The sequence below is a fragment of the Trichosurus vulpecula genome, chromosome 2, assembly GCF_011100635.1.
Source record: "Trichosurus vulpecula isolate mTriVul1 chromosome 2, mTriVul1.pri, whole genome shotgun sequence".
Lineage (NCBI taxonomy): Eukaryota > Metazoa > Chordata > Mammalia > Diprotodontia > Phalangeridae > Trichosurus > Trichosurus vulpecula.
In genome coordinates this window covers 26,818,208-26,890,296 of record NC_050574.1, presented here as the reverse complement: position 1 = coordinate 26,890,296, position 72,089 = coordinate 26,818,208, and positions in this window count along the sequence as shown.

Sequence of the window (72,089 nt, the reverse complement as noted above, 5' to 3'; positions counted from 1 at the left end):
AGCAACTTTAAGGGGTTAAACATACATATATCATTCACTTAGTTCAAGGGAAAAAGTCAGTATCCTGAACTTTAGAGCAAGTACAGATATTACAGAGAAAATAACACAAATCAACTGACAGGTTTCTAACTTTCTTACCATAGCAATACATACATAGTTATCAGAGAGAGAAGCACCAACTCCTGAGTTTCCAAAGCTTGGGAGCTCCTTAATGGCTACCCAGAGTCTCATCTGGCCAAATCACATGAACACTCTTCCAATGAGTGAGCCCCAAAGCAAAATGCTAACCTCAGAGTATATATACTGCTTCCAATCAAGGACTTTTGGTTCAGTCAAAGACTCTTGATTCAAACAAATACAAGACTCAGTCACAGACACTCAATTACCTTAGTGCTGAGAAGCACTCCAAAAAAAAAAAAAAAAACAGCAGAAAGTCTCACTTTGCTTACCATTACATTCCATCCCTCTGGGATCCTTGGCATTACAATCTCAATGGCCATGGATCTTGGAACAAATAGAGCCACTATACTTTGCGATCCCACCATATAATGACATATTAGTATGGTGGCCACATGTTCTTAAATAAGGCATATCATTTAGTATATCTTATAGCCTTTCTCAAAATACTCATACAGCATATATCATTGTTCAACAAACTAAACCATAATGTTGATAGCAACATTGTTAAGCAAAACATCATTCAGTAGCATTCCCTAAAATACTTGTTTACATAAGCAGGGGGTCCCAGGCCAGAGTCTTCCCTTACACAATATATCATCCTTAAGGGGTAGCAGAAAATAATTACCATCCACCCCTAGGTCACAGCAAATTACAATCTCTTCAGTCAATACAGAGTGACCAAGTAAAGCCCTTCTTGGGGGTGTGTCCTTCTCCCCATACTGCCATTTCAGGCTTCCTCTGGGCACTCTCAGTTTCAGGCATGCTTTAATGAGCAAAGTCCCAACACAAACAAAAATGTCCAAATAAATTTCTCTTGCAGATGTGTCCTCCCCACACCGCTCCAGTCCCCACTTCCAAGGCCTGAGGGGCTGCTGGGCAGCAAAGCCCACAGGTTGTGGTCCTTGAGAGTCCACAAGCACTTCCCCCCACCCACCATAGACAACTCCACCCTCCCCTGGGTCCCAAACCTGTGGTGAATTACAGAAAAACAGAACATAAAATGGTTTTATTATAAGCTGACCTTAGTTTAGGTCATATAAGCTGTATTCGAAGTAATCATATATTTAGAGCTAGAAAAGATCTTAATAGATGTCATCTAATCCAACCTCCTCATGGTATAGGTAAGGAAAGTCAGTCCCAGTAAAGTTAAATATTTTGCCCAAACTCACACAGATTAAAAAGTACCAGGATCTAGATTTGAAGCCATGTCCTCTAACTGAAATCTGACACTTTTTATTAGACTGAGCTGGAACGTGAGTCTGATCTCCCTTAGAAATCTTAGTCACTTACATAGCTTTAACTGATTCCCCAATCTATATCTTCACTCCCAGTCTTTCTTCTGAGCTCCACATCTACATTTTCAATGGCTGCCAGGTCTTCTTCATATACTTGTTCCAATGGTACTTCAAATGTAACACATTTAAAAGAGACTTTATGATACCCCCAAATCTAATTCTCTTTTTGACTGTAGTTGTTTTTTTCTTCTGTAGTGTCACCCATAAACCAGTCTCTTACATTTATAACCTGGGTTATACTTGAATCTCCCCTACACTTGATCATTAATATGCTATCAACTACCAAAATCACTTTTACAATATATATATTCTCTGGCCCTCTTTTCTCTTGTAATACCCATCTCAGCCTTGCCCTACCCCAAGGTAGAGGGCCTCATTACCACCTTCTTGGACTATTACAATAGCCTCCTCACAAGTTTCTCCATCTCCATTCTATCCCTCCTTCAATCCACTGACAGAATAAGAGTATGGCTTTTTCTACCCCAAAACAGTAAGAAAACACTTGGATTTGCTGTTACTATTTCTTTTTATAAAGAATGAAGGCAAATTATGTCTTCTGTTAAAGGCAAAATTACATGAAAAGATATTAGTTTGGTAGATCATGAAAATTCTCCATGATGGTGGAAAGTCCAGTAGAAAAGGAGTCAATAGATTTTGTGTCAAGGCCTGTCTTGGCATTAACTAACTTATTGCCTTATTGCTCCTCAGGTAAAGTTCTAACATTATTTTCTGGAAATCAAGGCCTTTCACAATATGGAACCCCTTCAGTTTTCCAATCTTCTATGTAGGATCTGTCCTCCAGTCAAGGTGGATCACTATCTTTCCTAACTCTCCTACTTTGTTCCTTGGCTCACATTGTTTTTGGAGGCCCTTTATCTATTTCTTTGCCTGGCAAACTCCTGTCCATCTTTTAATATCCAAATTGAATGCCACCTTCTCCAGGGAGCCTTCCTTTATTCCTCTCAGTGATAAAGGACTTCTTCATTGGTTCTCACATAACAGTTCATTTGTACTACTCTAAAGCATTTATATTATATTGTGGAATGTCAATATCTATATTTGTGTCATAATACACATTAAGAAAGGAGTTCTTGGTGACATGGATTAACTGATTCACTCTTTGAGGGGAGGGATACTGAGGATATGAGGATAGATGGAAGAATGTTGATGTTCTCTATAGGAATAAGAAGGTATATTTTGGGGAAAATCTAATGATTTCTATTTTAGACATGTGTTAGAGAGGCCTCAGCTGGAAATGCTCAATAGCTAGTTGCTGATGTTGGACTGACGCTCAGGAGAGAGACTTAGGTTAGATATATGTACTTCTCTGGAATACACTTGTTTGGGCATGTTAATCACACCAATAGAAACTGATAAGGTCACCAAGATAGTATATAGAGAAAAGAAAGCTCAGAATAGAGCCTTGAAGGACACATAGAGTTAGTGTATGATTAATGATTCAACAAAGGAAACCAAGATGTGATCAGATAGGTAGGAAGAGAGCAAAGAGAGAACGTAACAAAGAAAACCTAGAGTGGAAAGAATGTTCAATTATGAAAAATGTTGGAGAGAAGACAAGAAGGGTGAGGGTTAGGAAAACACTATTAGATTTAACAATTAAGAAATCACTCATAACTTTGGCAGAGGAAGTTTTAATTCAGTGATAAGGTCAGAAATATCTCCCCTAGAACAAAAGTGGAGCTGTCTACAAAGTAACAGCAAATTTCTTTAATTAATTATGGTGCTTAATAATAATAATGTTTCATGAATGAATAAAAGAATGGCTACAGCACTTTACAATTCACATTTTTTTCCACTTACATTCAGCTTCATAGGTAAGGGTTAGACTAGGTGATATCTAAAGCCCCTTCCAACTCTGAGACTGATGGACTCTGTAACATAGGTAATGCAAGTATCTTTGTTCCCATTTCACAAATGAGGAGACTGAGTTACATATAAGTCAACTCATTTGCCTAAATTTAGGTAGTCAGTAAACCCTAGGTAGTTAAGGTCAAGACAGGGCTTGACCTTAAGTCTATTGACTCCTATCACAGAGAATTTTCATGACACTTCTATCTGCCAAATGAATGTTATTTCATTTAATTATTTTTACCTTTAGCATGAATTTGTCTTCATTTCACTTTTCATCTTCATAGTCAATTTGTCTTATTCTTTAAAAAAGTAAAGATTTCTCTGAAATGTAAGGGTGCTACTTCTGTATGTTTATGCCTCCTTATATTTTAAATATAAATAAGTGGTTTTTCCACTTGGTTTTCCTTCTTTCTTCCCTTGATTCTCATTCTTCTTGGTCTAGGTTAGGAAAGGGTTAACATAAAAATAGATTTTCCTCAAGGCATTACAGGATTTCCTTTTTTTCTGTTTCCATGGAAACCAAGCAGTGCAAATATGTTTTTTTAAGTTAGCCAAATTTTTTATCCTCCAAAGAAGATTTGGGTTCTTTTCTGGCTCAGGTTTAGGAAAACATTTGGGATGATTTTTCTGAGATTGATGATCCTTCTCTTTCTATTCCTTACCTCCCCCCCACCTCCAAAAAAGATAAGACAAAGCATTTTTCACTAAAGATTCTTCCTTTGGAGTTGCTAATCCAGGCAAAGGATGGCAAGTCTTTGTGGTCTGAAAGAAATAACCCATTCTCTTCTCTTGGGGGCATTTCTCTATCTCTGTCTCTACATCTCTATTTCTATCTCTGTCTTTCTTGTCTCTCTTATCTCACTGTCTGTTCTGCTTTGTTTCTGTGCTCTCTATTTGTTCTCTCTGTCTCTGTCTCCCCCACCCCATAACTTACCCTACTTCTACCTCCAAGCCATTCCTCCATCTCAGAAATAGAAGTGAAGCCAGAAACCCTGTGCCAACATCTGTGACATCTTTAGTTTGGAAAATCAGATTGGCTACAGCCCATGGGCCTTCTGGGTTTGTGCTAATAACCCTTGGCAATACAGGAAACAAACTCTCTGGGAACAACCTGGATTCTCTCATTACTCAGGGCTCTTCACCCCCTCTCCTTTTCCTTCTTTCAGTCCTATTAAACTTCAGTTTGTCAACAAAAATCTCTTAAGGGACCTCAGATACAGCTGGATGGTGGAAAAGACATAAAATTAGCTATTTTATCACTGTCACTTGATTTCATTAAAGGTGTGTTAGTTTTCTTCCATTTGATTGTTTTTCTTCTAGCATGCATGGATATTTTGCAGTGAGGTGGGAACGTATCCAATATACTATCGTAGCTGAGAAGAGATAACAAGCTTGTGCTCACAGTATCACTGATGCTATTCACTGGAGTAATCTACATTTTCTCACTCTTCTAATTAGATTTTTTAATGAAAGGTAAATTCTAAGAATTCTTCCCCATTTCAGAATGGATTTATAAATTGTATTGTGGCAAGTGGTCTGGCCTCAGGTCAACATATTCTGGGGGGTGGTATTTGTTGAGTTATTTGATTTATTTCAATATAGGGACTGGGAATTGGGAATTAGTGACAAAGTTAGCACTCAAGGTCAGGTAGCCAATCTCAGCACATGACTTTGAACAAATTATTTCACCTCTCTGAGTCTCAGATTCCTTATATGTTCATTTAACACATAAGTTCCTGTGTGGCTTTCATGGGGAAGACAAAGGAATAAAGAATTAAATAGCACCTACTATTCCCTAAGCAGCATGCTTAGTGCCTTTCAAATATTATCCCATTTGATGCTCTTTACAGTCCCATGAGGTAGGTGCTATTATAATTCCCATTTTACAGGCCAGGAAATTGAGGCAGAGGTTAAGTGCCTTGTCCAGAGTCACACAACTACTAAGTGCCTGAGGCTGGATTTGAAATCAGGTCTTCCTGACTTCAGGCCTGGTGCTGCATTCACTGCGCCATCTAGATACTTCTAGTTCAGTGGAAAGACCATTGGATTTGGAGGCAAATGGCCTTGGAGAGGAATCATGGTACAATGGGAAAAGGCCAGAATTTTTAGATAGAAGAATTGGGTTCAAATCATGTCACTGCCATTAACTACCATCCTTGCCATCCCTTGCCCTATGGCCTTGGGAAAGTCACTTTACTTCAATGAGTCCCATTTTCCTTAAAAGTAAGAGAAAGACCTTGGACTAGATGGTTTCTGATGGTCTTCCCATATTTAACTGGATGATACTATGAGCCTCCTGCACGATTTTGGTGAGTCCATTCTCTTTTCTGGCCTCAAGTTACTTCTATGAAATGTTGATATTAGATCAGAATCACAGCAGCATCCAATTTTAAAGTTTGAAGGGACCTCAGTGACCATCTTGTCCAATTTCTACCTGGAAAAAGGAGACTTATTACAGCATATCTAATAGGTAATGACCAAGTTTTGCTTGACTTTCAGTGAGGGGAAACTGAATAAAATCTCTTAAAATTGTTTACTCCTATGATCCTTAGGTTCTATTCTATGATTTGCATAGAGAGCACAGCTTTGATGGCAAGGGTGAGGAAAATGTTTGCTCTCCATGGTGTTGAAATAATTAATAAGCAACATAACTTCAAATTAGAGTGCAAAATGATGTGAATGCTGCTTTCAGTTTTACAGTATGATGGTTAAACAGTAAACAGGAGACATCTAGTTGCTCTCATGACATATAGAGAACATATTTCTTATAAATCCATCAAGACATTTGTATCAGGAGAGGATAATGCTTTGCTTTCTGCTCCTTCACATTAACATTCTTTTCCCAATAAAAAAGCAGCTCTCTTTGTGTAATAAATTATTGGGAGCCCTTTTTATGCACTTTTCCACATGAACAACAATGTTCAAGTGAATGTCAGTCATCAGGCAAACATAATTGGATTTGGAAAGTGTTATATTGTGAATTAAGTTGACTGATGGGGAAATGTCAGTTTTATTAACATTCTTCCTTCAGATGATAATTTTATATCTATAAGGATGAATTACAAAAGAGTTATTGAAAGCATCAATTCAGAATGATAGAGTTGGTTTAATAAAGGCTACATTTTCTTCCATATTCTTGTTTTTTTTAAGAAAAAATATTTAATCTTAATGTAGGAAACATAATCCAATTAGGTAGCAGTGTCATGCTTTCAGAGCCAATAAAGGACAAACTTGCCTTAGTCCAAAAAATTCTTGGTTCTTTTGGCTCTGAGCCAAGTCAAATATGTTAACTCAAGATGCTTTCAAAGAGAGAATCCATTCAGTAAGTAGTGGAGCTTTTTTCTTTCATTTCTTTTTTCAAGAAAAGTTCCATGCAGGTATTTGAATAGCAATTTATATTGGCAGTATTCAGAGTGATGCAGGTCTAATTCACCCACAGATCACTAGTTTTATTTTCCTGGCAAAATATCACTATCTAGTTAGATACTTCACCTGATAAGTTTTTGGGATGACAATACATCATTGCTTCTGCAGGCTTTAAGTGGCCATTCCCTTTCCCCACATAGTACCATGGCCATGTTAGAGTTGAAGACCAAATTATTTTTCCTCATTCCTTTCATTTTTTTTCTACAAGGTTAGAAAATGTACTTGAAGTCATAGAAAGAACAATGCATTGGAAATTGTTAACAGAGCCATGATTAAGGCATAGAAATTCTAACTCACTGGGCAAAACAGCTTTCCTCTCTGGGCCTCAGGGTCCTTGAAATATTAACATTCTATGACTTGTAACTGTTTGAGATCATCCAGTCTAAAACCTTTAAAATTAAAATACCTTTGTATATAAAAACAGGAAGTATTTCTGTAAACATACTGAAGAATTAGGGAAAAACAAAACAAACAATACAGATTAAGGATCTGATGTACAGAACTTTTGTTTCATCCTCATTTCTGGATGACATAGTAGTGACCTAAGCATTTCAAATTCTGCCTGTGATGTTTACTATGTGCATGATTTGGGGCAAATCTGATTATCTCATTTGTCTTCATGTATGTGTAAAACGAGGGAGATTCCTTTCCATCTCTAAATCTTTGACTCTATAGCCCTGTAATCCTACATAAAAGTTTTGCCTGGAACACAGTAGGCACTTTATCAATGTCTCGATTGATTGAGTCACAGTCTCCAAAGTCTCTTTGAATTTTAGTATTTTTTGATTCTCTTGAAGGTCAATCTCATTTCTCATAAGGTGATGAGCTAGTCAACTCTGGATTCTAGCATGCCATTAAAGATGAAGTGAGTATTTTCCCTGAACTTGTACATAGACTTTTTAAAATAGGGAACAATGCCAGTGAAAAGGCAGAATGATTTTTCTATTTTATGTGCATAATTTAGCTATTTGATTTAAATTTGTTTTTTGTGTATATATACATACATATACATAGACACACATATGTAAGTACATGTATGTATAATTTGTTTCATCAACTACAATGTTGTGAGTAGGGAGTTTTATTATTTGCTCTTATATCTCTATTACAAAGCACAGTGCCAGGCACATAGTAGGTATTTAGTAAATACTTACTCATTGATTGATCTGATTCACACTGAAAAAAATAAATGAGAGACTAAGCATCTGTTTTGTGTCTATCACTGATTTCTTTGAGCTTTGTATATATTGGGTGTTGTGTTTTTATGTTTGTGTGTGTTGGTTCAAAAAACCCACCTATATATGGATAAAATTTAATCAGAACATAGTTGAAAGAGGAACTAGGTTGTCCTTGCAGAAGCACACAAGCCAAATTTGACACTGCTTTAATTATTTTGAGATTATTCAACCTCATTGTTGCTGACGCCTACAAATCACTTAGGTTTAGCTCAATTTTTCACCTTTCTGTCAGATTTCTCATTTGTACAATGCTTCATAATCATACTAAAGAAAAAATCATGGCAACTTGGAGGTCTTTGAGTTCCAAGATTAATCACTTGGAACTGTGATCTCTGTCCATTCAGTCACATAATTGTGGTCTCTCTTTCCCTGTTACTCCTTCCCATGAAAAGCCAATAGGACCCAGGGTAAAGCCAATGGGTCAAAGTACGTGGCAAAAGTTGAGGGACATATGGAGCTCATTTTGTGATTAAGAATCATGATATATGCTTATTTTATAAAAGGTTTAATTGGGAATGAAGTATAAAGTTGTGATAGAGGCTACCTGAATGAAAATGATGTTACCTTAGATTAGAGATCTATTCCATCATGAGTGGCTTATAAATGATGACAAAAAGTTAAAGTCACATATGTTTTGATTTAATACATAGAATCTCACACTCTCAGATTTGGATAAGACCTCAGAGTCTATGTAGTACAGGGTCATCATTTGATCAAAAATCTTTTCTACAATATGCCCATCAAATGGTAATATGGTTGAGGAAAACACATGCATACATACACACACATACACACACATAACCAATTATAGGGCTTGAAGTCTGAAAACCTGGGCTTGGACCCCAGCAGTGATGCTTTCTATTGGTATTATTTTTTTCTATTCTATTTTTTCTGAGACCTAGTTTTGTTATATATAAAATAAGGAGGAGGGGTGGGCTAGTTCATCTTCTCTCCTAGTGATGTTATCATTTTCCACTGGTTCAATTACCATATCCATACAGATGATTTTGAAAACTAAATTTCTAGACTTAGTGCTTCCTGAGCTCCTACATCACCAACTGCCTATTAGTCATCTTTACCTGGATATCTCACAGGCATCCCAAACTCATCGTGTCCGAATTTAAACTCTCTTCCTTCATAAAGATATTCGTCCTCCAAACTTTCCATGGCTGTTGAAGACACCAGCAGGTATCCAATTTCACAATCTTGGAATCATCATAGATGATCCCATGACCTTAAAATCCCCAGTCTCAATGTATACTCAGTAGCCAACTTGAAAATTCTTCCTTCACGTCGTAGCTCCTTTCAGTGCTCATATGGTCGCTATCTAAAATCAGGTATTCATCAAATCTTTCCTGTACTACTGAAATGTCACTAAAATTTGCCTCTCTTTTATTTCTTCCCCTCTCCAACTCTTCTCTATGCAGATGCTAAAATAATTAAACTATAGCACAGGTCTTGCCATATTTCTCCTCTGCCTATGAAGCTGCAGTGGTTCCATATTTCCTTTCATGTAAAATACAAAATCTGCAGATTTGCATTTATAGTTCATCTCAGTCTAGCTGTGGTATACATTGTCAGTCTTATTTCACATAACTGCCCCTTCATTGACTCTGCTTGGATGCTAAATTGATGTATATGTTGTTCTACAAACTGTGTATTTCATTTCTATGCCTTTGCCTCATTCTTAGAAAACAATTCTTTGCCTCCATTTTTTAGAATCCTCAGCTTTATTTTACAAGGTTCTTTGCAGGTATTACTTCCTACATGAAGCCTTGCCTCATCTCCCCAGGTTTTGGTGTTGTCTTCTTCCTCCTCAAAAGATGATGCTCTTTACCTGTAAAAATATTATATTTCTGAGTAGAATATAATCTCCTTGAGGGCAGATTTTTTTTCATTTTATCATCCTCAGCCCCTAGTAATTCCCTTGAATATAAATAATAATTTAAAAATGCTTGATGAATTGAATTAAATATTAAACACAAATACTAAGCTCAATCTATTAGCTCACTTTATCCTTCCCATCCCCACTCTGGTCCTTATATGCAACCCAGAATTTTGGAGCAGTTTTAAGGTAATTAAATCTAAAACAATAATCTTCCTTCCCTAAACCAAAATTCTTCCAGCGATGACACTAACAGGAGCTTGCTCACGTGCTTGAATGACAGTGCTGGTGCTATTTACTGGTATGTGACTAGAGTAGATAATTAGCTTCCCAATGCATGTCCTTTATGTTGAGATATTGAGGAAGAAAGTGTCTTATGTGCTATAAACCATTACAGTGCCTTTTTAGGGCAGTAATGTTGGAAAGATAGAATGATCAGAAGCCACATTATAGCTGAGGAAAAAAAAATCTCATCCATTCTTGTGCTTGCTGTGCAATTCCCAGGGTCTTTCTAGTCCCTCAGTAGGGAGATCTTGAACTTAATGTCTAAACAGATTTTATTTATCAAGGAGACATTATAGTCTGATATAGTCAGAGAGAATGAAGGGCAACAACATTTAAAGACCTTTGGCTCAATGTGGTTTCAGTTTTCCTCCTTATCCAATTCCTTTCAAAACCTGAAGTGCTAGTAGCCTTTTTGCAGATAGCAAAAACAAACAAACAAAAACAGACAAAAACAAAACAAAACAAAAAAACAAAAATCCAGAAACAAATTCAAGGCCAGTAAATTAAGGAGTCTCTCAATCAACAAATATGCATTTATTATAAATCTAGTATGAACAAATTGTGGTATATGGTTGTAAAAGACTGGTATTGTCCTTTGGCAAATGATGACTATCTATAATTCAGAGAAACCTGTGAAGAATTTTGTGAGTTGAAGCAAGGAGAATTTGGAACCAATTGAAGAAAAATACCAAATGACTAAAGTAATGAAATGAAACAACCTTGAAGAGCACTGGATAATATTGAAGTAGATGATGAAATACATCCCCTATTCGTAGATTTGAGGGACACTGGGAGAAAAATCTTAGAGATGTTATCAGACATAGTTATGCATTCACTCAGTTTCATTTTACCATTTTTCTTTCTTACAAGACAGAGCTTGGTGTGGCTAATTATTGGGAAGTGATTCTAGTGTAAAAACAAAAGGCATCAATAGAAGTTTAAAATCAACCAACAAGGGGTGGAGCCAAGATAATGGCTGAAAAGCAGGGACTTGCTTAAGCTCTCCCCCAAATCCTCTAAACACCTGTAAAAATGGCTCTTAACAAATTCTAGAGCTTCAGAACCCATGAAATAGCAGAAGGAAGCAGGTCTCCAGCCCAAGACAGCCTGGACTGTCACTGGGAAGGGTCTATCACACGGTGCTGGTAGCAGAGCACAGCACAGCATGGGCCATGCCAGGGCAGACCAGACTGGGATGTTGAATTGCTTGCCTTCTTAGGGAGGGTGGATGGGAAGAGGAGAAGGGAGAGAATTTGGAACTCAAAGTTTTAAAATCAGATGCTCAAAAGAAAAAGTTGTTTTTGCATGCAACTGGGAAATAAGATATACAGGCAATGGACATAGAAATCTATCCTGCCCTACAAGAAAGTAAGGGGAAAGGGGATGGGGGGGAATGGGGTGACAGAAGGGAGAGCTGACTGGGGAATGAGGCAAGTAGAATATATGCCATCTTGGAGTGGGGGGAGGGTAGAAATGGGGAGAAAATTTGTAACTCAACATTTTGTAGAAATCAATGTTGAAAAAATATTAAATAAATAATAGAAAAGAAAAAAAATAAAATCAACCAACTATCAATAAGATTAGATTGATGACAGACAGACAGAAAGACAGATAAATAGATAGATAGTAGGAAGGCAGGTAGATAGATAGATAGATATTTGGAAAACCAGGCCAATGGCTTTTCTTTTAATGTTCTACTTTTTGGAATGGAATCATAGCATCTTAGTTGTAGCTTAGTGGAAATATGGAAAGACCTGAATTAAAATCCTGCCTCAGACACTTAATAGCCTTTTGGCCATTGGCAAGTAACTGTACTTCTCCGTGTCAATTTCCTCAGCCACAAAGTGAGACTAAAAAAAATATTATAAATTATAGCACGAAGTTCAACACCATGATGACATTGTGCAAATCAGATGACATAGATGTAAATTATGTGCTATGTAAATGTTAGCTATTATTATATTTTAAAAATGACATGAAATTTAAAAAAAATGGATTCAAAATGTGTTGTAGATGTTTTCTAAGATACAGTAGAACTTAGGGTACCAAAAGACAAATCCTTTTTTTTGGACACTTACTACCGGTGCAACCTTAATAAGTCACTTAATCTCATTGGATCGCCTATTCTCTTTCTGTAAAATGAGGGGGTTGGGCTCGGTGGCCTCTGAAGTCCCTACCAGCTGAAGATTCATTGCTTAGTCATTTTTCGCTTGTGTCTGACTCTTCACGACCCCTCAGGGATTTTCTCAGCAATGACACTGGAGTGTTTTGTCATTTACTTCTCCAGCTCATTTACAGATGAGGAAATTGAGGCAAACAGGGTGAAGTGACTGGATTAAGTATCCTCAAAGTTATTTTCCAACTAAGAGCTTTGGTGAGTCTTTGATACTTTACTAGCTATGAGAGATGTGATATGACTTAGAGCACTTATTTGAGAAAAAAGCTTGTGATGCTGAGCAGGCCATGAGAAGCCTTTCTGGGTCACAGCTACATCATGATGCATAGCCCCTGCCATGATGTTTTGGTACCATTTATCAAAGCTTTCCATCTTTTTGTAGTACCCACTCCTTGAGATGTTGTCCCTTCCTTGCTCTCCAAAGAGATTCTGAGAGGCAGACTTCACCATCTGAGATTAGCAAATCACCCTTTGAGCTTAACTTTTTTTCCTTATGTGGTACTCCATGATTCAGGAAATTTTATGGCTTTTATTTTTCTCTACTGAAAGTGAATATTTTAAGAGAGGGGAGCTGAAGGGTTGGTTAATTCTGATTTGAGAGGGAACCCATTACAACAAAGGTCTTTAATGACTAAACTGGATAAAGGTGACAAGGAATTATCTATTTAATAATTATTCTGCAGTTGTAATCATAAGATAAAACTCCCTCCAACAAAAATCCAACAAAACCCCACATATTTTCCCACATATCATTAAGCATATAACTAAGATTCACAGGATCCTTTAAAGTTTGAAATGCCCTATGTATTTATTATCTCATTTAGTATCCACAAGGACCCTATAAGTACAATGAGATTTGTTTTCTACCTTGTATCCATGAAGGAAGTAAGGGTCAGTCAGATTAAATCAATTACCCACAGCCCAAAGTTAGTCAGTGTCAGAAGTAGGATGTGAACACACTTTCCTGACTCTGAATCCAGCATTCTATCCACTTCTATCCTTATCTGCAGGGCAGATGATTTTCCTTGTTTTCCCCCTGGATTCTGCTATTAAGATAGGATCCATGTTATATATCATTACTTAAGCAGGAAGTAGTACCTAAGTCCTGATCCCTATATTCCATAGGAACTTAAGAGAATCAAAATCTTTCCTAGCCATCTGGCTTATAAAGATTCATGTGGAGGTGGGGGCCAGCATATACTATAGTTAATTTCAAATGTGCATAATAGTTTTACTTCTAAGTTATGCTGAAATCAGGTAAGAGTTTTTAAAGCAACAGAGGATCTTATCAATTGCTTAGAGTCCCATATTTTCCTAAAGTGGGTGATATGGCCTGCTGGTGGTGCTGAAACAATCCAGGAGGGGGCTGGAGTAGTTTGAAATGATTCAAATTTCAAAGGGTTAAAGAAAATAGATTTCCTGGGTTATTCTGAGTATTTTTAAAGGGGGCAGTATGCCAGATAAGTTCAGGAACTTCTGCTAGACCAATCCTCTTATTTTCCAGAGGAGAAAAGTGAGGTCTAGAGATGTGTTTAAGTCTGTACAGTGAGTAGTAGAGTGAGGATAAGAACTTAGGTCCCCATGTTCAAATATAATATTTGTCCCAATGTATAATGATAGGAACTCTTTAGCTACGGAAAAAAAATAGTTGTGGCGATAGAGCCACATGTAGCCAAAATAAATTGGAAACATTTTTATTTTGGGGACCCAATTTAATGGATGTTCTAAGTAGAGAATCTGGTCTGGAATTGTTTTTTTTTAAAGAACAGAACATATTCCTTCATAGACACAATAGTTCTTTGGAGATTCCTACTTTTTAAGGTTTAGAAATGGTACAAGAAGACCCTGTTAATAGGAGAGGAATATGTCCAACAACATAGACAACTTCACATTTTCTCTGATCCTTCTGGTCATCCAAATGTCTTCAGAAAAAATAATTATGACCAAAAGGTAAACCAATTGCATCTATCTCCATAGGCTATGACACCAAGATCCCTAATGAGGTTAATCTAAGAAATCAGCAACAGAGAAGTATAATCCCTAATCCCTACCATAGTACTCAGAAAACACTCCCCCATGAGCACTCACAGGCTAGGATAGCTGCAAAATGAGATCCATGGGTTTATAATCTGCCATTGACTTGGAAATGTCTTTGCTGTCTATACTGTCATAGTGTTTGCCAGCATATCTCCTCTCCAAACAAATCCTGGCGTCATCCTACCAATACATGGTGATAAGAAGGAACAGAACTCAACTTTACCCTACTCCACACTGTGTGGAGGAGTTGGAAATATAGGAAAGCAGGAAACTTATTCTTCCTGTTGTTTCAACATCTGCATGTTGTCAATAGTCAGAGAGAGAACTGAAGAATTGGGACAGGGTGTGTGTGTGTGTGTGTGTGTGTGTGTGTGTGTGTGTGTGTGTGTGTGTCTTCACCAGGACTAACAGAAAGGGAATTGGCATTCAGCTGAGGCTAGTTCTCTGTCCTCAGCCCCCACCCCCAAAATCTCATTGGACAAAGACTGAAGCTGAGAAAAAACCGAATTCACTAGCACAGGCAAAAGCTGAGACAGATTTTTTAAAATTTCTTGTCCTTGAGGGATCTACATCAATAGGGAAAGAATCAGAAAGTGAACAAGAAGGTAATATAAGGCAGGGGGAGACTGAAACTACTGAAGCTCCCAGGAGGAAGAAAACTTAGCAAAAGTCCTTAATTATAAGCAAAAAATCAGATAAGTTATTAATAACAGAGTGAAGAAAGATCTTCAGGACATCTAAATGTGTCCAAATGTCTATGAATAAATACTATAAAAATAATAAATACTCCCTCTCAGCAGAAGACCCTGTATAAGAACATGGAACCATAGCAATGTGTTTTTAAGTAGTTCAGAAGAGAAACAACTCTGAAAGAATTTATGGCCTTCAAAGCAGAAATAATAGGCATAATAGGAAAACAAACAAACAAACTTGAATCCATAGAAATCTCAGTTCAGTGGCAAGAGTGTATCCCTTTGAAGAACATTTGCATGTGGATGGGTTAGATTCTATAATAGGATATGGTGACCTAATAATACATATAATTTAATAAGATTTGGTGTTTAGAGAGACCACTACCTCTGAGAGAGTGCTGTGCCTTTATAAACAGCATAAGTGACACAGTAGATAAAGCAGAACAGTAGTTAGGAAGATCTGAGTTGAGATCAAGCCTCAGACACTTACTAGGTATATAACCTTGGACAAATCCCTTATCTCTCAGCATCAGTTTCCTAATCCATAGAAAAGAGATAATTGTAACATTTACCTCCCAGAGGTTTTGTGACCATAATATTAGTTAATCCTTATAAAGTGCTTCGCAAATGTAAGAGCACAATATGAATATTATTATTAATAATATTATCCTCTCTCAGGAGAAAGATTTTCAGTTTGTGAGGTAACTGACATCCAGAGAAGTGGAAGGTCATGTCTCTGGAGAGACCAGATTTAATGGCAAATTGGGGAAAAATTATTATGAGGATATCAGGGAATACTAATGAATTTCCAAGTTAGGAATACAGAACAATTTCTACCATGCCACAATATTTCTATTTTCTCTATCTTTTGCAGAAATTTTAGAAAGGGACACAGAAGAAAAAGGTGTGAGAAAGGAGGAAGATATAAAATGAAATAACATAGAAATTGTTTAGAAGTGGGAAACCAAAATACATATCTTAGAAACATTCATCACATTTGGTATTCAGAGACTAATGAAATAGAAAATAAGTAAAATTATCATGAATTCAAGAATAAAAGTCTAGAACATAAAGGGAAGATAATGAAAAGAATAAAAGAAAGGTTTTTTTTAGAAAAAAGTACAGAAAATTAAAAAAAAAAAGATAAAGGAAAGAAGTTGAAAGAGAGAAGAGGAAGGACACTTTGCCTGACTGCTTAACTAAGGGAGAAAAAAAAAAGTTTAAAGAAAGAAATAAAAGTTGAATTAATAATTTAATCAAAACTTCAAAGCTAGGAAAAAGAGTGGTAAACTAGAAAAAGTGCTGTGTGAGATTAGCACCTGGAAATGGAAAGAAAGAAATATTGACTGAATGAACGAATAGTCTCTCCTTAAAGCAGATAACTAGAGTCTAAATACCATTAAAATACAGAAGTTGTACTCTTGCTATCAGAAAGAGTGAAAGGCAAAGTTCACAATATAAAAAGAGAGAAACATCAAAATCACATTATACTAAAAAGAACCATGGACAACAAACCAATATCATGATTAAATGTATATATTCCAAATATCTTAATACATAAATTAGTCACAGAAAAAAGTAACTGAACTATAAGAATACATAGACTGTAATAGAACAAAAGAAGGAAACTTTAATTTTCCTGTTTCAATTTTGGATTAATCTAAAAGAAACATAAAAGGGAATATATAGTAAAATTGTTGGAGAAATTGGAGCTAAAATACACATGGAGTTTTCTAAAGGGTGCTGACAAAGAATATGCATATTTCTCAGAACGCTTTTCATAAAATTGACCATGTGTGAGGGTATATGGATACTGCAAACAAATCGAAAAAGGTAAAAATTATAAACACATCCTTTACCAATTCAATGAAAATAATAATCATTCAAGAGGCACAAATCTAAAATCCATATCCAAAAGGACACTTAATGATAAAAACCTGAATGATAAGTGGGTAAAGTAATATATCACAGAAACAATTATTATGTGAAAGAAAATGATAGTCAAGAAAGAACATGCAGTAGTGGTAATAAGCTGGCTTCATGGGGGAAATATATGTGTACATGTATATGTGATGCGTGCACACACACATTGTGAGTGTGAAAGATGAAAAAACAAAGAAAAAAGAAAATTAAATAAAATAGCAAGGTAAAATCACAACAAAATCAGATGACTTTAAAAGGATTATTAGAATTTTTCTACATAGTTTTATACTACTAAAACTGAGAGCACAAAATAAAGACAGGAATACCTTCAAAATAATAAAACATCATACTAACAAAAGAATGAAGAGATCTTAAATAATCTAATTTCAAAAAAGCTACACTCTGATCAATACAATGATCCATGACAGTTCAAAAGACTCATGATTAAAAATGCTATCTACCTCCAGAGAGAGAACTGATGAGTTCTGAGTACAGATTGAATATCTTTTTACTTAGTTTTTTTTGCTTTTTTTTGAAACATGGCTAATATGACAATATGTTTTGCATGACTTCACATTATAATGGATGTCATGTTTCTTGCCTTCTTAATGAGTAGGGGAAGGACTGGAACGAGGAAAAGAATTTGGAAAAGAAAAAAACAATGTTAAATGAATATCAGCTATAACTAACTGTACAGCAACTCTGGGGTGTTGGGGTATGGAGAACCAAAACTCCTACTTCTTAGAAACTCCCAGGAGAGTTCTATTAAACTTTTAAAGAACAAGTAGCACCCATATGATAAAAATTATTTTTTTAAAAAATTGAGAAAGAAAGCACCATGCCAAATTCTTTTTATGAGAATAATATATTTTTAATTCTTAAAGCAGGGAAGGAGCATAGAATAAAAACTATAGACCAATACCATTAATGAATTCTGACTCAAATTTAAAAAAATCAGTCTGTCAGACACTACAGTAATTAATCCAAGAAAAATCATTCATCATGACCAAGTTGGATTTATACCAGGAATTCAAGGGTAATTCAACATTATGTAAACAATTAACATGATTAATCATATTAAAAAAGCATCCAAACCCACATGGTTATCTCAATAAATGCATAAAACCTTTGATAATATACAAAACTCATTTTTTAAAATAGAAATTATAGGCAGAGAATAGCCTTTTAAAAATATTACTAAATGTATCTACCCAAAACCAAAGGCAAATCTCATATTCAATGGGGAAATGCTAGAAGTTTTCAAAAGAAAAACCACAGAGATAAAACAAAGATACCAAAAGTCACTCCTTTTACTTGATATGAAATTGGGAATTCTAGCAATAGCAATAACACAAGAGAAAGAAATTAAAGGCATAAATATAGACAAAGAGGAAATAAAACTATTCCTATTTGATGATGATGTGAAATCTTAGAAAATTCTAGAGAATGAGCAAAAATACTAATTGAGACAATTAATAGCTTCAATAAAGTTGCAGTGTATAAAAAAATCCCTCTGACAGCAACAACATTTCTATTTAATAATAACAAAATCCACAAGGAAATAACAGAAGGGGGAAATCCCAATCCAAATAACTACAAAATGCATAAAATATCTGGGGATTAATCTGCAAAAGAACACAAAAGACATATAGAGTGAATTACTAAGTGCTCCTTCAAGAAATAAAAATCAGCTTTAATAGCTGGAGGGATATTTAGTGCTCATGGCTGGGATATGTCAATAAATTTTTTTCAAAATGACAATTACTACCAAAGTCAATTTGCTGATTTAATTCCATACCTATCAAATTAACAAAGACTATGATTAAAAATAACAAAAAAAACCCAAAATTCATTTGAAAAAATAATAGAAGAATAGAAGAAAAACTCAAACATCAAGGGAAATGTTGAAAAGAACTAGGGACAATGCAGGGAGGAGAAAACACCTTCAGATTTCAAACTATGTTATAAAGCAACAATCATCAAAAGCATTAGGTATTGTTTTTTTTTTTTTAAATGGAGTGGTAGATCAATGGAACACACTGGACAAGAAAGAATCTGAAGCAATGGAATCCAATAACTTAGTGCTCAACAAACCAGAAAGCCTAAATTACTCAAGGATGATCTTTTTATTTGATAAGATGTTCTGGGAAAACTGGAAAGCAGTGTCAGAAATTAGGCTTTGCCTAACACCTTTCTAAATGGATACATGACTTTAATAGTAAAGGTCATAGAAAAAAATAGAGGATGCACACACCCACACATATTATATTTTCATAACTAATGTTAAGAGATATGTTCTTAGCCAAATGAATTAGAGGAAAGGACAAAATATAAAACACATACTTCTGATTACATAAAACTGAAAAACCGCTGCAGAAAATCAATGATGCACCTAGGATAAGAAGATAAATGGCCAAAATGGGGTGGGAGGATCTTTGTATGTAATTTCTGTAATTATCTTTTCCTTCCTTCCTTCCTTCCTTTCTTCTTTCCTTCCTTTCTTCCTTTCTTCCTTCCTTCCTTCCTTCCTTCCTTCCTTCCTTCCTTCCTTGCTCTCTCTCATATGTATATATGTATACACACATATGTGCATATATACATGCACACAAAGACATACATATATGTATGCATGCATAAAACTAAAAGCCATTATTTAATAGATAGTGACTGGATGAAAGACATGGACAAAAACTTCTCAAAAAAGCAAACTATTAACAAGTATATGAAAGAATGCCCCAATTACTAATAAGAAGAGAAATAGAATGAGTTTTCATCTCACATCTTGCAAAGAGTTAAAGATGACAAAAGATTACAATAGTCAATAAGGAAGATAGACACACTAATAAATTGTTGATAGAGCTAAAAATCAGTTTTTGGAAAGTAACTTAAAATTATGCGAATAATGTGAGTTAAAATGTCCATATCCTTTGACCTGGAGATTCTGCTACTAGGCTTATACTCCAAGGAGGCCATCAATAACAGCAATATCTCCAGGTGGCCTAGCCATACCAGCTCTAAAACTGTATTACAAAGCAGCAATCATTAAAAAAATACTAGGTACTGGGTACAAAATAGAGCAGTGGATCAGTGTAATAAGTTAGGTACACAAAACACAATAGTCAAAAAAAGGGGGCAGCTAGGTGGCACAGTGAGTAGAGCACTGGCCCTGGAATCAGGAGTAACTGATTTCAAATCTGGCCTCAGACAATTGACACACTTACTAGCTGTGTGACCTTGGGCAAGTCACTTAACCCCAATTTCCCTGCCTTCCCTCCTCAAAAAAAAGAAAAAAGAAAAAGAAAACACAGTAGTCCGTGACTATAGTAATCTACTATTTGATAACCTAAAAGACTCCAGTTTCTTGGATAAGAACTCAGTATTTGACAAAAACTGTTGGGAAAACTGGAAAATAGCATGGTAGAAACTAGGCATAGTCCAAGATCTTACATGTATATCAAGATAAGGTCAAAATGGATACATGATTTAAACATAAAGGGTGATACGATAAGCAAATTAAGAGAGTAAGGAAGATTTCACTGGTCAGATCTATGAAAAAGTGAAGAATTTATTACCAAACAAGAGATAGAGAACACCATGAAATGCAAGATGGATCATTTTGATCACATTAAATTAAAAAGTTTTTGCATAAACAATCCCAATGCAACCAAGCTTAGGAGGGAAGCAGAAAGCTGGGAAACAATTTTACAATCAGTGTCTCTGATGAAGGCCTTATTTCTAAAATATATGGAGAACTGGGTCAAATTTATTAGAATATATGTCATTCCCCAATTGCTAAGTTGTCAAAGGATATGAACAAGCAGTTTTCAGATGAAGAAATTAAAGCTTTCTATAGTCATATGAAGAAATACTCTAAATCAGTATTGATTAGAGGAAGGTAAATTAAAACATCTCTGAGGTACCACCTCACGTCTGTCAGATTGGCTAATATGACAAAAAAGGAAAAGGATAAATTTTGGGGAAGACATGGGAAAATTGGAACATGAACACGTTGTTGGTCGAGTTGTGAACTGATCTAATCTTTCTGACGGGTGATTTTGAACTATATCAGAAAGTCTATAAAACTGTGAATACCCTTTGATCTAGAAATAGCACTACTAAGTCTGTATCCTAAAGTGGTCATGAAAAGGGTAAAGGACCCAGATGTATAAAAATATTTATAGTAACAAAGAGTTGAAGTTGAGGGGATGCTCTTCAATTGGGGAATGGCTAAACAAGTTGTGGTATATTAATGTAATGGAATACTGTTCTATAGGAATGATGAACAGGTGGATTTCAGAAAAAAAAAAAAAACCTTGGAAAGACTTATATGATGAACTGGTGCTGAGTGAAGTGAGCAGAATCAGGAGAACATTGTACACAGTAACAGCAACATTATGAAAGAATCAGCTTTGGTAGACTTAGCTTTTCTCAGCAATACAGTGATCTAAGACAATTTCAAAAGACTCATAATGGAAAGTACTGTCCACATCCAGAGAAAATACTATGGAGTCTGAAAGCAGATTGAAGCATGCATTTTTCACTTTTTAAAATTTCTCTTTCTTGTGTTTTTTCCCCTTTTGTCCTGGTTCTTCTTTCACAACATAACTAATGTGGAAATGTTTAATATGATTACACATGTACAGCCTATATCAGATTGCATGCCATCTTGGGGGAGAGGGGGAAGGGAAGGGGAAAATTTGGAACTCAAAATCTTATAGAAGTGAATGTTGAAAACTAAAAAATAAATTTTAAAAAAGAACAATATCCCCATATACACCAATTTTTTTATAGTAGCACTTTTTGTGATAACAAAGATTAGGAAATAAAATAGATAATCTTCTATTGGTAAATAGCTAAAAATAGGTATGGTATATGAACTTTTTGTTTAATAGTATGTTTTAATTACATGCAAAGACAACTGTCAACATTCATTTTTTTGAGTTCCAAGTTTTTCTCCCTCCCTCCCTCTTCTCCTCCCTCCACAAGATGATAAGTAATCTGATATAGATTATACATGTACAGTCCTGTAAAACAAATTTTGTGGTACATGAACTTAATTACTATGCTGTACTCTATTGTAAGGGGTGTATATGGTATTCAGGGAGGAGTAGCACCTCTGGTATGAGGGCTGCTGAGCTCTTTTAAGGCCATTCATCCACCTTTGGTGTCCACCTATCACCTCACTCTTGTTTGTGGCTCCAAGAATCTGTAGCATATAGAGAAATCATACTCCAGTAAAACTATCTAAGCATACAAGATAAAGAGGTTGAAGGTAATTAATGGGTCTCCAATGCATCAGTGAGTAAAGGAGATGTCTGCCCCAAGCATGTGAAAACTTCCCCTGGCATCATGAGTGGATGTGAATATTTTGTTCTAAATGGAGGTGGCTGAAATAAATGCTTTGGAGCACTTACAGTTTGATCGGACATTCAAGACACCAAATTGATCCACTCCATCGTGGGACATCACCAGTCATCTTTATTTTTTCCTGCCACTGGAATTCTAAGACTGTGAAAGAAAGAGGGAGATGCATAACTTTGTGCCACTCTGCTTCACTTAAATCCAATTCACATCCATGTCAAGATGTCACCCATGATGTCACTGGCCTTCTTAGAAAACAAAGGACAAAAACACAGCTATACCATAAATACTACTGTGTTCTAAGAAATGAGGAGCATTGTTAATATAGACAAGCATGGAAAGATTTACATGAACTGATACACAGTGCACATAGTAAGCAGAGCCAAGAAATTAGTATGCATGATGACAACAATGTAAATGGAGCCACAACAAAATGAATTTTGCAAAATTCAAAAAATAAAAATTGCTCCAAAGAATGGATAGAAAAAGATACCCCCAACCCACTCCTCTGAAGGAGTGGGAGGCCCATGGAAATGACACATTGCACAGATTTTCAGCCTTTTCTGATGTACTATTTTTCATTGACTGAATGTTGCTGATTTTTTTCTTTAATGTATTATTTGATATATAGGATGGCTCTTTGGGAGGAGGGAAGGGTATAGTTAGGGAAATTATTATGATATAAAAAATCAGTAAAGTTTATTTAAAAATAAAGACTGCACAAAAATAATTGCAAAAAATCAGCCAATGTAGCAAATTTTGTGTGGTTAATTATTATCTCCTTCAATCCTCACAACAACCCCGGGAGGTAGGTGCCCTTATTATCTCAACGTTATAAATTGGGAAACTGAAGCAAACAGGGGTTAAGTGATTTACTCAGGGCCACGCAGCTAGTATATTTCTGAGGTTAAGTTTGAACTCAAGTCTTCCTGACTTCATGTCCAGAACTCAATCCACTGTACCATCTAGCTGCCCATAAAATATTATACTATACCACTAAACACTTTAAACAGCAAAAGAATAGATGAATAGATTTGATATACACCTATAAAATCCCTCTAAAACCATTTTTAAAAAAATTCAAAATATAAATTCTGAAATCAAAGAAAAGATGAATAAAATTGGAGGCAAAAACCTCTCCAAAAATAGTAAATTAACAAATACAACCAGAAGCTGCTTTAAAATAACTAAATCTATTAATCATAAACAATTTAATTTTTAAAATGAAAGAAGTATATGACTAAGTTTACCATTAAAATGAAACAAGATTTCATAACATACTAAAAAGAAATATAGGATGTCACTAGAAATTCTTTTATTCTAAATAAAACAGAAAACTTAAGTGAAAAGCATGAAATAATTTTACAATATACATATGATGGCCACATTAATGGAACAAAAAATGGAGATTTTAAGTAACTCCATCTGACAAAAAAGTAATTTGAACGAGACATCAACTCCAAAAACAGATAAAAGAAAACAGGCCTAGTTAGATTTATAATTTTATCAAGCATTCAAAATTCTAGTATTAAATAACATTTATAAAAATTGGAAAATATAGGATCCTACAAAAATCTTCGATGATATAAATATGGCATTTATACCAAAACCAGAGAGAGGGGATAATAGAAGAACAAAATTATTGGCCAATATGCCTAATGAATACTGACACAAATTATAAAGAAAAAATTCTCCAAAAGTGCTAAAGCAATATATCAAAATGGTTATACATTATGACCAAGTAGGATTTTTACCGCAAGCTAAGGCTAGTTCTGATGTTAGAAAAACTACTAATGTAATAGACCCATGTTAATTATGAAAATAACAAAATTGCATATCAAGGTAATCAGTCTTGATATATCCAGTATAACAGCAGATACAGAAAAACCTTTTGCCAAAATGTAATACCTGTTTATGTAACACACCCTTGCACACAAAATAAAATTTGACTTTCCTTAAAATGGTAACATCTATCTGATACTAAAAGCCAGATTTATATGCGATGAATATAAATTAAATGTCTTCCTAATATTATCAGGGATAAAATAAGTATATCCATTAGCACTAATTGTAATAATTGTAGATATAACAGTGGAATGCTGGGTATAACAATAAGTTAAAAAAATAAATTGACAGAATTACAATAGGCATAGAAAAAAATAATTTTAGGCAGATGATGTGACAATTTGCTTAGAGAATCTTATAAAGTTGACGAGAAAAGATAATTGAATTATTGACTTTAGCAAACTTGTGGGATACATAATGAATTCATATAAATTATAAGCATTTCTTTATAATACAAAAAATGCACAGGAAGAGATAGATTCCTTTCATAATAACTATACTTCGCATGAACTACTTGGGAATCTAGCTGAAATCCCCAAGACCCCAATTACTGGGTAAGAAATTATTATATGATAAAAACTGTTGGTAAAAAATCAAAAATCCACCCCTGCCTCCCCAAAATAAAACAGTCTGGAAGAAACTAGGTATATACAAACAACTCATACATCATACCAAGATATGCTTCAAATGGATACATAACTTAGATATAAAAGGTAATATCATAAATAAATTAGAGGAACAAGGAAGAAATTACCATATGGATCTATAGTAAAGGGAAGAGTTCATTAAAAAGCAAGCGATAGAGAAGATAATAAGAGATGAAATAGAAAAAATTAATTGTATATAATTTAATAAAAAATTTTTGTACAAATAAAAGCAATGCAATTCAAATTAGGAGGAAGACAGTCATACAGAAAAAAAATCATTGCAGGAAGTCATTATAATGAAGATTTCATTTCTGAGATGTTTAAGAGCCAATTCAAATTATATGTTTAAAAAAGCATCATTTTCCAACTAATAAATTAAAATAATATGAATAAGCAATTTTTAAATGAAGAAATCTAAGTTACCAACAGATGCATAAAATATTCCAGATTAATGATAATTGGAGATATGGATAAATTAAAGCAACTGTGAGGTTCTATCTCAAATCCATTGGTTTAGAAAAGATGACAAAAAGAGCATGGGAAAGATTAGAGTGGCTTCAGGAAAAAATATACAGACACATTAATTCACTGTTTTTGGAGCTGTGAATTGCTCCAGTCACTCTGGAAGTTACAGAAATATGCTCCCAGAAGCAATGAACTGTGAGGCAGATTCCTATATGTAATGAGACACAACATTGCCATCCTTACCAAGTTAGACCTCAAGGTGAGGGCTTTTAAATGGTATAATCACTAGCCTTTCTCAATAGAGGTTTCTGTAGACTCTGATACTTTGATTGACCTCATTCCTCAATGGATGGCATACTTCCACTTACTCATACCCTGTCTCCCAACTCCTCATTCCTTCACTTTCATTTCCCTCAACTCTACCCCAATAGTGCCTTATTTTAGATCAACCCACCACTTCCACTGTACTCTCTAAAATACCTGATAAACAACCGACAAACTCTCTTTCATCTCAAACTTTTTCCTTTCTTGTTGTTATTCAGTCATTTCAGTTATATCTGGCTCTTTATGACCCCATTGGCTGTTTTCTTGGCAAAGATACTGGAGGGTTTGCCATTTCCTTCTTATTTTACAGATAAGGAAATTGAGGCAGAGTTAAATGACTTGACCAGCTATCTAGCACACAGCAAGAACCTACTAAATTCTGGTTGGCTGGCTAACTGAAGGAATACCTGATTGATTAACTGATAGAATATAAGATTCTAAAGGGTCCTGACTGCATCTTTTTTAACCGTTGAGTCTCAAGTGCCATGAACATAGTGGGTGCTGAAAAATATTTGTTAAATTTAAACAAGTAGATAGTGTCCTTTCTCTACTACACTCATGACTCTCTGTGTGACCATGAGCAAGCCATTTAAGTACTTTGGATCTCAGTTCTAAAGAAAATCTTAGAATTTTGTAATTATTTGGTCTGACACAATTTACTAGTGATGAAAGCATGATGGAATGCTTATATGATTATATGATAAGTATTATATTTCTTGCCTTCTTAATGAGTGGGGAAGTGGTAAAGGGAGGGAGATAATTTGAAACTGAAAGTAAAAAAAATAACAAAAAATTAAAAAACACAAAAAAGAATGGTCATGTGAATTCAATCAGACAATGCATATGCCTGGAACATTTTATTCACTTCCAGAGACTTACCTATGGTAGAGCATTCTGAGCTGACATTGGTCTGATCAGCCACAGTTGGACACATTGAAACTTGACTCTAGCATAGTGATATAATTTTGGTCCTCTTTGAGAACAAAGGACATCAATCAATCAACCAATCAATTGAGAGTTAAGTCATAAGACCATAGATCTCAATAGGGACATCAAATGATGAAAGCCATCAGAGAACACCAAGTCCAACACCCCCATTTTATAAATAATGAACTAAGTCCAAGGAGCTTAAATGTATGTCTATCTGGTACAATAAGATTGAGTGAGGAAGGTGCTACAGTGAGTGTATAAGACTACGTGTGTGTGTGCATGTGTGTGTGTGTGTCTGTGTGACAGAGTATGTTTGGGTGTTTGGCAATGCTAAATAGAACAGTGAATAGAGGATGTATGTGGCTGTGACTTCCATACCATGGCAGTTATTAATCTATAAATGCCATTTAAAAGCAAATTTATTAAAGTTTAAAAGACAGTTTCCATAATACCCACAGCTTAACTACTGGAAGCAGGATTTAAAGGTAAATTGAATTTTCTTCTCAGAGATGACAGAGATTCCCATTCTCCACCCTACAGAGCATAGTTTACTTTCTTCTAGAGTAACCACTTTTTGTTTGTCACCCAATCTGAGATAAGGAGACATCATGTACAGCTATATAATGGAGTTGTCCTAAACTTTAATGGAAATTCAAAAACTTCAGAATTTAATGAAAAATCCTATAGCAGTGATTTTTGGATTTCCCCATTGCTCTATGCCTCCATTCTTCTCCATGTATATGGGCACATGATGTCAGTGAAAATGACAATGGACAGTTTAATAAACTCCCTGCAGGCAGCACAGGTTCCCAAGTTGTATTCAGGGCCATCTGGGATAGAAGTGTCCCTAGCTCCCCTGTCACATACTCACAGAATTTATGCTAGGCTGGTAAAATTGAATTGTGGTATAAAATGAAGGAGAAATATGTTGTAATCACAGGAGTTCATCTCTTTGCCAAGTCCCCCCAATCAAGAACTCCCAGAATTTATGTGGAAAAGAAAAATGATGGATGGTGTAAATACTCTGCTGGAATTATAGAAATATGCTGTATTCATAACCTTACCGCTTGCTATAAAGTAGGGAAGTAAGAGTAATGAAGGATGGGGAAAGTTTCCTTTGTATCCAATTTTAAGTCAGCCAAGAGTAGAAAAATGCCCAAAAATCTGTCTGCAGGAGAGATATGTGGATGTTTGAAATGAGAATCCAATATCAGTGTTGAAAGAAGTCTTAGGGCCATCTATTCTAAGCTACACATGGAAAAAGGTAGCCTATACAACATACCCCCAAAGTGATCCTTTAGGCTGTGCTTGAAGACCTTCAATGAAGGGGCACCTAACCACCTCCTGGAGCTGCCTGTTTCACATTTCCATGGATCCAGTGGTTAGACGTTCTTTTCTGTCATTTAGTTTAAATTCGCAACTTCATTCATTGTCGCCAGTTTTGTCCTGTGGGCCTAAACAGTAGTGCTAAGTGCTGAGACAAATGAAAAACCCAAGAAATGGAGTTTCTGGGTAATTAATAATCAATTAACTAGTCTATCAAATACCTAATAAATTGATGGTCAGTGGTTTCTCTCAGTAGCCAAAGACAAAAGCCCACAGAAATCATTTAATGCTTAAATGCCTTTGGAAAAGTGGGTTTCCTTGACAGAAGGAGACCAACCCTGATTTAAGAACCATCAATGAGGGGATGGACATATAAATGAGGAGGTGGGCCAAAAGTTTTCAGCTTCTCTCATTGAAAACTTGCCATGATCATGAGGCTCAGCTGCCTCCAAATATCTGGACAAAAGAATCCATCTTCACCCAGACTACTTACAGATTGAACAACACACTGGAATTCACCTAGACTAGATTCTCTTTACACTTTTTTTTTTTAATGCAATTTATTTATTTAACATATTTGGTTTTCAGCATTGATTTTCACAACAGTTTGAATTACAAATTTTCTCCCCATTTCTGCCCTCCCCCCCCACTCCAAGATGGCGTATATTCTGGTTGCCCTGTTCCCCAGTCAGCCCTCCCCTCTATCTCCCCCCTCCCCTCTCATCCCCTTTTCCCTTCCTTTCTTGTAGGGCAAGATAAATTTCTATGCCCCATTGCCTGTGTATCTTATTTTTTAGTTGCATACAAAAAGTTTTTTTGTTTTTGAACATCTGATTTTAAAACTTTGAGTTCCAAATTCCCTTCCCTCTTCCCTTCCCACCCACCCTCCCTAAGAAGTTGAGCAATTCAACCTAGGCCACACATGTATTATTATGTATAACCCTTCCACAATATTCATGTTGTGAAAGGCTAACTACATTTTGCTCCTTCCCAACCTATCCTGCTTTATTGAATTTTCTTCCTTGACCCTGTCCCCTTTCCAAAGTGTTTGTTTTGATTACCTCCACCCTCATCTGCCCTCCACTCCATCATCCCCCTGCCTTTTATTTTTTTTTTTATCTTCCTCCCTCTTCTTTCCTGTGGGGTAAGATACCCAACTGAGTATGTATGGTATTCCCCCTCAGGCCAAATCTGATGAGAGCAAGGTTCACTCATTCCCCCCTCACCTGCCCACTCCCCTCCTCTCCTAGAACTGCTTCCTCTTGCCACCTTTATGGGAGATAATCCACCCCATTCTATCTCTCCCTATCTCCCTCTCTCAGTAAGTTACTCTCTCATCCCTTAATTTCATTTTATTTCTTTTAGCTATCTTCCCTTCATCCTCAACTCACCCTGTGTCTGCTCTCTTTCTTTTACATATATATATATATATATACACATACATACACATACATACATATACACATAGATACATGCATACATACACATTCACTTATATATATATATATATACATAAACATATATATATATGCATATATATATATATGCATATTCCCTTCAACTACCCTAATACTGAGGTCTCATGAATCATACTCATCATCTTTCCATGTAGGAATGTAAACAAAACAGTTCAACTTTAGTAAGTCCCTTGCAATTTCCGTTTCTTGATTACCTTTTCATGCTTCTCTTGATTCTTGTGTTTGAAAGTCAAATTTTCTATTCAGTTCTGGTCTTTTCACTGAGAAAGCTTGAAAGTCCTCCATTTTATTGAAAGTCCATATTTTGCCTTGGAACATGATACTCAGTTTTGCTGGGTAGGTGATTCTAGGTTTTAATCCTAGCTCCATTGACCTCTGGAATATCGCATTCCAAGCCCTTCGATCTCTTAATGTAGAAGCTGCCAGGTCTTGGGTTATTCTGATTGGGTTTCCACAATATTCAAATTGTTTCTTTCTGGCTGCTTGCAGTATTTTCTCCTTGATCTGGGAGCTCTGGAATTTGGCAACAATATTCCTAGGAGATTTCTTTTTGGGATCTATTTGCGGAGGCGATCGATGGATTCTTTCAATTTCTATTTTGCCCTGTGGCTCTAGAATATCAGGGCAGTTCTCCTTGATAATTTCCTGAAAGATGGTATCTAGGCTCTTTTTTTGATCATGGCTTTCAGGTAGTCCAATAATTTTTAAATTATCTCTCCTGGATCTATTTTCCAGGTCAGTGGTTTTTCCAAGGAGATATTTCACATTGTCTTCCATTTTTTCATTCCTCTGGTTCTGTTTTATAATATCCTGATTTCTCATCAAGTCACTAGCTTCCACTTGCTCCAATCTAATTTTTAAAGTAGTGTTTTCTTCAGTGGTCTTTTGGACCTCCTTTTCCATTTGGCTAATTCTGCCTTTCAAGGAATTCTTCTCCTCATTGGCTTTTTGGAGCTCTTTTGCCATTTGAGTTAGTCTATTTTGTAAGGTGTTGTTTTCTTCAGTGTATTTTTCAGTATTTTTTTGGGTCTCCCTTAGCAAGTCATTGACTTGTTTTTCATGGTTTTCTCGCATCCTTCTTATTTCTCTTCCCAATTTTTCCTCTACTTCTCTAACTTGCTTTTCCAAATCCTTTTTGAGTTCTTCTATGGTCTGGGGCCAGTTCATGTTTTTCTTGGAGGCTGTGGTTGTAGGCTCTATGACTTTGCTGTCTTCTTTAGGCTGTATGTTTTGGTCTTCTTTGTCACCAAAGAAAGAATCCAAAGTCTGAGACTGAATCTGGGCGCGTTTTCGCGTCCTGGCCATATTCCCAACCAACTAACTTGACCCTTGAGTTTTTCAGTGGGGTATGACTGCTTGTAGATTACAGAGTTCTATGTTCTACGTTTGGGGGGGAGGTGCCAGCTCTGTCAGAGCCGCACTCCTCCTTCCCCAAGGACCCCCAGTCCAGACTGGGCTCAGATCTTCGGCGGGCTGTGCACCCCTGCTGTGATCCGCCACTTAATTCCCCCCACCAGGTGGGCCTGGAGCCGGAAGTAACAACAGCTGTAGCTGCCCCACCTCCGCTGCCCCGGGGCTGGAAGCCTAACCGCGAACTCCTTCCACTCCCGCAGCTTTTCCCACTAACCTTCTCCGCAGTCTTTGGTGTTTGTGGGTCGAGGGGTCTGGTAACTGCTCACGTATTCAGGGCGCTAGGGCCCCCTCCGCCCGGCTTCTGGTCTGGATCGTCCACGCCGCTCAGGCTGGGCTCTGCTCCACTCCGTTCCCAGCTCCCAGCTCCGAGCTCCCAGCTCCGTGTGGAATAGGGCTCACGCAGAGACCATCCGGGCTGTCCTGGGCTGAAGCCCTGCTTCCCTCTGCTGTTCTGTGGGTTCTGCCGTTCTAGAATTGGTTCAGAGCCATTTTTATAGGTTTTTGGAGGGACTCGGGTACGGAGCTCACTCTAGTCCGTGCTTACCAGCCGCCATCTTGGCTCCGCCCCCCCCTCTTTACACTTTAATTGGAAATAAGCTCTTCCAGTTGGGTGAGATCCTGACCAAGATTGAGGAGAATGTTCCCAGAGGGTTAGACCAATCTCATTTTCAGTTCTGTCATTCAGGGGCTGACTGACCTACAGGACTGAGCTAAAGAGAAAAAATGACGGATACCAATGTTAATAATTAGTTATTAATAACAATTTCTCTCAGTGCTTTACAAAACAAATTTCATAGGATCCAGGAAGTTGGCAAGGAATGAACAAAATACCTTGGAGAAATGAGGAAGTTCTCTAAAAGCATGGTGTGGAAGGCCTTATGTAGAATAGATGCCCAATAAAAATAAGCATCCATGTTTCACAAGACATTTCCCATAGGTTATCTCCATATTGCCTTTATCCCATGGTAATGAAGCTCCAAAACAAAATGGGAAAAGAGAGAGTGTGAAGCATTGAACTATGTTATAAAAGGTGGAGTCATGAGAACTAGTAGGATGAGAAGATTCATGGTGAGAAAGAAGCTTTGAGAGCATCCACTCCAAGGACTCTTAACCTGTTTTTGATAGATCTTGATAACTGAATTTAAATAGAATTCATTTCCTTTTCAATCATTTGAATTTCATTTTTATGCATTTTATTTTACCTATTCTGAGAAAGAATATTTTACCCATGCTGAGACCTCAGCAGGCTGACAAAGGGATCCACGACACAAAAATGGTTAAGAAATCTCAAATCTCGTCCAATCCTTTCATTTGGAAAATGAGACCCAATGAGAAAGAGAAGCAGGAGAGTATGTCAGAATGGAAACAATGAAAGATTGGGAGTTAGAACATGTCACTGCTCAAATGCTGGCTATGTCACATTTCACCTCTGTGATATTAGGGAAGTCACTTCTCCAGGACTCAGTTTCCTCAGCCACAAAATGAGGTGTGGGATGTGGACTCAATAATTTCTGAAAACCCTTCTAGTTCTAAAATCCTCCACCCATTCCATTTGCAACAACAGCTGGTTTCATTCCAAGCTATACTGTCCAAGCTATATTGTTCATTCCAAGCACAACTGTCCAGGATCTAAGTGGGAAAGACTTCAGCTGTTAAGATCTACAAGTTTTAAGAGAGTTGCAATCAATTGGTAAGCATTTATTAAGTACTTACTGTGTTAGGTACTTGGAGAATAAGGATAAAAATGAAATTAGGAAGCTTTCTTTTTCCTGGTGTGGGAGGTGGACAAGGAAAAGTGAGCTAAACACATATAAAAAGTCACAGAATATATGCCGAATAAATGCAAATTAAGTCAGAAGTTGTGCCAGAAGCTAGTGGGATCCTGAAAGTCCTAATGACGGAGATGACATTTGGGCTGTGAAAGGAACTAGGCATTCTAGGGGTAGTTAGGTGGTACAGTGGATAGAGTGCCAGGCCTGGAGTCAAAAAGTTTCATCTTCATGAATTCAAATCTGGCCTCAGATACTTACTAAGTACTGTGCAAGTCATTTAGTCCTGTTTGCCTCACTTTCCTCATCTATAAGACAAACTGGAGAAGGAAATGGAGAACCACTCCAGTATTTTTTCTAGGAAAATCCCAAATTGGGTCATGAAGAGTTGGACTTGACTGAAAAACAACTGAACAGACATTATAATAGGAGAGGGTAATAAAGGAGTGAAATCTAAGAATGGAGAATAATCTGCGAGAAAACAGAATAGGCAAATGCTTTATATAAGGAACAGCTAGGCCAAATTGACTCAGATGTGGGGTCTGTCACGATATGGTACCAGCTTAGTCTCTGGGCTTTACATGCCAAACAATTTGGATTTTATCCTAGAAATGATGGGGGACCAATAGAGTTTTTTTTAGTAGGGTGGGGAGGGTAAGAAAGGAGTGGTGTGGTCAGACTTGTGGTTTAGGAATTTCATTTTGTCACCTTGTTGAAGTTGGAATTGCATAAAGAAAAGGCTTGAGGGAAGAAGTTAATTATAAGGCTATTGTAATAATCCAGGCAAGCACCTGTGAAGGCTTTGTGAGTAGAGATAAGGATATGGATGCAAGAGATGTTTGGGAGGTAGAATTAATGCAACTTAGTCACTCATTAGAGGTGAGGAGTGGGAGAGAGTGAAAAATTGAGGATAACTCAAAGGTTGTTAATTTGGCAGTGTAGAAGCATTATGTTGCTCTTGACAGAAATAGGGAAGTTGGGAAGAGGGGCGGATTTTGCAGGTTAGATAATGAGATCTGTTTCTCACATGATGAGTTTGAAATGCATGTTTGATATGGAATACAGCTGTCAAAGTTCAATGGGCTCATGTTAATAAAGGACTGGAGCTGGGGAGAGATTAGCATAGGTATGTATAACAACATGTGATAGTAAGGCAATAATAGCAACGTAGATGATAATTGTCAAAATGCCTATGTAGCTCTGTATCACAAAGTATACGAGACTCTCCACACAGAAGGTAGAAGAAGTAAACCATTTATTCAGACACCCGAGAACCATATCCCACAACCCCTTTATCCAGTCAGTCCACTTCATCATAACAGCAAAGAACCCAAAACATTCAATACACAATATCACTTTCCCAAAACCACTCTGACCTCCTGCTGTGGCCTTCCCCAAAACAAACTCACAGTATAGCTAATTCAGCCTGTTCAGTTCTAACAATCACAAGGACAGCCATTAGCAGTCGTTAGCAGCCATGTCTGCTCTCTCTCTCTCTCAACATTTTCTGTCACATAGCTTCCTTTTCCTGTCAGGAAGCTCCTCCCACCATGTAACTTGGGCTTCTTGTGATATAAGCAGGTCACATGGCCTATTAATGGGTGGGAAAGATCTTCAAAGCTAATTGCTACTGCATGAAAGCAGCAGCAGCAGCTAACATTTATATAGCTCTTACTCCATGCTAGGACTTTGCTAAGCACGTAGCAACTTTGATCTCATTTGATCCTCATAACAACCTTGAGAGGTAAGTGCTATTATCATCCCTATTTTGCTGTTGTTTAGTAATTTTTCAGTTACATCCTATTCTTCATGACTCCATTTGAGGTTTTCTTGGCAAAGATACTGTAGTGATTTACCATTTCCTTCTCCAGCTCATTTTATATATGAGGAAACTGAAGCAAACAGAGGTTAAGTGACTTTCCTGAGTCACAGAGCTAGTGTCTGACACCATATGTGAATTCAAGTCTACTTGACTCCAGGTCCTACATTGTATCCACGGTTCCACTTAGGACTAATCTGAATAAAGATGATTGTTGAATCTATGGCAGCCAATGAAATCATCCCAAATTAAAGATGTAGAGAGAAAAGAAGAGAGATCCAGAATAAAGCTCTTGAATATACCAATAGTTTAGGAGGAACAGTGCCTGGATTCAGCAAAGGAGTTAGAAGAGTGGTCAGATAGACCTGAGAAAAACAGGTGTCATGAAAACCCAGTGTAGAGAGAGTATTCAGGGAAAAAAGAATGACTGGTCAACAATCTCATATGCTGTAGAGGGGTCGAGAAATCTGGAGCTTGAGTAAAAAGGCCATTGGATTGACATTTCAGAAATTGTTCATGTCTTTGGAGATACCAGCTTCATATGAGTGATGGCCTGGAAATTGGATTGGTGAAAAGCTAATTAAAATGGTCCTTTGTCTGCTCCACATCATCTTGGCTGCCAGTGGCCATTTTTGTTAATATGGGAGCACGGGGGTTAGCTCAAGCCACCTCTTTTCCACCAGCATCCTGGCCCACAATAATCAATCTTCATGCCCCTAATTGCCAATAACCCAGGTAGTCTGTCAGCTTCATGGCACAACATAGTATATGAGGAGCTGGTAAGTAAGACAAAGGAGAGGGAATGGAACCCATGGGTATAGATACTCTATAGATCCTAAAAGAAGTATAGGATGGTAGTGTGATGGGATGGGAGAGACTCATTCATGCAAGTAGACAGTTGGGAACGTGCCAAGAAATAAGAAGATGGAGAGAGAGAGAGAGAGAGAGAGAGAGAGAGAGAGAGAGAGAGAGAGAGAGAGAGAGAGAGAGAAGATGAGAAAAGAGAAGAGAAGGGAAGAGAAGAGAAAGTTTTGACAGTTTCAGTGACAGTTTTCTGGAGGAGAAAGGAGATAGCAGTGTCAAGGATATATGCAGAAGCACTGGCTTGGTCAGGGAAGAAAGTTTATCTCTTAAGCAGAGAAAGGAATAATTGAGGAGATGATGTGGTTTGTCGACAAAGGATTTTGATTTGCAGAGTAGGGGAGAAGAAAGAGCTTAAGATAAATTGCTCCTATTTTCTCAATAAACCAGGGAGAAAACCCTCTACTGAGAAGGAAGGGGAGGAAACAGTATGGGTGGTGTGGGAGGCTTGAGAAGGGAAGGGAAGGCTTAAAACAATCACTAAAGACTCGGATAGAGAGTCAATTAGGGCTGAGTAAAAGATTCGCCTTTCAACACTGAGGGCCCAGTTTAGATTAGACAACCCCAATTTTTAATTGACCCTGTTTAATTTCCTCCAGCATCATTCAACCATACGATGAGTATGATCAGAGATTGATGGTGAGGGTGATATATTGTTGTGGTGCAGAGCATTTACACAATGATTTGAGCTTTCAGAGTATTTTGAGAAAGAATTAGTGTGCTATAGTGGATTGGGCATTGGGCTTAGAGTCTAAAGTTCTGAACTCAAATTCTGCCTCAGACACTTACTAGTTTTGTGACTGTAGGGAAATCATCCCTCTCTGAGCCTCAGTTTCCTTATTAGAATATAAACTTGGCTTTGAACTTAAGTGTATTTAGATTAGACTGTCTACAATGGTGGAGAGAATGATTGTTTGATCTTAGATTATCTGGAAAATGAGTAGGTTGAATGTGATGACCTCAGAGGTCCCTTCCAACTTTAAATTGATGATCCCATGACATCTATTATTTCGTCTGATTCTCACAACAGACTCTGTGAGGTTAAAGAGAGATTATACAGCTAGGCCAGAGTTATACATCTTGCAAACATCAGAGATAAAGTTGGAACTCAAATCTGTCTTGACTTCCAGACCAGTTCTTTTCTAATTATATTATATGAATTTTTCTTAGAAGATCTGGGAAGTTAACTTCCATCATTTGAGTTTTATATTTTTTGACTCTTTCTTTACTGTGGACAGTTGGACTGATGTCAAATACATCTACTAGAGATGTTTGGGAAGAGAATCCCATGTTAGAATCAAATTGCACAGTTCTGTTTCGTGGGGCTATACACTGGCCAAACATAAAATTTCTCAGTGGGAAACAGGACCTGTCATGAAATGATGTCTGAGTTGAATATTTTGGTTGCTCTCAGAGAATAAAGCAGGATTTGCATTTGAAATGAATCACACTGCTTGATGATTTTTGCATACATGGAGTGGTTGGGTTTTAGACTTTTTTAGGTCTTGCTGCTTGAGTGCACAGTAATTTTCCACCCCTGAGATGCACATCACCCACCGAGCTGTGGCGGGCGGCTGCGGGTGGGGCGAATCTTCCCCAGCTTCATTACTCACTGATGGAGCTAAAGACAACTCTTGATTCTAAAAAGAAAGAAAAAAGGCAAGCTAAAAATAGGATGTGTTTTTATGTGCAAAAAGAATGATTTGTAAAGAATTTAATCCCTTCCAAGGTAACATGGACTTTATAAAAGGAAGAGGGATCAACAAAATACTTCGTTTCATGTTTCACTGATTATCTGATCAAATGTCCATAGAAAGCAAGCCTCCCAGCTCATATATTATGAAAAATTCACTTTTCCCATTGTGTTCACGTAGTTCCTTTTATGGAATTTCCAAAGATTTGCAATTAAATTCAATTTGATTGCAGGCATTGCAGAATCACAATTTTTGAGTTGGAAAGGACCTCAGAAGCCATCAAGATCAGCCTTGTATCTGGACAAAATCCTCTTTGCAACATATCACATGAGTGGCCTTCCAGCCTTTACTCATGGACCACTAGTGAGGGAAATATTGACTGGACAGCCAAACAAGTTAATATTATCTCAAGCTTAATGCAGATAAACATCTTGTCCCAAATGAGAGAGGTTCAGATCTTCAGTATTGCGTTTGGTTCTGGACAACCCATCTTAGGAAATATATAGATGTGTACGTTCAGAAGCAATAGCCAGGGTCATTATTGGGCTGGAGAACATGTTGAAAATTGAAAAAGGTGGAAATATTTAGCTTGGAGAAGATATGATGTGCTAGAACAGCGATAGCTCTCTTCAAGTGTTTGAAAGCATGTCATCTGAAAGAAGGATCACACTGATTCTACTTGGCCCCAAAGGGAGGCCACAGGTACTATGGGTAGAAATAAAGTGGAGAGAGACATTTGTACTTGGGATAATGAAACATCTCCTAATATCTAGAGCTGTCCCGAAGCAGAATGAACTGCTTCAGAAGTTAATGGGTTTCCCTCTCACTGAAAGCCTTTAAGTAGAGGCTGGATGGCCATTGTCTTCTGGTATATTTGTACCCATCTTATTGAAGAGGCACAAGTTGGAGGAGACTGCATCAGAGGTTGCCTCCAACTTTTCAAATATGTGATTATATTCATCTCTGGAGCTGCCAAGATGAAAATAGTCTTTGACCTTAAGGAGCTCATCTTTCATTGAGGATGAGGAGTTGGACTTATACATAGATATTATAGTGTTAGCAACTAGAGGTATGACTTCAAGTATTATACAAAGTTGAAATGATAGGGGTAAAAACAAATTCCAGAAGAAAATTGTTCTAGAAAGATTTGCAGAAGGAGAGAACATATTAAGCTGGAGGGGTTGAGGAAGGGAAGCGGCCATGCCAGGCTTACTGGCAAAGCTGACACATGAGATGGGCCTTGTTGGGAGTAGGTACCAATTTTGGTCTAGCATTTAATAGAAAAGGAAGAAAGAAAATATTAGATGAAGTACTAGTTTACGCATGTGTGTGTGCATGCATATGTGTGTTTCCTTAATAATGCTTATATTTTTTAGCAGGAAAATTTCTCGATTTTCTTATCACCAGATGCTCAGTTGTAATATACACTCTAGGAGCCAGAGCTGAGCATGTTAAGTTTTATGGCAAAAGATTAAGAAATATATATCCATAATTTTTCCTTAGGAGACACTTAATAAATGTTTGTTAAGATAAAATGAAGTATAACCACAGAGTGGTGTTAGTAGGAAGGAAGAGGAGGCATTAAGGGCTTTTATTGGATCGTACGCTGAAGTCGAAGGGAGGATATGCCACTTGATACAATTTTGGGCTGCCTTAAGAGAGGTATATTACCCAGTACTGGGGAAATGACATCCCCCTCTGTACTCTTGTACAGAGTTGATCAATCAAGTAATAAGCACTTATTAACTACCTACTATGTGTCAGATACTATGCTAGGAACTAGGGGTACAAAGATAAACCCCCTGCCCTCAAGGATCCTACATCTAATTAGAGGAGACAACAGGTACATAATTAGATATACCACATGTGGGGGTGCTGTGTTCAGTTTCTGGTATTAGTGTTAAGGGAGGACATTGGGAATCTAAACGGCAGTGATAAAAGTATAGTCAAGAGCTTGAAGTTCATGATATTTGCGAATTGGAGCTGAGGATGTTTAAGATGAGGAAGAGAAGTTTTAGTGGTGGAAGGGGAGATTGAGAAGTCATTTCCAAACATTGAAAAGGTCACTCTGTAGACAAAGGGCTCCATTTGTTCTGCTTGTCACCAGAGGGCATACTTAGGAGTTATGGAGTTAGGTGCTTTGGAGGCTTGGCACCTGAGTTTAACTCATGACCATATACAAACTCATATTCATAGTATATCCATTCTATCATTCACACAAAAGTTTTCACATGTTCAAATGAATCATCCAGTGAACAGGAGAGTTGATGTCTGTTACTTGCCTATAAAATAGGAATAATTACCATACCACCCTACCTAGTAGGTTTTTGGTGGAGATTAGCTGAATCACAGAATCCCAGAGTTGGAAGGAGCCTCAGAGAACATTTAGTCCAATCTGTACCTTAACAAGAATTCTTCTACAACATCTCTAAGAAGGGGGTAATTAAAGACAAAAAAGAATGAAGAAACTCATCTAAGAATGTAAATATTTTCCATTGACTGTCTAAAAGAAAACAAAGAGAAATGTGATATGAGTCATGGAATTCTAGGACATAGGACAGGAAGGTATCCCAGAAGCCATCTAGTGCATAAATCAATAATTGATTTAAATCAATAAATCTTTATTGATGTGTTTTGTTTTTACCTTACAAACTTACAGACTACCCCCTCCACCTTGAGATGTCTCTTGAAATAAGTAAGATAAGTAAAACTACTAAGATAATGACCTCATCTGAAATTGCATCCACATCTATAGCATTTTTTAGTCCATCTTTTTCCTGAACAACCCCTCTCCCTGCCCATTTTTTGAGGTAATCTGGATTAAGTGACTTGCCCTGGGTCACACAACTAGTAAACATCTGCGGCTGGATTTGAACTCAGATCCTCTTGATTCCATGGCCAATGCTTTGTCCACTGCACCACCTAATTGCCCTCCCCCAAATCCCTTCTACAACATCCCTGAATGGAGAAGTGTCTCCTTGATTCAAAACCATATCCCCAAAAGAATCATAAATATTGGACTGGAGGGTGAATTTCTCTTATGAGTAGGTCCCAAGCATTATGTTTCAACACTATTTCTTTTACTGATATAGCTTAGACTACAGAGAAAATTATTTTCATTCAGGCTCTATGGTGAAAAGGAAGGTGGTCAGAAGTGGGCATCATCTTTCCCTTCAAGTTCTTCCCACTTTCTAACTTTCTTATTATTGCCACGGACATTACCATCTTTCCAAGCACCCAAGCTCAAAACCCAACTCTCATCTTCCACTTTTTACTTTTTCTCTTACCCTTTCTATCCAACCTGTTGCCAAGTCTCACCAATTTCCCTTTCATATCATGTCTTGCAGACACCATCTTCTCTCCTTTGATGCTGCCCCCTTCTCTTTGCACTCTATCTTCATGTCAAACTGAAACTATCACAATAGTCTGCCGGTGAGTCTCCCTGCCCCCACTCCAGTCCATCCTCCACTTAGCTATCAAAACTGATATTCATCAATTTCAGGTCTGACCATACTATCCCCCTAGTCAATAAACTCCAGGGACTCCCTATCACTACCAGGATCAAATATAAAATCTTGTGTTGGGCTTTTAAAGACTTTTATGACCTAAAACCTTAATTAGTTTTCCAGTCTTCTTACATCACTACTTATACTTATATTACTACTTACATTGTAAACCATTGGCATCCTTGTTGCTCCTCAAACACGACAATCCATCTCAGACTCTGTTTTATCATGTGGGCTGTCCCCCATGCCTGGAATGCTCTCTCTCCTCATCTCTTCCTCCTAGCTTTTTTTCAAGTCCTGGTTAAAATCCCACCTTCTAAGAGAGGTCTCCCTCTATCCTCCTTAATACCAGCACCCTCCCTCTGTTGATTATCTCTAATTTAGCTTGTCTATAGCTTTCTTGTACATAGATGTTTGTGTGTGCACTCCAGAATTTGACTGGGACTTCCTTGAGAGTCAAGACTTTCATGCTTTTTTTTTTTTTTTGCTTTCGCCATGTCCTGAGAGCTTAGCAGCACATGGAATATGATAGGTGTTTAATAAATGTGTCCTGAGAGATTGACTGATCCTACAAAAAGTTATAGCAATAGACAAATAATACATGATTTAATGTGAAGCAGTTGATGCAATGTTAAACAGATCTTTTAGGATCTTTCATATTGATTTCTCTTTCTTTCTTTCCCCTTTGGTTGATGAGGAATAATATAGCCTTTTGGCTTTGCTCCAGCCTTGTTCTCTGTCCCCGCTTTCTCCTTTTCTCCTCTTCTGGAAAATGTAGCAGTAAGAACAATTGTTCATCATTTATACATACACAACAGTGCAAAAGGTTGCTCTTTCATCAAAGGTAGTGCAGCGGTTAGAGAATTGGAAATGGTGATAGCAAGATCTAGCTTCAAATCCTGCTTCAAGCACTTATTAGACCTGTGACCATGGGTAAATAATTTAACTTCTTTTAGTCCCTGAAGCAGAGAAGATAATAATATCACTTACTTCATAGGGTTAATGGGCAGATCAAATGAGATAATATTTGTAAAGCATTAACAAACTTTAAAGCATTATATACAAGCTGGCTATTTTTTTAAATAATTTTTTATTGCTTTTTTGTTGTTTTGTTTTTGGCAGGTCAATTGGGGTTAAGTGACTTGCCCAAGGTCACACAGCTAGTAAGTGTGTCAAGTGTCTGAGGCCAGATTTGAACTCAGGTCCTCCTGACTCCAGGGCTGGTGCTGTACTCACTGCACCACCTAGCTGCCCCACAAGCTGGCTATTTTAAGGAGAGGAATGATCAATGTATTTTTTTCCATTCTCTCTCTCTCTCTCTCTCTCTCTCTCTCTCTCTCTCTCTCTCTCTCTCTCTCCTCTCTCTTCTCTGTCTCTCTCTCTCTTCTCTCTTTCTCTGTTTCTCTGTCTGTCTCTGCCTCTGTGTCTCTGTGTGTGTGTCTCTCTCTCTCCTTCTTTCCGCCTCTCCCCCTCTATTTCTGTCTGTCTCTGACCCTGTCTGTCAGTGAGTCTGTCTCTGTCATTCCTCTCTGTCTTTCTCTCTTCACTAGGAGTTAAAAAGCCCCCATGAGGTTATGGGGGGGCGGAGCCAAGATGGCAACTGAAAAGCAGGGGCTAGCGTGAGCTCCCCGCGGAGTCCCTCCAAAAACCTATAAAAAATGGCTCTGAACCAGTTCTAGAACTGCAGAACCCTCAAAAGAGCAGAGGGAAGCAGGGATCCAGCCCAGGACAGCCTGGATGGTCTCTGGGTGAGGTCTACCCCGCATGGAGTTGGAAGCGGAGTGGAGCAGAGCCCAGCGTGGGTGGCAGCATGGACCAACCAGACCAGGAGCCAGGTGGAGGTGCCCTAGTGCCCTGAATCAGTGAGCTGCAGCAGTTACCAGACTTCTCAACCCACAAACAACAAAGACAACAGAGAATGTTAGTGGGAAAAGCTGCGGGAGTGGAAAGAGTTTGAGGTTCGGCTACTGCCCCAGGGGCAATGGAGGTGAGGCAGCTACAGAACTACAGCTGTGGTTGCTTCTGGCCCCAGGCTCCCCTGGTGGGAGGAATTAAGTGGCAGATCAGAGCAGGAGTGCACAGCCTGCTGAAGATCTAAGTCCAGTACGAGTTGGTTGGGGGTTCTTGGGGAAGGAGGAGTGCTGGTGTGGCAGAGCTGGCACATCCCCCCAAGCATGGAACATAGAACTCGTTAGTCTACAAGCAGTCATACCCCACTGAAAAACTCAAGGGTTAGTTGGTTGGGAATATGACCAGGCAGCGGAAATGTACCGAGATTCAGTCTCAGACTTTGGAATCTTACTTTGGTGACAAAGAAGACCAAAACATACATCCAGAAGAAGTCAACAAAGTCAAGGAGCTTAAAACAAAAGCCTCCAAGAAAAACATGAACTGGTCTCAGGCCATGGAAGAGCTCAAAAAGGATTTGGAAAAGCAAGTTAAAGAAGTAGAGGAAAAATTGGAAAGAGAAATGAGAAGGATGCAAGAAAACCATGAAAAACAAGTCAATAACTTGCTAAAGGAGACTCAAAAATGCTGAAAAATACACTGATAAAAACAATGCCTTAAAAAATAGACTAACTCAAATGGCAAAAGAGCTCCAAAAAGCCAATGAGGAGAAGAATGCCTTGAAAGGCAGAATTAGCCAAATGGAAAAGGAGGTCCAAAAGACCACTGAAGAAAATACTACCTTAAAAATTAGATTGGAGCAAGTGGAAGCTAGTGACTTGATGAGAAATCAAGATATTATCAAACAGAACCAAGGGAATGAAAAAATGGAAGACAATGTAAAATATCTCATTGGAAGAACCACTGACCTGGAAAATAGATTTGGGAGAGATAATTTAAAAATTATTGGACTACTTGAAAGCCATGATCAAAAAAAGAGCCTAAATATCATCTTTCAAAGAATTATCAAGGAGAACTGCCCCGATATTCTGGAGCCACAGGGCAAAATAGAAATTGAAAGAATCTATCGATTGCCTCCTCAAATAGATCCCAAAAAGAAATCTCCTAAGAATACTGTTGCCAAATTCCAGAGCTCCCAGATCAAGGAGAAAATACTGCAAGCAGCCAGAAATAAACAATTTGAGTATTGTGGAAACACAATCAGAATAATCCAAGATCTAGAAGCTTCTACATTAAGAGATCGAAGGGCTTGGAATACGATATTCCGGAGGTCAATGGAGCTAGGATTAAAACCAAGAATCACCTACCCAGCAAAACTCAGTATCATGCTCCAAGGCAAAATATGGATTTTCAATAAAATAGAGGACTTTCAAGCTTTCTGAGTGAAAAGACCAGAGCTGAATAGAAAATTTGCCTTTCAAACACAAGAATCAAGAGAAGCATGAAAAGGTAATCAAGAAAAAGAAATTGCAAAGGACTTACTAAAGTTGAACTGTTTTGTTTATATTCCCACATGGAAAGATGATGTGCAAGATTCATGAGACCTCAGTATTAGGGTAGCTGAAGGGAATATTCCTATATATATATATATATATGTGTGTGTGTGTGTGTTTATGTATATATGTATATGTGAGTGTGTATGTATATATATATATATATGTATGTGTATATATAAGAGAGAGAGAGAGAGAGAGAGGGCACAGGGTGAGTTGAAGATGAAGGGAAGATGTCTAAAAGAAATAAAATATAATTAAGGGATGAGAGAGGAATACATTGAGAGAGAGATAGGGAGAGATAGAATGGGGTAAATTATCTCAAATAAAAGTGGCAAGAAAAAGCAGTTCTGTAGGAAGGGAAGAGAAGTTGGGTGAGGGGGTATGAGTGAATCTTGCTATCATCAAATTTGACCTGAGGAGGGAATACCATACATACTCAATTGGGTAACTTACCCCACAGGAGAAAAGGAGGAAGAAGAAGATAAAAAAGGGGGGATGATAGAAGGGAGGGCAGATGGGGGTGGAGGTAATCAAAAACAAACACTTTTGAAAGGGGACAGGGTCAAGGGAGAAAGTTCAAGAAAGGGGGATAGGTTAGGAAGGAGCAAAATATAGTGAGTCTTTCACAACATGAGTATTGTGGAAGGGTTATACATAATGATACGCATGTGGTCTATGTTGAATTGCTTGACTTGTTAGGGAGGGTGGGTGGGAAGGGAAGAGGGGAGAGAATTTGGAACTCAAAGTTTTAAAAACAGATGTTCAAAGCCAAAAAAAAAAGTTTTCACATGCATCTAGAAAATAAGATACACAGGCAATGGGGTGTAGAAATTTATCTTGCCCTAAAAGAAAGGAAGGGAAAAGGGGATGGGAGGGGAGTGGGGTGATAGAAGGGAGGGCTGACTGGGGAACAGGGCAACCAGAATATATGCCATCTTGGAGTGGGGAGGAGGGTAGAAATAGGGAGAAAATTTGTAATTCAAACTCTTGTGAAAATTAATGCTGAAAACTAAACATATTAAATAAAAAACAAACAAACAAACAAACAAAAAAGCCCCCATGACCTCATTTCTGGATAAACTTCCCTAGGGCCTAGGAACGGTATTGATTATTAATCCATTGTCATTCTCTTTCCAGAAATAATTTCTCATTTCACATTTCTAGGATTATTTTTGAAGATTCTATTTTCATTAAGAAAGGGTCATTTTTAATCAATTTGTCCATTTGTACTAAGCTTGGTATTTCTCCTGTCATTTTTTGCTCTGGGTAGTTTCAATTATGTAGCTATTTCTTGAATAAAATGTGTGTATTCTGTCTTTATTTTGTGGTGTTCACCTTCTGGGCCCTTTAAAGTCTGGTGACTATGAGATCCTAAGAATACTATCCCTCAGTAGATTTAGGGTGGAAGCAGGCTTCAGTGGAATTGCCGAGTCAAGAACTGTCTTCTCCAGAACAACTCTCATTTCATAGGATTCTAAGGTTGAAGATTTAGTGCTGGAAGAGAACTAACAGATCATCTCACCCAAGCTCTTCCTTTTCCAAATGAGAAGTTTAAGTCACTTGAACAAGGTAAGAAGTGGTAAAAGTGGAATTTGAAATCAGATCCTCAGACTCCAAATCCAGATTCCAAATCGAGAACATTATCCACTACACTGCACTGCCTCTCTTTTCCTAATGTGCAGACCTAAACATATTACCCACAATTCAATACAGGCATCAAGATGACAGAGTGGATTGGACATGGGACTTAGTATCAGACTCAGGAAGACTTGAGTTAAAATCATGCCAAGACATTTACCAGTTGTATGATTAGGAGATAGTCCCTTCATCTTCTTCAGTCTCATTATCCTCATCTGTAAAATGGATCTAATAAGACTACCCCAGGCTTGTTGTGAAGATTAAATGAGATATTTGTAATGCATGTTGCATGTTGAAAATACTCAACATAGTTAAGCTATTAGTCTTATAAAAACAAAGTAAAACACAATCTCCAGGCACTACAGTGTTAGAGAGCAACTTTAGGGTACTGAGATGTTAAATGTCCTGCCCAGAGTCACACTGCAAGTATGTTTCAGAGGTAGGACTACAGTTCAAGTCCTCCTGATTCCAGAGTTGACTGTCTATGACCTCTACTAGACTATCTTAGTAATTCTCCAAGATGTTATTCAGATATGTTATTATTATGAAAAATATTGATTGATAATTAACAATTGGTTAATAACGAATGAATAATGAATCCTTAATAGTAAATTAATGTTTTGTGTAATAATGTCAATTGATGCTACTGATGCTCCTCCTGATGTTGATAATCTAACATAAGGTTAGTGTCAATGTGGGGATCATCTTTATTAGAGGCTCTTCCTTACCTAAGGTGCTCCTTGGATGTCTTTTTATGGTGCAGATATGAACTTGAAATCTCAAAGGCGATATCAGTAGAGTACGACCAAACTACCATGATGTGTGATGCCTAATGTATCCTGTTGTCCAAGGGCCGACTGAGCTAAGCTTAAAGAGTCAGATATCTAGAATATTATCCAACAGGTGATGATTTTTTTCACCCATAGTAACTCATGAAATCTGTTTGACATCTGAGAACCATTCTGAACAGTAGATACAGTGCCAACTGGGGAGTCAGGAGAACCTGGGATCAAACCCCTTCTTTGACTAAAGAGGCATAATCAAGGACAAGTTACTTAACCTATGTTAAGTGGGTCCTGGGACCCACACCTCCTCCTTACATTCTATCCTTTCTCCATGAAGGACATCAGGTTATTCATCTGCAACACAAAGGTAATGTGACCTATATGACATTCTTCATGGGATTGTTATGTGGCTTAGGTGAACTAATGTATATAAAGTTTTTTGTCAATCTCATCTGTTTCCAAGGTGCCAAGTGGTTGTGACTTTGTATTAGTAGAGGCAATTCTCACACTGAGGGTATCACAAAATCTTGAAGTATGTCTATTAGATTCACTTATTAAACCAAAGAGTCATGAGAAAAATGGCATAATAATAGTTAGCCTTCAGAATGGAAAAATCAACATAAATACACTTTTTCATATTGCCAGGTTTAGCAGACACTGAGAGGCTAGCTGTCCCTAATGAAGACAGAAGTCATCACTTTGTTAAGTAACCATAACATTGAAAAGAGTGGCAATACTTATCCCATCTACATTCATGTTAGCCACTGATGTGAGATTCAGTTAAAATAAACACTGCCTCAGATGCACATTGTGTTTTAAGATTTACTCAGTATTTTCCTCACAACTGCCCGTGGAGGTAGGAAGGATAAGTGTTATTATTCATATTTTCTTTTTTTTAAACTACATCTTATTTTTTCAATCAGCAAAAATATGCCTTTTATCCCCTCTTTCCTCATTGACAACAAAGGAAAATTAAAACTACTGTCACAAACATGTATAATGCCAAGCAAATCAAATTTCCACATTGGTCATGTCCCAAAAATGTTTCATCCTGTCCTTCACCTCTCTATTATGAGATGGGTAGCATGTTTGCTCATAAGTCCTCAGGAGTAATGGTTGGTTATTTCATTGATTAAAGCTCCTAATTCTTTCAGAATTGATTGTCTGCACCATATGTTGTTTTTATATAAATTGTTCTCCTGATTCTGTTCACTTCACTTTGTATCAGTTTATATAAGTCTTCCCATGTTTCTCTGAAAACACACCCCTTTAACATTTTTAATAACACAGTAATATTTCACCATATTCATACCATAACTTGTTCAGTCATTCCCCAATTTATGGGTAACTCCTCATATTCCCATATTTGCTACCTCAAAAAGAGCTAGAAATATTTTTGTACATCCTAGGAGTTTATTTTGCTTGGGCCTATTCCCTCCCTTAATCTGCCTTCACTCTAATTCCCCCTTCTTCTCTTTCCCTCCTATTTCTCACTTGACTAAAATACAGTTTTGTATGCAAGTGTAATTCTCTCCCCCACACTCCCTTCCTTGTTTGCACACAAACATGTATACTTATGTCTGCTTACCCTGATTATGTGAGAAAAGTTTCTTTAATCTTTTCCATTCCCCCCACCTTGTATTTTTGTTCACTCCCTTTACTATCTTCTTTTTTTTAAGAATATCAAGACATAACAGAAAAACTCCCAGGCCTTCTGTGTAGTTAGGTATTTTTCTATGACTTCTAATATGTATTGTTTCCTCATATTAGAAGATAAGTAATTTGTTTTTGTTTAGTCTTTTATCATTGGCTATCCATGATTATCTTTTTTTATTTCTCTAAACTTAAGTTTGAATTTCACAATTTCTGTGTGGTTCTTTTCTTTTCATTAGGAGTGCTTGGGAATCCTCTCAGAGCTAGGAGGGGCCTTGGCATGTAGAATATTAGACCCAGAAGTAACTTGAAGCCATAGCATGTCAGAGCTGGGGTGGTCTTTAGAAGATGAAATGGCAGAGATAAAGGGACTTTAGAAACGAGAATGTCAGAACCTAGAATGGCCTTAAGAATATAGAATATTAGAGGTGGGGGGGACTTTAGAACAAAGAATGTCAGACCTATGAGGGCCTTTACAAGTCATCCTATCCAATGTTCTCACTTCCAGAGAAGGAAACAAAGCTGTCCAGAGTGTCTTTCCTTTGTTTCTGTTTGTGGATACTTATCACAACTTGTTTCTCTTGAGAACAGCAAGGAACAGGTTCAGAGTTGGTCTAAGAAAAACAAAACAAAAGTACTTGGAGTTCTGAGGGCTAATCAGCCTCAGCAGATTACTCCTAACTGGAGTGCTCTTTATGCATCTGGCCACCTGCCAGATCCAGAGAAAGGAGAGGGGCACAGAAAGAGCTTAGGAGCCAAGACAGCATAAGAGAAAACTGCTTGATAGACACAAGCATTCTACATACAAGTAGGAGAGTAGGATACCATTCTCAGTTGTTACCCCTGTCCAACTTCCCATCCTACACTTAATGTCCTGGGACATCCTGGGGGACTCCATGTTCAGTCCTTGGCCCAGCTTGGAACATCTCTGTGACCAGTATCCTTTACACTGCCTCCCAAATGCATTTAGAAAATGAAGCCCTGGACAGACCAAAGGGTATTGGAAGGGAGGTGGAGGGACAATGTGAGGCCTATGCTTTGTCACCTGGGTCCTATTTATGACCATCTGTAGAAGAGGAAAATTAAAATGTGTATGCTGTTCCCACCTTAATTTAATTAAATGGTTAAGGGGGAAAATGGAATTGGGGACAGGGACAGTTACAGAACAATTTTAGAGATGACTGAATAGATGGAATTATCTTTAGCTCAAACAGAATGAACCAATTCATCTGTATAAAATCGATGACATTAGTGAACCCAAGTGCAGAGGACGATGACGAAGGGAACAGGAAATGTGGGGAAAGGTTAATGGAGACCATCACTAAGGGCTGGGCTCAGCATAAACGGTATTTTCATGGGGGTAGGCAAGGGCTGTTGAACTGGGCTCCTTTTTGGGGTGCCAGGATTGAGTCTCCTCTTTGACACCCACCAGACAGCCACAAAAGAATGGGTATCCTTCTCCCAAACAGTAAGTTGCAATGGCTCAGGCTGTGTAGGAGCTGAGGCCAAATTGTCTCAGAAGTTAAAGATATATCCTCATTAATGGCAACATGTTCAGAATAGCTAGTCAGAAACCCAGTTCCAGGAATCTCCATTATTTGCAGCTCAATGGTTAGTCAATTGAGAAAGAGGAAAGGGAATTCTACCAACCTGACTATGACTTCAAATTGAAATATGCTGCACAAAATGTTAGAGAATAGAATGGAAAAGAGATCCAGGATTTTGGGTTTTGTCCCTGGCCTTGTCGTTAACTTTCTGTGCAACCTTAGGATTATCACCTAACTTCCCTGGGATTCAGTTTCCCCATTTGCAAAGCATGGACAGACTGCAAGGATATTGAGAGAAGTAATGATAGTATCTTCAAGTACCTAGAGGGCTGTCCTAGGAAGTAGGTTAGGCTTGTTCTATTTCACTACCTGCTCAAACTCTACTGAAGAGAGCAGAACTCCAATGGGCTGGCCATGTTGTTTGAAGGCTAAATGTACGATTACAAAAAAGACTTTTGTGGAGAATTTACAAGGGCAGGCACTCACATGGTGGTCAGAAAAAGTGATACAAGGACACTCTTAAGGTCTCTCTTAAAAATTTTGGAATTGATTGTATGACATGGGAGACATTGGCACAGGCCCACCCAGCATGGTGTGCTCTCACCAGAGAAGGCACTGTGCTCTATGAGGCAAGCAGAACTGAAGAAGCTTAAAGAAATGTGAGATGAGCAAATTTAGAGAATCCATCCCAAATGTTCCCATGGATTATTTGTGTATTCCAAGTTTGTATTGGTCTGATCAGTCACAGTAGGACACACTGTAACTTGACTCGAACATAGTGATATCATTTTGGGCCTCTTTGAGAAGAAAGGACAACAACCAACCATTTCACCACCTATGGAAAGAACTAGAACCAACTTGTGAAAATTGTGAATAAGTAACTTTAGGCTTGATATAAGGAAAAATGCCACTACTGACAAAAGACAACTTTTTGATAAGGACTTTGCCTGAAGTAAAATGGCTGCTTCAGGACCTGGTGGGTTAGCTTTAACGGAGTCTTCACACGGAGTTTGGATTAAGCAATTGTTGGATGTGTCCTAGACAAGATATTTTATCATTGGTTGGCATAGATGGCTGCTGAAAGCCCTTGTTGCTCTGATATTCAGCACTTCTGTGGTCACTATCATTTTATCGTCGATGTAAAATAGGAAGGAACCTTAGATGTCATACAGTTCAACTCTCTCATTTAAAAGATGAGGAACCGAGGCCAAGAGGGGAAGTGGCTGCCTAAGATCACATAGTTAGTAAGTGAGATTCAAACACAGGTCCTCTTACTCCAAATGAAGTTTTCTATCAAGCCTAAGAATTATCTTTTACTATTGATATAGATTATTGATAATAAAACCTTTCACTTAGATTTTTCTCTAGTGCCTCCTAGGATTCTGAGCTGAAAGAATACCTAAAGGTCATTTAGTCCAATCTCCTCATTTTACATGTGAATAAACTGAGATCTGAGCAGACTGAGTGACATGTCTAATACCAGGATTTAAACCCAGATTATGCTATTCCAAAATCAATGTACTTCCTGCTTCCTTGTGGCAAACTCTAGAATGTACTACTAAACCGAGAAAAGGTTTTGAGGGTTCTCTGCAGTGGGCTATAAATTTCTTTTCTTTCTGAAGCCTAACCTAGGCTAAAAAGGCATATCAACAAGTTGACCACAGAATGGCCAATATTTTGATCATTGCCAAACTCAAAGACAAACTCTCTACTAACTCATGGAAATGTCATGGTCAGCAATCATATAGCAATTGCCCACAATGCACATTTCATCATAAAATATCACAATTTTATAAATAATTTAAGATTTTCTGAATTATTATCAGCATTTTACAGTTGGGGATGAAATTTAATAATGTACATGAACAGATTTTACAAAGTCCCAACAAACTACAAAACATAAATATGAGATATTGCTATTATCTATTTCAAAGACCTAGAGTGAGAAGAAACTTTTTACAGATAACTTAATATTGCCTAGGATACTAAATTCCCTCCTCTGCCTTAAATCACAGCTGAAGGCCTTCAGGAGGTCTTTCATAATTAGCCCAGCTCATTCTTCAGGCTTCCCATACTATCACTGACTCATTATTTAATCTTACCAGAAATATAAAATTGAAATCTTGCAATGATTCAGCCAATACTCAAGGGGATACCTAAGCACCACCACCCCTTGCTCCCAGTCCAATCCAGTAATTGTCATGAGCATTGGTTGGCAAAGTGCTTCACACACATATCATCTCATTTGATTCTCAAAACAACACTGTCAGGTAAGTTTTACTATCATCCCCATTTCACAGATGAAGGAAATGAAAAAGAGAGGTTAAGTAATTTGCCTAGGGAAACACAACTAATAAGTAAGTTAGGGAAAGAAAGAAAGAAGGAAAAAAAGAAAGAAAGAAAGAAAGAGACAGGGAAGGAGGGAGGGAAGGAGAGAGGGGGGAAGGAAGGAAGAATGAAAAAAAAGGAAGAAAGAGGAAGAAAAAAGAGATAGAAAGAAAGGAAGGAAGAGAGGGGAAAAGGAAGAAAGGAAAATAACATGGCAGGGGGTCTAAGGGAAGAGAGACAAAGGAAGAGCAAACATAGAATTTCAAAGTTGGAAGTTGAGTTGGAAAGAAACAGAACAAAAGCCTTTCTACATTTATTGAAAATTATTATTCATTTGGTTTTCATTATATTATATTAATTACTATAGGATCTTATCTAAGACTTTATCCCTTGTTTTGTGTGGTTGTTTCATTGCTTATTATGTGGGTGGTTACTGAGCATGTAATTAAAAAAAAGTTACCCTTCCCCATGACCTCACATAATGCTTTATGTTATACCTCTGCAATGAACGTATTAGGTTTTCAATTACCTGTGTATGAGTTATATTCTACTACTACCCTGTAAGTTTCATGAGGGCAGGGATTATGCCTTATCTAAAATATTTATCTCCAACAGTGCTATCACAGCATAGCCAGCCTTTAAGAAATTTTTGTTGACTCTATGAAAGTGAAAGAGAACTCATTGGGTTGAGGATCTCTGTGTGAGTGATCAAGAAAGGCTTTAGGAATAACATACATACATCTTGATCTTTAAGGATGAGTAAGATTCGGATGAATGGAGGATCCCCTTGTTTCTCAATAATCATTAAGTATTTTTTGTGTTTATGTTTCCACAATCCAGCTAGCAGCTGCTGTGGGGGTGTAAGATCCATCCACAGCCAGCACCCGGAAAGCTGCCAGCATGCTGCGAAAGCACAGGTTCTTTTGATCTGCTTAACTAAGGAAACCAAGGTGAAGGGGTTGACAAGCTTACTTTAATTCAGCACACAAATATCATTCACCTAGTTCAGGGGAAGAGACCAGCACACTGAGCTTCAGAGCAAATTACAAACAAATTACAAACATCAACAGACAGACCAATTACAGATTCATAGTTACCAACATCTAGGTTCAGCCCAGGAGCTCAGAACAAGGGCTGGCCCAGAGTCATGCACCACCACTGCTGTAGGTAGGAGCTCCAAGGAAAAGGAGGCCAACCCCTAGTTTTTATGTCTTTTTCAGCATCAGGGGTGAGTCACACATGCGACTCACCCACGTGACCTAGAATCGTCACAAAGAGGCAACTTAAACCCACGTGGTCTAAAAGCCTCTGTTGTCCCAGACATGTAAACTAGGCCCTCCCTGGAGTTAGCCCCACCTTGGGCCCCACCTTAGTTGCCAATCCACACTCACATAGGTTTTATACCTAATAGGGGTTTGGGCCTGGGGCTTAGCACTTAGTAAGACTCAATGAAATACACTGAATTACTCAAAGCAAACAAAAGCCAAACTCTTCAAGGGCACTTGTTGAACTAAGTGCTAAGGAGCCCATTTTGCTTACCAACACAGTTTACTAGATTCCAGGTATTATGAAGGTATTGGGATACAGAAGTATGAGTGACATAGCCCATACCTTCCGGAACCTTACATTGTCATATAGAAATTGCTTAATAAACATAAGATTTATCTGAAATATATTTTTAATTAGTGGTACCAAACAAAAGTAGGGAAGAGGCAGTGAGGCATTGTGTGTGCTGTTTGTAGGGGACTAGGTACTTTCCTATACCAAAAATGTGCTTCACCCATCTCAAAATCCTCTCTGTCAAAATCCTACATCATTCGTAATGGCTCACCAAATTCTACTTTCTCCACAATGTCTTTTCTGCTACCCTCAGCTCCTTCCTTTGACCTCTCCAGGGGCAAGAATAAATGTATGATTCTAAGCAAGTCTTCTCTTTTCTGTGCCTCATTCTACTCCTTTTCTCTTTTTCCAAGTACATTCCTCTCTCACACCTTAATTTATTTTTTTATATCATCCCTTCATATTTAACTCATATCTGTGCCCTCTGTCTATATATGCCCCTTCCAACAACTCTAACGATGAAAACTGTCTTATGAGTTACAAATGTCATCTTTCCATATAGGCATGGAAACAGTTTAACCTTATTAAGTCCCTTATGATTTCACTTTACTGTTTACCTTCTCATGCTTCTCTCAAGTCTTGTATTTGAATGCCAAAATTTCTATTCAGGTCTGGTCTTTTCATCGGGAATGCTTGCAAATCCTCTATTTCATCGAATATCCATTTTCCCCTTGAAAGATAAACTCAATTTTACTGGGTAGGCGATTCTTGCTTGTAATCCTAGCTCTTTTGCTCTCTGGAACATCATATACCAAGCCCTCCAATCCTTTGATGTAGAAGCTACTAAATCTTTTGTTTTCCTGACTGTTACTCCATGATACTTGAATTATTTCCTTCTGGCTGCTTGCAATATTTTCTCCTTGACCTGGGAACTCTGGAATTTGGTTCAATATTCCTGGGAGTTTTTCATCTGGGGATCTCTTTCAGGAAGGGATCAGTGGATTCTTCCAATTTCTGTTTTACCCTCTGGTTCTAGAATATCATGGCATTTTTTTTCTTAATAATTTATCGAAAGATGATGTCTAGGTTCCTTTTTGATCATCACTTTCAGGTAGTCCAATAATTTTTGGATTACCTCTCCTGAAACTATTTTCCAAGTCAGCTATTTTTCCAATGAGATATTTCACATTTTCTTCTTTCTTCTTTTGAATTTGTTTGATTGTTTCATAATGTCTTAACAAGTCCTTAGCTTCCACTTGCCCAATTCTAACTTTTAAAGAATTATTCCCTGTAGTGAGCTTTTGTAATCCCTTTCCATTTGGCCAATTCAGGTTTTTAAGGAATTCTTCTCTTCAATGAATTTTTGTGCCTCTTTTTTACCATTTGTCCTATTCTGTTTTTAGGTGTTATGTTCTTCAATATCTTTGTACCTTCTTTACCAAGCTGTTGACTATTTTTCCCCATGGTTTTCTTCTATCACTCTCATTTATTTTCACAATTTTTCTTCTACCTTTTTTGCTTGATTTTTAATATCCTTTTCAAACTCTTTTATGGCCCAAGACCTATTCATATTTTTCTTTGAGTCTTTCAATGTAGCAACTTTGACTTTGTTGTCTTTTTCTGAATGAGTGTTATGATCTTCCTTGTCACCATATTAACTTTCTATGGTTAGAATTTTTCCTGTTGTTTGTTCATTTTTTCAGCCTATTTATTGACTTTAACTCCTTGTTAAAGTAGGGTTCTGCTTCCCAAGGGGACAGGGCACTGCCTCAAGATTCAGGTTTTTCGTGCAACTGTTTTCAAAGGTAATTCTGGGGACCTGTAAGTTTTTGGCTCTTCCAAGGGGGTAAGATCTAGGGAGAGGTGTGTTTACTACTCTCCTGTACTGTGCACTGGTTTGTGAATGACCATAACCATTCTTTTCAACACTGGAACTATGACCAGGGTTCCTACTCACCTGTGACTACAAGCTCTGCTGTGCTAGTGCTCCTCCTTGCATTGCAACTAAGACCCAGGACTCTGATGCAGATCCCAGTATAGTCAATGCAACATAGTCTTGCCCCTGGTGCCAGCAAAGAGACCCCTATAAATCTCATTTTGCCTGGTTATCCAATCCCCTTAATATCTGTGGGCTAACAGGTATGGAAACAGCCATTGCTTCCTGATTCAGTCACCCAGAAGCCTGCTTCTAGTCTGCTGGGTCCCAGTCTATGCTGGCATGGCCTTCACTGGAGTGCACTGAACTGTGCTCCTCTCTCATCCCAGTGCAACAGACCTTTCCTATGGACCTTTCACTTCTCTTATCTTTCTGGGTTCGGACAGTGTCCTCTTTGTCACCAATGCTACCTTGGCTTATGATTGGTAACCAAAACCCTATCTTCTATCGATGATCAGTTAAGTGACTTTTGATACCTATCATATAACGATATCCAATTTTCCTAGTTATTAATCCTAAAGTCCTCCAGCTCTTCAGTTCTTCTATCCAAAACAATAAGCATATATTGTTCTCCATTCACTCTAGTATTCTGAAGCTTCTCACATTCACATGAACAGAAACTATATTAGAACTGTGAGTCAGATTTAACTTCACTAGGCATGCTTCTCTTAGAAATATGAATAGATCTATTCCTTACCACACCCCTCCTTTCTAAGTGAACTATCTAGGCAGGCTTAACTCAACAATCACTTTTCTCCAAAGTGAATTTATGCTTTAGATGAATGAAATACGAAGGATAGGTCCTTTAAAGAGATACTCTCTTACACAATGAAGCTATACTTTCCATGGTGACAGGTGGATACCTCAAGTCAGTTTTAAAATATGTAACTCAAACATCTCTGTTGGGATAGTGTACTCTGTGGGTGCTTATCAAAAATTCAACTGCCTGACTCAACTCTGAAGATCTCTCTCCACAGCAGTGACCTCGTTATCTGGAGGAAGTATCTCCCTGGTTGGGAGGGGTGGGTGTTTTCTGAAAGATAGAGAGGGAACTGGAACAATTTTCTCCATGAGGAAAAATTGTCTCTTGTCAATTGCAGCTTTGGCTTCTGCCCTTAAAACTTTCTGTTTCACTTCTGGGAAAGATTTGGAAGGTAGCTGCAAATGCTTAATAATGGTACCTGTGAAGTCAAAATCTCATACTGCAAACCCAGCTCTCTTTCCATTTTATACCACTACTTTTCAGGTAATATTTCTGACTTCCCTTTTTGGTTCAAAATCCTAATGGGGGATTCAACATACAAACACATATATACAAACAAGCTATATCCAGGATAAATAGGAAATAATTAACAGAGGGAAGGCATTAGAATTAAGAGAGGTTGGGAAAAGCTTGCTGTAGAAAATCAGGTTTTAATTGGGACTCAAAGGAAGCCAGGGATGGAGGAGAGAGAACATTCCAGGCCTAGCTGACAGCCAGAGAAAATACCTGGAGCTGAGAGATGGAGTGTCTTGTTTGTGGAACAGCCAGGAGGCCAATGTCCCTAGACTGAAGAGTATATGGTAGGGGGTAAGGTGTAAGAAGATTGGAAAGGTAGGATAGCACTAGTCTATGAAGAGACAATATCTCTGGCTCCAAAGCATTTTCCAATGTGCCTCTGGATTTCAAGTGGCAAAGAGGTACATGGGGGAGAGGTTATGGGGGAGTGTGTGCAAAAGGTAAAGGAGTGGGAGAGGGAATCTGACAAGAACTCACCACTATAGAAGAACCCTTTCCCTTCTATAAATATAGCACCTCCACCTACACTGAGTGGTGTCCTGAAGGGCAGCCCTATGGTGCTGCCTGCATAAGGAGAATTGACTTGAGATGGATGAAGGTCTTTGGGAAGTATGCACAAACTTTGGAATGAGGAGTATGATCTTCCTGAAGTCACAGACTCCTGCCTTCTCCATAGAGGGAAGAAAGGGAGAGAAAAAGAAGGAGGGAATGAAGAATCATCATTTTGTGTCTAGAGTCTGTATCAGTTTCAGTGACACAGCAGAGGCCCAGATATGCCTCATGCTCACAACACCTTGGATTTAATGCCTCAAGGCTATAGCTCCAAGAGCAGCTTTTATGTTGGCTGAATCACGTATCTCCTCAGCTTTCCTCCTGTGGCTTTTGCCTGGCTATCCTCCCATGTGGCTTCTCATCTCCTTTCCCCTGTAGGTTTGTGGATGTAATGGAATATCTTATGAATCAAAATAGCTCTCCCCATCAGTTGGTCACTTAAAATTTCATGAGAGGTTCAGAAAGGGAATTCTGGGAGACTTCATTTTGAAACCAGCAGTTGCTCATCTTTAGTATTGTGATTTTCTTGGTGTTTCCTAGAGTAGATAAGACCAAATCATCACCTGTGTGTCGTTGTTATCATCATTAAAAATAATCCTCACAATAGACTATAACTTAAGAAATCTAATGAGCATTATCTCTGTTTGATAGATTAAGAAACTAAGACCTCAGAGATATGATTTGACTTGCCTTGGGTTACACAATTTGTCAATGTCCCACATAGAGCTTAGATCTCATTCTTCTGAGTACTAGAGTAGAATTGAATGTATTTGTTGTTATAATATCATTTTGTATTGCTATTGTGCCAGGAGTGGGGAACCTGTGGCCTAAAGGCTACACGTGGCCCTCTAGGTCCTCAAGTATGGCCCTTTGACTGAATCCAAAATTTACAGGACAAATCTTCTTAATAAAAGGATGTTCTGTAACACTTGGACTCAGTCAAAAGGACACACCCAAGGACCTAGAAGGCCATATGTGGCCATGAAGTGGCAGGTTCCCCACCCCTGCAACTGAAATGGTATATAGAGTGCTAGACTGGGAGTCTGAAAGGCCTGGGTTCAAATCTTGCTTTGGACATTTAATGCTGTGTGACACTAGGGAAGTCATGTAACTTCTGTGCTTTAATTTCTTTACAAAATTAAGGGATCAGATTCTATAGTCTCTAACTGAGGTCTCTTTTAGCTCAAAATCTATGATCCTGACCTTTTATAATCCTTAAATCTCTAAGTATTATTTTCCTGAATAAACATGTATTCCTCTTCTCCACCATTTCTGGCATTAGAGGAGGCAAAGTGCTACAAATTCTTTGGGCAAAGGCTGATTCATCACATTCACAAGCAGAGGATGTCAGGCCTGCACCTTCTAGTCCAATCCATGCCCAACCTAAGAATCCCTTCTGCAAAATCCCCAACAAAACACTAGCCTTTGATTGGAAACTTCCTTTTTTACTTAATAGTACTTTATTTTTTTCTAATTAAATGTAAAGATAGTTTTCAATATTCATCTCCGTAAGATTTTGAGCTCCAATTTTTTCCCTTCCTCCTTCCCTCCCATACCCCCTCCCCAAGACAGAAAGCAATTGAATATAGGATACACATGCATAATCATGTTAGACATATTTCCACATTGGCCGTGTTGTTAAAGAAGACTCAGAACAAAAGAGAAAAACCATAAGAACAACAAAAACAGAAAGAGAAAATAGTCTGCTTCGATCTGCATTCAGACTCCATAGTTCTTTTTCTGGATTTAGTCAGCATTTTCCATCATGAGCCCCTTGAGATTGTCTTGGATCATTGCATGGTTGAGAAGAGTTAAGTCTTTCGTAGTTGATCATCTCACAGTGCTGCTATTACTGGGTGCAATGTTCTCCTGGTTCTGCTTACTTCACTCAGCATTAGTTCATGTAAAACTTTCCAGGTTTTTATGAAGACTGCCTGCTCACCATTTCTTATGGAACAATAGTATTCCATTACATTCATATAGCACAACTTGTTCAGCCATTCCCCAACTGATGGGCATCCCCTTAATTTCTAATTCTGTGCCACCAGAAAAGGAGCTACTATAAATATTTTTGTACATGTGGGTCTTTTTTTTTCTTTTTATGATCTCTTTGGTGTACAGACCTTATAGAAGTACTGCTGGATCAAAAGTATGCACAGTTTTCTTGTCCTTTGGGCATAGTTTGGAAATTTCGAAAATGATATTATCTGATAGTACTTGCAGAGGCAGCCTAATCTACTGGGGAATAGCTCTAATTGTTGAAGGCTTTCCTTTATATCAAATGTAAATCTGCTGTAGTGCCTGGTATATAGTAGGAACTTAAAATCGTTGTTGAACAATTAATTCACAACTTTTTCTCATTGCTTTAAGTTCTGTCTTATGGACAAGAACTAAATAGTCATATCTTTCCTCTTCAACATAGTGGGCCTTCATGTATTTGAATAAAGCCACCATGTACCCCTTGAGCTTTCTCTTCTCCAAACTAAATATCCCCAGTTCTTTCAACAATCCTTTGATGGGATAAACATCCACTATTTAATTCCTAAGATGTAGGGAGACACCAAACAGCTGCTGAGTAGTCACTCTTCCATATTCACTAAGAGAGGATTGATTGTAGCCAAAGTCTTCATTTGCACTGATGGGGATAGGAAGGCAGGGTTTAACTTGAATTGTTGAAAAAGAGTTAGAGGATGCTTTATGGTCCATTGGAATTCAGGTTTATGACATCCAAACTCAGGATAGTAATTCAATCCAGGCAAAAGTAAGTGATGTTCAGAGGTAATTATGCATGTAAACCTGATCTTCACCAGGATAAGAATGATTTGTAACTAGCCCATCAATTATTTGTTAAGTAAATGAGCAGAATAAACAAGGTTTATTGGGGAGGGGAAGCATTTCTTTAGGGAAGTGAGATATTTCCTAGTGCTCTAGAGTGGTGGCTCTTTCCATACAGTCTTACTATCCTTTCCTGGCCTATTCTAAGAACTCCCAGATCATTCTCTTCTCCCATTCTCTACTATCTCATCCCATCCCATCCCACTCCATCTTATCCAATCCTATTCTGTTACAAAAATCGTTATTCCTTTTCCCTACTTTTCTTTCTCTTTTCCCTTCCCCTTGCCTCCCTCCCCTCTTCTCTTTTCCTCTACTCTCTTATAAAATGGTTTTGCCAAGGGTTAGTTCACAAGCTGAACTTGAGAGTTAAAGATTCTAAGAAGAAGAGGTGAGAAAAGACTGTATTCCAAGCATGGGGAGCAGCTCCTGTAGAAGCGTGAATTTGGTAAATAGAATATGCTCAGCAAGTAGGCCAATTTGCCTGGATCACAGTAACAAACAGTAATGTGAAATCAGTCTTGAAAGGGCAGTGGAAACCAGGTTGGGAGAGAATTTAAATGCAAAACTGTTGAGTTTGTGTATTATCCTAGAAGCAATTTGGAATTGTTGAAGACATTTGAGCAGGGTAGCAATATTTCATGAATTCATTGGGAAGCTCATTGGGCAACTCTATAACTAATAGGATGGAGAAGGGGGCCAGAGATTGGAAGTGTGGAAACTAACTAGGAGCCTTTGTCAGTTGTTCAGGTAAAACGTGGTGAAGGCCTGACCTGTAGTGTTGACTCTGTGAAAGGAGAGAAAGGGACGAGTAGAGACAAGATAGAGAAGACTTGGCAGTGGATTACCTATGAGTAGGTCAAGTCAGAAATTGATCAGATAATGGAGACAGATTCATTCTACTGACTGGAGACCAGCCTAGTTAAACACAGAAAATCTCATCATCAATAGCTGGTTACTAGATCATGAGTTATTTGATCATGGGAACTTATGGAATAAAAGAACAAAGGTAGCTTCTAATCTAACTTCTTCCCGAACAATCAGAATTTCTAGTGAATGAATGGTACTGATTATACAAAGTTTGAGCCCGCTTCAAAGCGTTGCCCCCTTAATCAAGCTTCAGCAGTGATAGGGTAGGATTTTTACTGTTTTCTCTTTTGGAATGCTAAGGTAATCAAGTACCTTTGATGAGTTTTTCTTTTCATATGTAATGGCAAGCGAAGTGGACTTTTTTTGTCTTTGTTTTGGAGTGCTTCTCAGCACTTCAATCTTTGATTGAATCCGGAGTCTTTGATGACCTGCTTATGTCAAGGGAAGGCCTAAGTCAAGTTGGTTTGAGTCTCATGGTTGTGATGCCCTTTGACCCTGAAGAAGTATATATAAACTCAGAGGTTAGCCTTTGGGGGCACACTGGTGGAAAGAGTGCTGGTGATGAAACTCTGGGTAGATGTTGAAGCAGCACCCCCTTTGAAAATCCTGATGTTGATGCTAACTATGTATGTATTATGATTTGGTCAGACAGATAAAAGCCTGTCTGTTGATCTGTTTGTAATTTCTGTTTGTATTTGCTCTGAAGTTCAGGGTGCTGGCTTTTCCCCCGAACTAAGTGAATGGCATATATATATATATATATATGTAAAATATATATATATAAATATACACACACACATATATGTATATATATGTATATATGTATATATATGTATATATATACGTATATATGTGTGTGTATGTGTGTGTGTATATATATACACACATATATATGTATATATGCATACACACATACATATACATACATATCTATACATGTTTAATTAAAGTAAGATTGTTAGCACCTTAAAGTTGCTTTCCTTAGAAAAGCAGATCAAAGAACCTGTGCTAGCAGCCCTCCTGTGTGCTGGTGTTATTGGCTTTGCACAGCCACAGTAGCTGCAAGTAACATTGTTCTTACAAGTAGTTTCCTTTTGCCTCAGAGTAAAACACACTTCCTTGGCTTGACAATTCAAGCCTTTCATAGTATTACTCCAACATTCATTTCCATTCTTGTTTTAGCTTTATTATGCAAGGCATCCCATCTCCCATTTCTTAGCCTTTGCTTAATGTCTGCAATATATTCCCTTCTAACTTCCACCTCACAGAATCACTGACTTCCTTGAGGACTCATTCAAGTAGCACTTTCTGCAAGAGACCCTTCTTGAACTTGATTGTTAGTATCCCTCCTCTCCCTCTCCCCATCATCTTCTACATGGAACTTTTCCTGATTCCTTACTCTCCCTTTCAGTGGCTCAAGTATTCTCTCCCAAGCTATGTTGTATTTAACTACTTTGTCATTACATTTATTCATTATATTTGTGTGTGTGTGTGTGTGTATATATATATGTATGTATATATGTATATATATGTACACACATATACACATGCATGTATATACACACATAAATAAAACATTTGTTCATCATATATTAAATATATATTATATGTACTTTATATATTTATACATACACATATATAATAAAGTGAATATATGCATGTGTATATACTTACATATGTATATGTGCAAATACATATATACATATAGACACATGTACATACACACTCTATATAATTATTGTTTCTCTCATTAGAATCTAAGCTATTTTTACTGAGATATTATTAATATTTTGAACTTCTTGAGGGCAGGGACTGTCTTTTGCCATTCTCTGTATCCTCAGTGCTTAGCACAATTACTGATATATAGTAGCACCTTCACAAGTGCTTATTATATGATTTTTTTTCTTTTTTGGAGGGGGGGTAGAGCTGGGCAATTAGAGTTAAGTGACTTGCTCAAGGTCACATAGCTAGTGTGTCAAGTGTCTGAGGCCAGATTTGAACTCAGGTCAGTGCTCTACTCACTGTGCCACCTAGCTGCCCCAATAAGCATGCAAGTGCTTACTGATGGATTAACTTGTATCCTTTGGGGTCCTAGCACCTAGTACAATGCAGGCACATAGTGAGGACTCAACAGATTCTTGTTGATTGATCTTTATTAATGGGTATTTACTTTGTATGTTGTATTTTCTGATTTGTGTCCATGTTTCCCGCAGTAGAATGTGAGCTCCTTGAAGGTAGGAACTATTTTGTTTTGATCATTGTATCCTAGGTAGGTATGACAGTGCTTGGCACATAGTAGTCACTTAATAAATGCTTATTGATTTAATTCAGTTGAAGTATTTTTGGGCTATACCAGTTCCAGGATATAAATTCTTCTTACACACAAAGTTAATAATAAAAATAAGTTGTTGATTTTTTGTTTGTAGTTGGGAGAGCAAAAGTCTGGGAGACCCAATAAGAGAGTGCCAATAAAATGCCTTTGAGAGGCATATGGTGATGTGATTCATGACTTGTGGTGATATGCCTACTTCTAAGTACTTCTAAGTACTGTGGACTTTTAAGATCCCTTTGAATGCCCCCATTGTAGGACTCTCAGCAGGTATTTTTGGTTTCAGCCTTTTCTTTCCCTATGTAATCAAAAGGAATGTTCCCTCCCTAAATCAATTAAAAAAAAAACAAACAAACATGCACACACAAATAGAAGTAAGTATAGAGAATCATGGACACAGAAAGTTTGTACATGCAAACCTGGTTACAAGGTGAGCAACTAACTGAAGGATTTATCTGGATTTTTTCAATAAATTTTGCCTTATCTTCCCTTGAAGTATCTAAATAAATGTAGTGGAAAAGGCTAGACTTAGCTGGAGAGGTGTTTCTTTTTAAATGCTGTGGAAATAGGAGCCAAAGTCTAGGCCTTGTACATGTGATGCCAACCCGCTTTTTTGGGAAATTTGGAACTGAATTCATTTTAAGATGTCTAATGGCTGGGGCCAACAATTCATAATGTGAATGTGGCTGCCCTAAATTAGATACATAATTGGAACTAAGAGAAAATGGAAAGAATTTAGTCCTTCTGAAATCAAAGCCATAGATACAGAAAAGTGCATCTTTTCACTCACTTCTAGAGAGCTCTGCACTCTGAACCAACTTTTTGGCTCCTTGAGAATGGCATTTATTAGAGCAAAAAGAGACAGCAGAAATGAAAGAAGAAAATTAAACATGAAAATTTAATTAAACCCCCCTTTGAACACTCTCCCTGGGACAGATGAGGTGCTGTTACTGTTCAGTTACAAATACACTACCCTTCTAGGCTAATTAGGATAAGGAATCCTCCTGGAATGAACATGGAAAAGCACATACAAATCATCTGCCCCTAGAAATGTTTACATGAGCATGTCTTATTAAAGTAATATTTTAGCCTTCCATAAGTTGCCAGTTTCCCTTTGGTGATGCCCATTCGTTGGTTTATCTATAAAGTCTGTGTTCTATCTCATTTCATGTCTTTGGAGTGACAAATGTTTTTCTACTCTTCTGATCAATATAGGACTCTGGAAGAGGATGAAGTGATGACCATATTATTGCCATGGTAAATATCAGCACTGATTTTTAAAATTCTTTCTGTGGGGAGGGCAATAGATTTTTTTTGTGAATGCAGGAAAAAGATAAAGAATACCCACTCTTTTCCATTCCTCCAGTCAAGCTAAGCAAAACTCTTCATGGTTATTTAATTTATAGAACTATGAATGCAATCAGAGGCATGAAGGGAGTTGAATGGAAAGTATTCATGCCGATTGAAATAGCAAACAAAATAGAGACTCTAACAGTTGAAGCACAAAAAGAGCAGTTCAAAAGCCAGGCCTATCCAACCTTGGTGTGGCCAATATCCTGACCCATGAGAATAGTGAAGTAGCCCTTGTAGCTATGGATTAAAAGAGCTGAAAGCCCCTTCTTGTGGCATGCAGGCCACATAGCAGACTATGGAGGACCAGCAAATTGTATCAAAGAGCAATACAAAAGATAACCAGCAAAATTCTGTTTAGTGGAGAGCCAATATATGCATACACTAAAGACAACCAGGGGATGGCAGTACATGTAGTAGACAGAAGACTGGACTTATAGTGAGGAAAGCCTGAGTTTTAATTCAAACTCAGATATTTACTCGCTGTGTGACACTGGAAAATTCATAGAACTTCTCTCTTCATCTATAAAATCCAGATGATAATAGCAGCTCCCCCACAGACTACATACAGTGAGAGTTAAAAAAGAGAACATAAATAATATTCTTTGAAAAATGTTAAATCACTTTTAAAGTGTTAGATATCAGAAGACACCCACAACTTGGTATCAAGTAGAAAAACCAAAAGATATCATCGGTAGTGGAAACATTTTTTTTAGATTAGACAAGACCTTGGAATGTGAGGTGCTGGAGATATTCACATTCTCTAATTATGTTCCCTATATCACCAATCATGTGGGAATTTGGCACGTAGAACTGTGTATCTTGGGTGACTTACATTCTTTTAAGATTACTTTATTATTTAATTACATACCTCTTACTTTGAACTCCTATGTCTGATGGCTGATCTTGGCTAAATGGAATATGAGTGGGAGACGAAGAGCATCAGTTCTGAATTGATGCTGACCCAAAGTGTGTCTTGAATTTTGACTTGCTTTCAAGATGTCTGTGTTTGAAGGGGACTCTGACCTCCCTTATTAAACAATGCAAAGTTTTATCTTCACATTTCTGGGGACTTTCTTTTTAGGTCAGCCCAATATTAATTTCTCTACAATTAAGTCTTTTGTAACCATGTTACAGAGATACCTATTTGTAGTCAGTGTGAGGAGGGGCTTTTTTAACATTTAAGATGGAATGGAAAATGACTGCCATAGAAAATAGTGACTTTTCAGTGTCTGAAGCTGGTAAAATAGAGGTTGGATAAGTTATGAGTTTCAAGCCTAAATGAATTTGAGGAAAGTGGTACAAGTGTAAAAGAGACAGATTTATGGAGGAAGTGAAGATAATGTGTTTAATTTTGGCCATGTTGCATTTGAGACTTTGGGAGGTACGTGGGATATCAAATGTAGATATCCTATAGCACAGAATGAAAGTAAATACCAAATATTAACTCTTTTTCTTTTGGCCAGGAACCCTGAGATTCTCCCCCTCCTATTTTGATGTTTTTGAGTTTTTGATTAAAGGGGCCATCCCTTGATTAACTTCTTAAAGGGGCTTATTCACTGAATGGGTGTTACCTTACTCAAAGTGAGAACCTGAAAAGACCTTAGCCTGAAAGGGCCAGGGTCTCCTAATCCATTCTGGGCCACCTTCAGTCATCCTGATGAATATCTGGCCACTGGATCCAGATGGCTCTGGAGGATAAAGGGAGGCTAGTGACCTTACAAAGCCCTCCCTCCCTCAAATCAAAGTCAACTGCAAGTCATGTCATCATTTCCCTGACGTCATGGTCCTCTTCGAAAACAAAGGACAAACACAAAAGCAATAGATTGTAGGTAATGTAGGAAGAATTCTAGAGAGTACTTAAACAGGAGATATGAGGTTGAGAATCATCTATATGCCATTTTTTACCATCCAAGTTGAATAGAAAATATCTATGCCATTTAGCTAAATGTAAGCATTTTTTTTATTCAAAAATAACTGAACAGATGAGAAAGCTGTTGTTCACAAGGGAGGTAGGGATATTGGGAGAAAACAGATATGACCTAGAGGCATGAGTGGCATGTCGGTGTTGCAAATGGCATGATTGCTCTACAATGTTAATTCCTGTCATTTACAATGGTAAAAGGACTTATATATAAGGGCAACTTTTCTTTAAATAGCATAGCATGCAAAGATGGCATCTCCTCCACCTCCCATCTCTCAGATTATGTCCTCCAGAAAAGGCTGCCCAACGCTCAAAACCCTTAAAACTACATCTCAAAAGCCCTCACCAATATTCTTACCTTTAAAATCCAAGCAGAGGGTACAATTTGCTCAAAAGAAAGGCATTTACTGAATGAAAGAGCAAGAAAAGTAAAAAACAGCTTCTATTAAACCTGGGGCATCCACTCCCCCAAATATTCATACCATCAGTGGGAAAGGTGGATGAAATGAATGTAGGGGACATACATCAGGGGCACAATGAAGGGAACATATATAGTCAGGATATACATGCAGAAGGACCTATGTATAGGGAACAGGGTACACATGCACCTGGAAAAAAAAATCCTGGTGTTTGATATAGGGCTACTGGTATGTTTTTGAGATGTCACTGCTCTGGTCCCATTAAGAATCCTCCATGTTGAACTGTATTGATCAGTCTTGAACTGTCTTAATCAGAGGCTATTTTGATGGACAATGCTTTCTTTTCTGGAAGCTGTTTCACTGGACACATAATCTCTACCAGATATTGTTGAGTCAGATTCTGCTCTGTTAAACCCAGAGTCTTTACCAGATACTAGCAGGCACATTCCTACTGGGCTAACAACAACAACACAGTTAGCATTTATTTATCACTTTGAAGTTTGCAAAGCACTTTACCTGTGTTACCTCATTTGATTCTTACAGAAATTCTGAAAGGTAGGTACTATTATTAATCCTAATTTACAGATGAGGAAGCTGAGGCTGAGAGAAATTAGGGGACTTGTCCTTGTGTCACATAACTAGTAAGAGTGTCTGAGGCAGGAATCAAATGAAGGTCTTCCAGAATGCAAGCCTAGAGCTCTAACCAGTGCATCACCTAGCTACTTCTAGAATATGGCTTTGGAGCTCCTCTCTACCTGGACGAAGTTTAAGTCCCAAGCTAAATTGCTTCCTCTTCCTCATTGGGAGAGTTGGCTTCACAATTTTCTTTTACTTCAAAAGTCTGAGGCTTGTTAACTTCTTGAGGAAATAACAGACCTAAAAACACACAAACATTCACCTATTTAACTTTGAAAAGATGGAAAGAACTTTGTTAAAAGTCAAAAGGGAATGAATAGGAATGAATCTAACAAATACATGTTCAACTTTTTAAAAAAATTTTGTTATAGAGTAGCTTGTCTGTTTCTAGAATCTCAGCTAGCAATTGGTTTATCTCTAATGAGATGTCTGTTGTCCCAGGCACCAGGGTCCTTAGGACACAGAGGAAGGTCCTCCTCTCTAGCCAATATTTCCATGCTCAAAGCTTTTCCTCAGATTACCTTTCTGATCCAGGGATTCACTCAAACTTAGGGTAAACCATTTCTATTCTTCCTGATTTTAATACCTGAAGGATAGTCTCCATTATCCCTAATAATGGACATTTATTCATATATTTATCTACTATTCATAATTTGGAGTCATTATCCATATACAGGTTCCTCATGCAACAGGTACCAGCTGGGGAATTCAGACTGCCCAAATTGTTGGTTCCTCATTGTTTGTTGTTTTTATTGTTGACACCTCTGAAACACTTTTATTTACCAGATTGGGTAAGAGAAAGGCTCAGAGGTGTAGATCAGCCTAGGAGGTAAGATGCCTCCCTCTCGTACTGACCTTACTTCATTCCTGTCATTTTACATGCAGATACAGCCCCTCAAAGCCTAAAAATGCTTTGAGCCCTCCCCAACATGGAGATTTTAAGCTCTAGCTCTTTGTCTCACTCAAAAGTTGGAAAAAATATCTTTCTGATGGCTTCATCAAAGGAATGACATTGACATTCACTTATTTAACTTTGAAAAGACGGAAAGAACTTTGTTAAATGTCAAAAGGGAATGAATGGGAATGAATCTAACAAATACAGGGCTTTTTTTCCACTCCAGAATTCAGTCTTCATCCTCATTACACCAACACTTTTGTGCTCCTGTATTGAGGACACCATAGGATTGCAAAACCCTTCGCAAACATTAATTAATTCTCTCAATACTCCTGTGAAGGAGGCAAGCATTCATTTCTCTCTTCTAAAGAGGGGTGACCTGAAACCAAGAGGCTAAGTGGCTAGCTCGTATTAAAAGAGAAGTGGTTAGGAAATCAAGAGGTATAGTAGGAAGCAGCCTGGCTCTCCCCTTCCATACCTGTGGGAGCTTCTTATGTCCCCTAACCTCCCTGGATTTCAGTCCTCTCATTGATGGAATGAAGGAAACTTTTGGGTGTCTTCCACTTTGTTATGGATGTGACTTTCCATCTTCCTTCCCCATGTTCCAATGGCCTTCCCTCAGTTCTAGAAGGCTTTCACTCCTAACCTCCACCCCTTCATTTCTTTGGCTTCCATTGAGACTCAGCTCAAATCCTGCTTTTGACAGGCTTCCCTTATGTTTTCTGTTTGTTATTTGAAATTCTTCATGACCTGGCCCCTCTCCTCCCTACCTTTCCAGCCTTCTTATACTTTACTTCACGTAATAAAACAATAATAATAATGGCTAATATTTATATAATACTTTGTATGTTCCAGGCTCTGCGGCAATCACTTTATGGTTCTTATCTCATTTACCCTTACCACAACCTTGGGAGTTAGGCACTATTATCATTTTCATCTTACAGATGAAGAAACTGAGGCAAACAGAGGTAGTAGACAAACACAGATAGTAGGCAGCTGCATCCACATTTGAACTCAGATCTTTGTACCCCAGGCCCCGCTCTCTATCTGTTGTGCCAGCTGGCTATTTACTTTGTAATCCAGGTAATGGGCTGATGAGTTGATCTTCCCACAGGATCTTTCATCACTAAGGCTTTGCATTCGGTATATCCCATGCCTGGTATATTTTCTCTACTTAGACCTACCTCCTAGTTTCTCTGGATTCCTTTAAAAGTGAGATGGTAGCCCACCTTCTTCAGGAGGCTTTTCTGGCTACCCTACAATGCCCCTCTGCCAGTTGTTAGTGCTGTCTCAGAGATTACCTTCTGGATAAAGTATTGAGCCTGGAGTCAGACACACTCATCTTCCTGAGTCCAAGTCTAGCTTCAGACACTAGCTGTATGACCCTAGGCAAGTCACTTAACCCTGTTTGCCTCAATTTTTTCATCTGTAAAATGAGCTGGAGAAGGAAATGGAAAACTATTCCAGTATCTTTGCCAAGAAAACCCCAAATGGGGTCATGAAGAGTTGGACATGACTGAAATAACTGAACAACAAAAACTGTGCAAGGCATTGTAATCAGTGTAGGGAGAGATCAAGATAGATGACATAGCTGTTACTTTCAAGGAGTGTATATTCCAATTCAAGGTGGTGAGAGTGGGGTTATAATACAATATGGACACATATGAATGTGAAAAACATAGAGGGAGTGATAGGGAGGCAGAGGAAGACATATCTGACCCATGTACTCTAGGACAACTAAGAGAGGGAGAGGACAGTTTTTTTTTATTTTAATATTTTTGGAGGACACTTTTAGCAATTAATATAATTATGTCAATATAAACCAACCCAAAACACTGATTAAGGAAAAGAGAAGGATTGAGGCTGAGAATTCTCTTGTTTGCTTGGCTAAATTGATTAAACTCTCTAATTAATTGCCCAGTTCTCCATTTCACTTTGCTTATGAATCATATCCCAAATGCTCCATGTCTTTTTAGAAAGTCTTAATTCTAAAGTAAGAATTACTAGAGGAATTCAAAGGAAGATGGGGGAAGTACATTAGAAAATTGGTTAAATGAAAAAGAGACCCAAACATGAAATTTATAGATGAGAGAGTAAACATAAGGACAATGCATTGCTTTCCAGGCTCAACAAACATAGCTTTGATGTGCTAATGGCACATCAGGAAGAAGGGAGATCAGCAGGATGAATGCCCTGTGTATTGTATGCCTAGATTTCAGTAAAACATTGAACAAAACTCTCATGTTATTCTTCTGGGAAAATAGAGAAATGTGGGCTGGGTATTATTGTGGGTGGATAAAACTTGTTCAATATCATGACCCAAAGATTAGTTAGTTATTAATGGCTACATGTCAGTATAGATGGAGGTGTCTAGCAGAGTAATTCAGGGGCCTGGCATTGCCCCCCATGCTAACACACACTTACATACACATACATACATGATATATACATGTACATACATATATATATATATATATATATATATATATATATATTCTAGCTCTTAGATAAAGGCAGAAATCATTAGCATGTAAAATTTGCAAAGAAATAAAAATGAATATTGTATTTATTTGAGCAAACATTTAATAAGTGTCTATAATGTGTCAGTCAGTTAATGGCCCTAATTTAGGTAATGTAAATACAAAGTTAAAAACAAACCAGTTTCTGCCTTCAAGGAATATACAATCTACTGAGAGCTTGCAACATATACAAAGATAAGGAATTACCAAGATAGTAAAATTTAGTAGCACAAAATTCTTTCAAGAAGAAGATTGCCAACAACTGAGGGATCTGAAAATAGATTTTTCAGAAATGATTTCTGGGCTGAACTTCAAAGAAAAACTAGAAAGGAAGGAAGGAAGAAAGGAAGGAAGGAAGGAGAGAAGGAAGGAAGGAAGAAAGGAAGGAAGGAAGGAGGGAAGGAAGGAAGGAAGGAAAGAAAGAAGGAAGGAAGGAAGGAAGAAAGGAAGGAAGGAAGAGAGGAAGGAAGGAAAGAAAGAAGGAAGGAAGGAAGGGAAAAAAGAAGAAAGGAAGGGAGGAAGGAAGGAATGAAGGAAAGAAGAGGGAAGAAGAAGAGGAAGAAGAAGATAGATGATAGATGATAGATAGATAGATGACAGATGATAGATAGATAGATGATAAATGATAAATAAGAGGATAGAATAGGTAGATAGAATGACAGAGAGGTAGATACTGATTCTAAGAGGTAAAGGCAATGAAAGAAGAATTCCTCTAAGAGGAGAGGGAAGAAACCAACTGTTTAAAGTTATAGAGGTGAGGGATAGATTGGCATGTTTAAACAGCAGATAGGAGGCTAGACTGATGGGATAGAGAGTACAGGATCAGAAGAATAATTAAACCAATAGATATATAAATAAGTAAATGAATAAATAGATGGACAAATATTATTGCTTCTCCTTTGTTTCCGAAGTAGACCAATGACATGATAGGGTGACATCTTGGCTCCTGTGTGAAGTGGATTTAACTGAGACAAAGTCATCAGCCTCATTCTCTCTTCCTGAGTCACTGAAGGCCAGCAGCAGGATGAAAGCCAAGAAGACTGGCCATAACTCAGAATATATCTGGGCATGTTCAATGTCTGATAAAGCTCTAAGCACTCCACAGCACCTGCTTGTGCTGCCTTCATGTCTGGTGAAAGAAATTGTTCCTATTCGCTCATTCCACCAGAAGGAGTCTTTACATGGT